Source organism: Helianthus annuus, chromosome 1 (genome assembly GCF_002127325.2).
Source record: "Helianthus annuus cultivar XRQ/B chromosome 1, HanXRQr2.0-SUNRISE, whole genome shotgun sequence".
Taxonomy (NCBI): Eukaryota; Viridiplantae; Streptophyta; class Magnoliopsida; order Asterales; family Asteraceae; genus Helianthus; species Helianthus annuus.
The window spans coordinates 14,365,882-14,437,970 of record NC_035433.2 but is presented as its reverse complement, the minus strand read 5'-3'; the positions used below and the strand labels follow the sequence as shown (position 1 = coordinate 14,437,970).

The 72,089-nt window shown below is 39.7% G+C and overlaps 1 long non-coding RNA gene across 1 annotated transcript; it reads left to right on the top strand.

Annotated features, from left to right (window-relative positions):
* The first annotated feature begins 45,525 nt into the window (after positions 1 to 45,525).
* LOC110934285 lies at positions 45,526 to 46,721 on the top strand. Its single transcript, XR_002588205.1, has 2 exons — positions 45,526 to 46,131; positions 46,209 to 46,721. It is a non-coding gene; the product is annotated as an uncharacterized LOC110934285 (long non-coding RNA).
* The last annotated feature ends 25,368 nt before the right edge of the window (positions 46,722 to 72,089 follow it).

Below are 72,089 nucleotides of genomic sequence, written 5' to 3'. Positions count from 1 at the left end.
TTGTCATTGCATGAGAATACTTATGTGCTTACACTCTTCTGTCATCGCACTATTCGCGAACCTTTCTCACTTATGTTGCCTTTGATGTGAAGATCAATGGCCGCACGAATTACCATGACTCAAGCCCAGCTAGAGGCTCTCGTTGCTGCGGCAGTTGCAGCCGCCCAAGCAGGTAGTATACCCTGCAGTATAGACACTAGGATCTTTAGATCCTACATTAATTCTCGTACTTAACTTTGCCCTATTCGTACACAATAGGTCAACCCGCTCAGCAACAACCTGGGTGCACCTTCAAGAATTTCATGGATTGTCGTCCTAGCTCGTTCAGTGGCACGGAGGGAGCAGTTGGACTCCTCCACTGGTTTGAAAAGCTCGAGTCAGTTTTCGAGATGTGTGAATGCCCTGAGGCTCGCAGGGTGAAGTTCGCTACTGGCACACTTGAAGGGATTGCGCTCACTTGGTGGAACGCACAAGTGCAGATCTTAGGGTTGGCAGCTGCTAACGCCACACCCTGGAATGATTTCAAAGAACTGATCAAGAGGGAATACTGCACTAGAGAAGACATTCACAAGTTGGAGGACGAGTTGTATAACTTGAAGATGGTTGGTTCGGAAATCGAAGCTTACACCAAGAGATCAAATGAGTTGGCTGTGTTATGTCCAACTATGGTGGACCCTCCATACAAGCGTATTGAGTTGTATCTCAAAGGTTTGGCACCAGAAATACAGAGCCACGTTACCTCGGCTAACCTCAACAACATCCAGGAAATCCAGCGTCTCGCTCATCGCATCACCGATCAGGCAGTGGAACAGAATAAACTGCCTAAGCGTATCAGTGCTACTGCTACCGCTACTGCTTCTACTACACTTGCTACTCCCAGTGAAAGTAAGAGAAAATGGGATGGGGATTCTAGCAAGGGATCAGCTTCAGTGCAATCGCAAGCTCAACAGCGAAAGACAGACAGTTACCAGAGTCCAAGTCAGCACTCCTCAAGCAGCCACAGACAGGGAGGGTATCGAGGAAATCTCCCAAAGTGTAACACCTGCAACAAACATCACAGTGGCCAGTGTAACAAGGTTCGTTGTCAAAGATGCCTCAAGATGGGTCATGAGGCCAAAGATTGTAGAAGCGCTCGACCTGCGAGCCAGAACCAGCAGCAGCTACCGGCACAGCAGAATCAGCAACAGGGCAACAAGGGGTGCTATAATTGCGGTGCAGAGGGTCACTTCAAAAGGCATTGCCCTCAGTTGAACAGGAACCAGAACAACAACAATCACAACAACAATCAGGGCAACGGGAACAATAACAACAACAACGGGGGAAACAACAACAACAACGGCAATGAAGCTCGTGGTCGTGCTTTTGTGTTGGGTCGAGGAGATGCAGTGAATGATCCCAATGTGGTTATGGGTAAGTTTCTTCTCGACGATATTTATGTTACTGTCTTATTTGATTCGGGTGCTGATACAAGCTATATGTCATTGAAAATGAGTAAATTATTAAAACGTACACCAACACCCCTAGACACCAAACACGTCGTAGAACTAGCCAATGGTAAAAGTGTAGAAGCCGCACAGGTAGTCAAGGGGTGTAGTATTGTTCTAGCGGGTCAGACTTTCTCGATTGATCTCATACCCATAGTTTTGGGTAGTTTCGACGTCGTCATCGGTATGGATTGGTTATCCCAACATCACGCGGAGATCTTATGCAAAGAAAAAGTTATTCGTATTCCTCGCTCCAGTCAAGAACCTCTCGAAGTACAAGGTGACAAGAGTGGTGCTGTGGTTGGCATCATCTCTTTCTTAAAGGCGCAGAAATGTTTACGAAAGGGACATACTGCCATTCTGGCACTTGTCACTGACGCATCAGCAAAGGAAAAGAAGCTGGAGGATATACCAGTTGCGCGTGATTTTCCTCAAGTGTTTCCTGAAGATTTACCTGGTTTACCTCCTCATCGTCAAGTCGAGTTTCAGATTGAGTTAGCTCCTGGAGCAGCACCAATAGCCCGCGCACCGTATCGTTTGGCTCCAACCGAACTGGAAGAACTGTCGAAGCAGTTACAAGAGCTCTTGGAAAAGGGCTTTATTCGTCCAAGCTCTTCGCCTTGGGGAGCTCCAGTGTTATTTGTGAAAAAGAAGGATGGCACTTTCAGAATGTGCATCGATTATCGCGAGCTGAACAAGGTCACAGTGAAGAACCGTTATCCTCTTCCGCGCATAGATGACCTATTCGACCAGTTGCAAGGGTCGTGTTACTATTCCAAGATTGACTTAAGGTCAGGGTATCATCAGCTGAGAGTCCGGAATGAGGACGTCTCCAAAACCGCTTTCAGAACTCGCTACGGTCATTACGAGTTTCTTGTCATGCCATTCGGGCTTACGAACGCGCCTGCAGTCTTCATGGATCTTATGAACAGGGTGTGCAAACCCTATCTCGACAAGTTCGTCATTGTTTTCATCGACGACATTTTGATTTACTCCAAGAGTCAGGAGGAGCACGAGCAGCACTTACGTCTTATCTTGGAACTTCTTCGAAAAGAACAATTGTACGCAAAGTTTTCCAAATGCGACTTCTGGCTTCGTGAAGTCCACTTCTTAGGCCATGTGGTGAACAAGGATGGGATTCATGTCGATCCATCCAAGGTTGATTCGATCAGAAACTGGCCAGCACCACGTACACCGACTGAAATACGCCAATTCTTGGGTTTGGCGGGTTACTACAGGCGATTTATTAAAGACTTCTCTAAGATCGCGCAACCACTTACTATGCTAACACAGAAAGGTGTCGTTTACAGATGGGGTAATACGCAAGAGACAGCTTTTCAGTACTTAAAGGATAGGCTTTGCAGCGCACCTATCCTCTCATTGCCAGAGGGCACGGATGACTTCGTGGTTTATTGTGACGCATCGATACAGGGGCTTGGTTGCGTATTGATGCAGCGGGATAAAGTTATTGCATACGCCTCTCGGCAACTCAAGGTTCATGAACGGAATTATACGACGCACGATTTAGAGCTGGGAGCTGTTGTTTTCGCGCTTAAGATATGGCGACACTACCTGTACGGTACCAGGTGCACGATTTACACCGATCACAGGAGTCTCGAGCATATCCTTAAGCAAAAGGATTTGAATATGCGTCAACGGAGATGGGTTGAACTTCTAAACGACTATGAATGCGCCATCAAGTATCATCCAGGCAAGGCCAATGTTGTGGCTGATGCCCTCAGTCGGAAAGACACTCTACCGAAGCGCGTGCGAGCGCTACAGCTTACTATTCAGTCCAGTCTTCCTGCACAGATACGAGCTGCTCAGTTAGAAGCACTGAAACCCGAAAACGTCAAAGCTGAAGCCTTACGCGGCTCAAGGCAACGCATGGAACAAAAGGAAGACGGCGCCTACTATGTAACGGGGCGTATTTGGGTCCCACTTTATGGTGGTTTACGCGAACTTGTAATGGATGAAGCTCACAAGTCTCGCTATTCGGTACATCCAGGGTCGGATAAAATGTACCACGACATCAGCACTACTTATTGGTGGCCTAGTATGAAGGCTCACATCGCTATGTACGTTGGAAAATGCTTAACCTGTGCGAGAGTCAAGGTTGAATATCAGAAACCAGCTGGTCTACTTCAGCAGCCTAAGATACCGCAATGGAAATGGGAAGAAATTTCCATGGATTTTGTTACAGGTTTACCTAGATCTCAGCGTGGGAATGATACAATATGGGTCATAGTTGATCGACTCACCAAGTCTGCACACTTCCTGCCGATTAAGGAAACGGACAAGTTCTCCACTCTCGCAGACGTCTATCTTAAAGAAGTTGTTTCGAGGCACGGAGTGCCCACCTCTATTATTTCGGATCGCGATGCACGATTCACGTCAGAGCTATGGCAAGCAATGCATAAATCTTTCGGCTCACGATTAGACATGAGCACAGCATATCATCCTCAGACGGATGGGCAGTCTGAGCGAACTATTCAAACTCTAGAAGACATGCTTCGAGCGTGTGTTATCGATTTCGGCAACGGCTGGGAAAAGCACCTCCCTTTGGTGGAGTTCTCGTACAATAACAGTTACCATACCAGCATTCAAGCCGCTCCATTCGAGGCATTGTACGGACGTAAATGCCGGTCACCTCTCTGTTGGGCAGAGGTGGGGGATAGTCAAATTACGGGTCCAGAGATTGTAGTGGACGCCACAGAAAAGATTGCGCAGATACGACAACGCATGGCGGCAGCACGCGACCGTCAGAAAGCCTACGCGGACAAGCGTAGAAAGCCATTGGAATTTGAGGTCGGGGACCGGGTTTTATTGAAAGTTTCACCCTGGAAGGGTGTGGTTCGATTTGGTAAACGAGGCAAACTGAATCCGCGGTACGTCGGACCATTCGAAATCTTAGAAAAGATTGGCAAAGTAGCCTACAGATTAAACCTACCTCCTGAACTCGGTGCAGTTCACAATGTATTTCACGTGTCGAATCTGAAGAAATGCCTATCAGATGAGACCCTCATAGTTCCTTTTAAGGAACTCACTATTGACGAGCGGTTGCAGTTCGTCGAGGAACCAGTTGAAATCACGGACCGGGATGTTAAGGTCCTCAAACACAAGAGAATCCCTCTTGTTCGAGTTCGTTGGAACTCCCAGCGTGGCCCAGAGTATACCTGGGAACGCGAAGACCAGATGAAAGACAAGTACCCCCAGTTATTCGAAACCAATACATCCACTACTGAGGCTGAAGCTACTACTACTGAATTTCGGGACGAAATTCCAAATCAACGGGGGGATGATGTGACACCCCAGGAAAACCAGTGAACGATGTAACTTACCTAGCTTCCTCAGTGAGTGCGTACCAAATTTCGGGACGAAATTTCTTTTAAGTTGGGGATAATGTGACAACTCGAATTTCTAAGATTTTATTACGCATTTATTGCACGTTTGTTGATTGTTTAATTGTTTGCTTGCACAATTGGTTTACTATGTAACTGTATACATTTTGATGCAATATAGTGTTTTGTGATTGTGCATGATTATGTGTTACTTGTGAAAGATGTGGCAAATAATGGAATGTGGTGATGAAATTGTAATAAACAATACTTAAGGGTGCCTAGGGTTGATAGTGAAACTTTAATAACTTAAAACCCTAATCTCTTTCACTAATCATTCCCTAATCATCATTAGAAACCAAAACACGTACTTTCATCTCCTCTAATCCTCTCTACCACCATCTCTTGGATTTTGCATCAAGTTGATTATCAATCCATCTAGAATTGAATCAAGGTAATTGTTTAAGCATTTCTTGTGATTGTTTGATTGTTATTAATCATTGATTCTTGTATTTCTTGTAAACCCTAGTTTATCATATGATGGTTCTGTGTTTTCAATTGAGGTTGATTATTATGATATGATGAATGTTTAGCAATGAGATTGTTCACCGAATGATTTTTGGTAATCGTTAATTGACTGCTCATGAAACCTACACTCTGTATACGTGAATTAGGGTCTTAGATCGTATGAACTGAAGTTCGTAACTGATGAATGTGAAAAGTGTAACTGATTCAATTCTGTCAAACTTGAACATTCGTATGTTGATTAGTCTGAGTTTATTATTTGCCTGAGTTTGATAGTCTGAGCTTAATGAAGGTACAATTGGTCCGAGTTTAATGTATAACACATGGACCGACTTTAATGTAATCACATGGTCCGAGTTTAATACTCTATACCCTTGTCCGAATATAAAATGGATCATGCTTGTCCGAGTTTAATCTCTCCATGCTTGCCGAGTTTAATGAAGGAAACCCTCACCCGAGTTTAACTTAATGTCCGAGTATAATGTTTAATGAATGGTCCGAATATAATAGATTGTATGATGGTCCGAATATAATAGATTGCTTATGTCCGAGTTTAATGAGCTACTTATGTCCGAGTTTAATGAACCACTTATGTCCGAATATAATGGACACACCTTTGGTCCGAGTTTATCTTAGTCCGAGTTTAAATGAATTGATATTGTCCGAGTTTAAATGATTGATATTTGTCCGAGTTTAAATGATTGATATTGGACCGAGTTTAAAGAGTATGTATATTGGACCGAGTTTAATGAATGTATCAAGGGTCCGAACTTGTGTGTGCAACATGATAGTCTGAGTTTATTGTATGATTTCGTGTGCTATCAGGGTTTTGAACAGGGGAGACACCCCCATACTTGTCTGAGTTTTTGTGAGATGCATGATCCTGTATATGTTCACATGAATTACGTGAATTGCATGAATGGGTTAACTGTTACGTGATACATGATTGATACATGATATTGGCTGTCAAGCACCATACAACATTAGAATACATGCGTATCATTGCGAACATGAACTGATTTGTCATACGTGCATACAATAGGACGTGATTAAATTCTTGTGAGTGCATAACCTAGCATACCGAGCAAACCAAGGTGAGTTCACACTCTTACCAAGGCATGGGATTCCCGGGGTGTTGGGAATGGGATTGAAAGGTTGATTAGATACACTATTGACACTATGACTAGACTACCACATTACTATCCTCGGATGTGAAGGATACTTATACTGATCACTATCCTCGGGTGTGAAGGATACTTATACTGATCACTATCCTCGGTTGTGAAGGATACCTGTAGTTACGAGTAGTCTAGTGGTTATACAACGTGGAACACCACCACCAATAACGTGGAACACCACCACCAATAACGTGGAACACCACCACCAATAACGTGGAACACCACCACCAATAACGTGGAACACCACCACCAATAACGTGGAACACCACCACCAATAACGTGGAACACCACCACCAATAACGTGGAACACCACCACCAATAGAACATACAAACGGCTCAGTAGAGCCACCTGTTACAAACGAACTTACTATTACGCATTTACTTTCTGTGAACTCGCTCAACTAGTTTGTTGATCATTCTGTTACATGCCTTGCAGATCGTTAGGTACTGGGAGCTTGCACTGGAGAAGCGGGTCGTTGTGGACAAGGATCGTGGCTTTTCTGTTGAACTATTATGACACTTAAAATTGTTAACTACTACTGGATTATTTACTATGCTTCCGCTACATTTTGAAACTATGGTTTTGTTTGAACACCTTTCGTGTTGAATGGATGGTTTACTTTTATTTTACTTGATATAAATTGCATGTTCAATATGATTGGTGGCTTGATCCTGGTCGGTCACGCTCCCAAGCGGTGATACTCCGCGTGTTGATTTTGGGGGTGTGACAGAAATTCCCCTGACTTAACGGAGGAAAATGGATGGGGTTAATGAGTCAGATGAAAATGGCAAGATTTCAAACCTTTTGGATCCATATGCGAAAAAAACAAACCCTTAGACGAAACTCGAAAGTTGCAAAACTGGTTATTAACTAAAACCGTAACTGGTTAATTGTTGATCGAGGAGTAACTGATTAGTGGATGTTTTTAACCGTAGGTTAGTAATTGGTTAGGGATCTTTTAGAACTAACTGGTTATTTTTAACTAGTTTTTAACTGATGGATTGGTTAATCGCGAATATTTCTTTTTGAAAATAACCGGTTATTAACCGAACAGGTTGAAGTGAATAAACAAACCTGTTAAAGTAACATCCGATTAAAGCAATATCCAACTAGCAAAAATGTGAAAACAACCAGCGGTTAGGTTAACTGAACCAGTTAAAGAAAATAATCGGTTTGTGCACCGGTTGATTTGACGAGGGTTTATTTTGAGATGATTATTAATGTGATACTTTTGGAAATTGTTGAGCTTATTTGGGACAAATTCTATGGTGGTTGTAGCTGGGGATTGGCTGCAGGGACCTTATGTGTACTACCTTTACACGACGTACGATTTCGGTAAAGGTGAGCTCGGGCAGCTGTTTATTACCTGATTTGGATCTTCCATGCGATTTTGGTAAAGGTGAGATCGGGTTTTAAGGTACAACTAAATTCAAGATTCACCTATGCTCACACGCATTGTGGTCACGAGTATGAATTTCATCACAATTCTTTATACTTGAGTATTAAATTTCTCATTTGGTAATCTGCGTATGGTTTTTATGTTTTATTACAGATATGTGGCATTGGAAGCAGCAACAGCTGCACAGGTACTTTTTAAACTACTCTGGTTACTCATTTTTATTTTCGGTTTTTTAAACCCGATCTGTTTTCCTGTTCGACTTATTTGCCCCTGACTTGGTTTGGATTTCATAGAATCACATGCTTCATTTTCTTATTAAAAAAGGAGGTGAAAATGTTACGGGTCAACCCAAACGATTATGGTTCTGACCCGTTTTCCTGTTCGACTTATCTAATCCACTTTTGAACAGGCGACCAAACCTACTTTGTTCAAAATTGAATTTTGTAGTGTTTATAATGAATGTTTAGCTAATCCATTATACGTCCAATCTTCGAGTATATAATACAAACTGCATTCGCTAACTTCTTTTGTTCCTTGACTTAATGGCCTTTGATGTTATTTGCTATCATCTCAGTCATTCTAACCTGGGCTTAGCTGTTTTTATTCGGTCTAACCTGGCTACACATATTTTAAGTCAATGTAACCTGGTCTGAACCATTTTAGTTGGACCGTTTTTATTCTGTGTAACCTGGCCCAACCCGTATACTATTTTATTTCATTACTGATTTGTATGTTTTTTTTTTTTTGGTAAAGGGTTACCCCGGTAAATTTTATAAATCACCAACCAAATAAAACAGGGTGTGCCAAGACATTGACACACACTACTAGTCAAGACAAACCAAGACTAGAACAACCAAGAAACAACCAAAAAACGACAAAACACAACATACAACCCGAAACAAAATAAACAAAGCCCGACAAAAACTAAGCCTCTAACAACTGCATCTAGCCAGGATCAATGACCAAGTTCCTAGCCGGTATCTTCCACATCTCGAGAAAATGCTTGTTCGCACCACTCATCTTAAACTTCAGATTTATGAGCCGCATACGCACAATATTAATGACCTCCTGAGCAAGACTCTTCGCCGATCGCTGATTCTGAGAGAACAATCGAGAATTCCTTTCTTGCCAGACGAAATAAGCAGCTGCCGAGACCACAAGTCTACCCGTAACATTGGCCGAATTATGAATATTTGAATTGTCATTCATCCATTGCATGATATCAGTCCATTGGCCATTTACGTCACCCATACCTGCCATATCTCTAATGCTATCCCAAACCTCCATTGAGTAGACGCATTCAAAGAACAAATGGTCCCTCGAGTACTGATTTGTATGTTATAACGACTTATTTTATATCTACATTTTAAGATTGATATTTGTGAAAATTGCTTGATTTAAACCTAGATCTGTGTTGTTAAGTTAAAAGCACCAAGTGTTTTGAGATTTTGAATCAACTTATATGTTGATATCCAATCTGATTACTTGCTAATGAGATGCACCTTTGGCGAACAATCTGGAATTGGTGATGTAATCGATTGGATGAGCTCTAGAGCACGCTAATGGGAACCACCCTTGACTATCTGAATATTATAATCCCTCAATGAATCAGCTTCGTATACAACAAAAACCTCCATACCCATATAATAGGCTTAAAAAGAGCTGACGTTTTATTTGTATTTTTGACATCAGATGCTACTTATTGACGAGTCTCCATGTTTAAGGAGTGCTTTATGACTTATGTTACACAGTATATGTTACTATGATTGGGGTTGGGGTTGGGGTTGTGGGGCTTGTAAATGTAGTGAGTTTTTGGTTGGTTGGTGCAAATTTGATGATGACCTGCAGAGGATTTGTTGGAGGCTTGTAAATGTAGTGAGTTTTTGAATGATTTGTACACAGTAACTGTTTCTACCTTTCTGTTATGTGTACCTAGGCTATTTAATGTCTCCCTAATTCTATTTGACACCTGGGTTAAAACACAACTCAAAGTTTAAACTTGTTAGAAGCCTTCAATGTTTTACATGCTGCAAACATTGGACTTATCTTGTTAGAAGCAAATTTAAACTTGAAAACATTTGACTTATCTTGTAATAATTAGTATCGTGTTATGAGAATGAATCAACAACAAAAGCTCTTAAATTTGTTGATTCACAGTCACCATTATTGCTCCTGTTTCTTTGTTGTAATTATTAGTATTCTCTTTGTTAATAGGGGCAATGGGAGGGCTTACCGGTCACTGGGCCCATCCGCACGAAAAAGATTTTTGTAGGCGGGTTAGCATCTATAGTCACCAAGAGTGACTTCAAGGACTACTTTGAGCAGTTTGGGTCAACCATAGACGTGAAGGTGATGTATGATCACAACGCTCAAAGGCCTCAACGTTCCACGAACTCAATGGGTAAAATGGTAGAATGATCACATATGCGGTGGACTGAATCTTTGCTTGATTAAATCCTTGGGACTTCAAAACTTAAGTGATAGTAAAGTCTACTGACTTAATGGCTCATGTGTTTTTAACAATATCTCATTTTATTTGGTCAAACTTTGAATGGGTGTGATTTTATATATAGTTTTCTTTTGCAAATTTGCGAGCATTGCTTTTGATTATACTTTTATATGCTCTCAATTATGTTTGCTAATAGAAGATGAACATACTTCTAATATAAGTGTAATGTAATTATTAGAACTAAAGACTAATATTTAACTCCACAAGAAAGTCAAAGGACCCAAACTTTAATTTATAGGACAGTGACTTTTACTTTTTAAAACCTGAGTCTGGTTCTAAATGCCAATATTTGACTCATCATCACAAGTGATGCATGTGTTAATGCATAGTAGTACTACTTTACATGCCTTTAAAACTCTTGACACATGGGAGTCCATTTAGGTTTGAGGTTAGCATAGTGTTTTGTACCTACACACTACAACGTAAGTCACATTAATAGTTAACATTTTATTTTTCTTCTATTAATAATTGAAAAGGAAAAATCAGCAATATAAGATAACAAATACCCCTAATTGTACCCCTGACACATTTGAAGTTGTAAATTGATCCATGTAAAATGCATTATACCATTGGGATATTCCATTGCATGTTGATGACTAAATGGGAGGGTGGTTAAGTGACTCGGTAGTGTAAGTTTTTGTTTTTTTTCCTTTCCTACCATCTTGGTTATGAAGCTTGTCACTTCAGTTTGTATTTAAATGAGTGTGGCTTCTCTTGACTTGGAAAAATTGATTGCGATTCTTGTACATTAGTATAGTCGATAAATTTGTCTTTGTAATTGTAGTGTCATATGATATCATAGGGCTGACTTAACCAATTTTTAGGGTCTAAATAAAAACAAATGTTTAGCTACAAACCCTCTAGATGACAACAATAAACGAAAATATTTATAGTTTATGAAGTTATAAAAATATATTTTGGTTTATATACAATTACTATTGCCCTCCTAAGGTCGGTCATTTGAAAGGAAAAAAACGGGAAATCACTTCTCTACCCATTTGGACCAACAATTTTTCAGAAAAATAGCCTTTTGACTAAAAGTGTTACATGCATTTTGACTTCCAATAATATTAGCATTGACCATATTTTTACTACATGTAACTCCTCTTTATATCGATAAATCCAAATTAATTCGCTCTCTAGGTTAGGCTAGCCCCATAGCAGCAAAAGTTTGACCATATTGACACGAGATTCATGTATTTTAAACTTTTCCATGCTTTTTTTTTATTTCTATACTGACTGTTGGTACCATACAAATACCGTAATATCACGAGACAATTGAATTCAAATACAAACTCTTTCGTTTCTTCGATTACGCATAAGGTAAGGTTTTGAACTTTATTTTCTTTAGATTTAAAGGTTTCGTTTGAAATTGTTTCAAACGAACAAATATTATTTCGTGGTCAACGATCATCTAGCGAGATCGTTCGTTGAACCAAGGTGTCTTTCTTGGATGTCACGATTCTTTATTTTATTTTAACCTATTTTGATTGTAATGAGATCACTGGTGGAATCGGTTTAGAACCGAACCTCGTGTACATGTTTTCCGCTGCGTTCAGTTTGTTTGACAAATTGACAAAAATTATTTTCCAATAGTTACACGAAATTCCAACAGTGGTATCAGAGCCACCTTACAAATCAAAGTAGGCTAATTTTATTATAGTGTTTATAGATCTATAAAATAGTTATAGAATTGCATGCTTAAAATCGAGTAGATTTGGCATAGGAACCTGTCACATACAATAGTTATAGGCAAGTTTTTTCCATTGTTTTGTCTACTAGTTCATGATGTATAGTAGGCTAGGTTACGGGGTGTCATAGTTGTTTTGTTTTGCTGGGTCATACATATATGGGGCATGTCCTATATATGAACTAGTGGGGAACACATCCTCACTACTTGTACTTATTTGCGGTTGCATTTTAATAGATTCACCGGGGTAACCCTTTACCCAAAAAAAAAAACACTTGTCAAAGTCTTCTTTGAAATAATTTTTGGCCTTAACCTATTTCGTTTAGCTTAATGATCGTACTATGCAAATCTGGGTTTAGAATTTTTTTTTTGACAAGCGTACTAAATTAGTTTTTTAGCTACGTGGTTAAATAAATTAAAAAGTTGGAAATATTGAAATAATGATTTTAATATCAAAGCGATATTTTAAAAAAAAATCAGAACTCGTTAAATTTTTCCTTATCGGAAATTTAAACAAACAAAAAAAGGAAGTTTTTTTTTAGGATTGGATCCAAGATTAAGTGGGAGCACAAAAGGGTTTGTGCTACACTTAATGGGCTCGGTTCATGTTCTTGGGCTCGAACGAACCGAACATATTCTGAACCCGGAATTGCATATTTATTTATTTTATTATGCGTTTTACCATGAGATGTTTGTTATGTACATAAAATTAATAATTAATACACGATCATTAAAACGACAATTTTAATAAAAGGTTATTAAGTATTGGATAGGTAATTAAAATAAACAGTTTATTTTAAAATACAGAAATCAAAATTGGTTTTTCAAAAATTAAAAGTTAATTTGAAAACCGTAATTAATAAACGTTATTAATTAAAATAAATTTGCGACACGGCCAACTTAGATTAAATAGGGTATTTAAAATTAATCGGTCGAGTGATTGAAAGGTGTTTCAAGTCGTCACAAATTAAAACGTAAAATTGATTTTTACAAAGGAATTGTATAGCCTATGTTCATGCCATAGGCCGTACAAGTATTTTAAAACGACCCGAACTGGTAATTTTAAAATATAACCCAATTAAAATCGATATTCTACGCCACCCTAAATTAAGAACACCCGAACTGATCTATCCGAACCCCTGGTGCTAGTGTTTACCCTGCATCCAGGCCTACGGTTTTGGTTAGGGGTAGTTCCGCGATTTCCATGCTTACATGGGCCGGGCTACAGTTCTGATTTGAGGACAAATATCACTTTTGCGACACGAGAGCGGATGTTAGTGTTTACCCTGCATTCGTCTTCTACGGTTGTGAAAGTGGGCGTAGTTGGGGTTAACGTACCAATGCTTGACAACACTCGTCATGCGACCCCAAACCGAGAATTGTGTAGTTGACACAATTGGTGATCGTCACCTACCCTTCAATCTATGCCAGTGAAGAGTGCTAAGTCCATTCACTGAGTTATGGGGAGATGGGATCTCATCCTAATTCCTAAAATTTTGTATATCTTGGGTCAAAATTGAATTAGGTTAATGCATGAAAATTACTGATAAAATTTTCTTCTAAATTCTACAGATGTCTACAAACAATTCTGATAACACCAAATTCTCGCTTAAGTCCATCCTTGAAAATGCTAAACTTGATAATTCTAACTTCATGGATTGGTACCGCAACCTGAAAATTGTTCTCAGGGCGGAGAAAAAGGCTTATGTCCTTGAAGGACCAATTCCCGAAGCACCTGCTGCTAATACGGGTCCAGCCCGCAGGACATGGGAAAAACATGTTGATGATTCCCAAGATGTGACATTTTGGGTAAAGGGTTTTACCCCGGTGATTTCATTCCAAACAAAAAATACGTACAAGTGGTGTAGAAAAGCCTATACCAGTTCTCTTACATGACATGCCACATAAGAGTAAAACAAGCAAACAAGCCAAACTAGGAAAAAACAACCCTCAAAACACTAAAACAATCAGGTCTCGCCGAAGAACTCAACGGAGCTCAGCTTCCAATCTTCCAAGATTTTCCTCACATGCGGCTTATCCTTGTAGTTGAATGATAATAACTTCAGCCTCACGTTGTCATTAATGATATTTATTAACACCTCAGGCGGTCTTAACTGGTTGTTGAAAAACCTGTAATTTCTTTCTTGCCAAACAAAATACGCAGTCGCCTTGATAAGAAGTTTACCAATAACCGAATTTAGGGACCTTGATGTCGCTTTCGGTAGTAGCCATCCAACAATGTCAACCCACTTGTTAGGCACCATCTTCATACTAGACTTATCCTTGATAGCATCCAAAACTGAAGAGGAGTAAGAACATTGGAAAAACAAATGTTCATGCGATTCTAGTTCCCGTTGACACAACAAACAACACATCATGTTCATAGAGCCACTGGTGAGATAATTCCATTTTTGAATCCGATCTTGGGTCCACAATTTCCTTCTAAAGATCAGCCAGCAATGAAAAGAATGTCTCGGAATATTACAACCCGACCACACAATCTTTGACCATGTCGTTTCTTGACCTCGAGCACGAATAGCTTCCCATACCTGTTTAGACGAGAACGACATGAGTTTACCTCCATCAGATCTCCAAAGCGTGACATCTTGCTTGTTTGGAACGATATAGATCGGATTCAGCTGGAATAAAACCGGAAAAAGGTCCCGCCAGGCCTCCGGCCACGACCACATGCCATTATGCACAACCTCGGCTACTTTAGAAAAGATCGAAAAACCATGTTGATACATGTTTCTGGTAGAGATATAACGGCTGAGCGGGCATTGGTTGCACCAAGTATCATGCCATAAAGACGTAGATTCACCATTACTAATTTGTTTCCAAAAAAATTTGCGGACCAAACTCCTGAACGACAAAAGCTTCCGCCAACCCCAAGTTGAGCTTTGCGGCACCTTGATGTCCCAAAAACTCCTACCTCGAAGCCGGTGAGCCTGAATCCATTCCACCCACAACGATTTCCGACCCGAGACAATACTATAGATATGAAAGGTCATTAACGACTTGTTAACATCCGAAACCTTTCTAATACCCAACCCCCCTTCAGACTTAGGGAGACAAACATCCTTCCACGCCACCTTCGCTCTTTTCGAACCCAAAGATCCGTGACTCCACAGGAAATCTTTCATAATCCTCTCTATGCTTTTGATGATACTAGCTGGGAGACAGAAAACAGCAGCCCAATAAGAATACATAGCCGCTAAAACTGAGTTAACCAACTGGAGCCTCCCTGCAAAAGATAAGAACTTTGTCTTCCAATCTAAAAGCCTCTTAGCAATCCTCTCAACCAACACCTTGCAATCACTTTTAAGCAATCTAGAAGCAATCAGCGGCACTCCAAGATATTTAATAGGCAACGCTCCCTCTGGAAACGGAACTAAGGACAAGATCTGGTTCTTTACTCGAGCTGGGACATTACAGAAGAACGAAGTGCTTTTGCTCAAGCTGGGAACGAGCCCAGACATGTCCCTGAAACTATTTAGCGACTCCATAATGATTTTTACCGATTCGAAGTTAGCTCTGGCAAACAAAAACAAGTCATCAGCAAAGCACAAGTTGATGATTTTTTGTCTCTGACAATTATTATGAAACCGAAAGGTATTGTGATTAGCTGCCGCATGCTGAAGAATGGACGTGAGGACTTCCATGACTAGAGTGAACAAGTACGGAGATATGGGGTCACCCTGTCTTAACCCCCTTTGGCCCTTAAAATACCCATGAATTTCTCCATTAATGCTGATCGAGTAAGATGCTGAAGTAACACAACTCATAACCCAATTCACCATCATATCATGAAAACCAAAACCCAATAGCGTCGCACGAAGGAAATCCCAATCGACAGTATCATACGCCTTTTGAATATCTACTTTGAAAGCACACCTTGGAGGACCCGAACTTCTGTGATAGTTATGGAGCAATTCTTGAGTTAAAAGGATATTATCCGATATTCTACGCCCAGGGATAAAAGCTGACTGATTTATGCTTACAACCTCGTTAATCCCCTCCAGTAGCCTATTAGTAAGAATCTTACTAATCGCTTTGTAAATAACATTACAACAAGAGATAGGCCGGTAATCAGTCACATACGTTGGAGTGCTCACTTTCGGAATCAGCGCCAAAAAAGTATGATTGATTTCTTGCAATAACCGGCCACTTCTAAAGAAATCTTTGATAGCACTAGTTACCTCCTCACCAACAATCTGCCATGATTTTTTAAAGAAAGCTGACGAATATCCATCCGGACCCGGAGCTTTGTCATCCCCGACATCAAAGAAAGCCGACTTTATTTCATCATCAGTGACCTCACGAATCATGAATTCAGCCTTTGCATCACTAATACGTCTAGGAAAACACATACTACTAGGCTGTTTGGTCACATTACCCTTCTTACCAAGAAAAGCTTTATAGTGATCAACGAGAGCATTAGCCACCGCTATTCCTTCAAACTCGTTTCCATTAGCATCTTTAATAAATTGGATTTGCGAAATGTTATTCCTGCTCTTAACCATATTATGGAAGAATTTCGTGTTAGCATCCCCAACCTGAAGCCATTTTTGTTTCGCCTTTTGCTTAAGAAATCGTTCTTCATCTAAAGAAACCTCCATGAATTTTTTCTGACATTCAGCAGCCAAGTTCCTAAGGGTGTAATCGTCCGGATCCTTATCCACTTTACTTTGATAGTCATCCAGCTCCTTCCTGATAATTGCCACACGCTCATGCAGGTTCCCCTGCCGATGTAAAAGGGACCGAATTGGATGCTTTAAACTTCTTAGCTTCTTCACCACTTTAAACATTGGAACCCCATCAAAGTGAGCATCCCAACCATCTTTAACGAGGTTTAAAAATTCAGCCTTGTGGGTAAGAAAATTAGGAAACTTGAACGGTTTATGCTTGCAACTCGACACTTCCGTTAACTTCAAAACACAAGCTGAATGATCCGAAACACGATGGGGTTGAAAGACCGCGAACGCCTTAGGAAACGAATCCGTGAAATGGCAATTAACCATGATTCTGTCAATCTTTCTCATAATCCCTATCCCATGCTTAGGTTTTTGGTTCCAAGTAAAGTGCACACCTGAACTTTTAATATCAAAAACCTCAATGTTCCGAACACATTCTCTAAATTCCACCATACTAACCGAAACACCTGATGCCCCCAAATGAGTATCACCAAGCTCAAGAATGGCGTTAAAATCCCCCATAATCGTCCACGGCTTGTCATTGACAAAACCCTTGTGCCTGTTCAACGAACTCCATAGCTCTCTTCTTTCCTTATAATCGTTACTAGCATAAACCATAGAACAAAACATGGCCTTCTTCGCACCTTTAAAGACAAGTTGAAGATGCATGACTTGATCCGTAGCAGATAAGAGCATAACATCCACATCCCTAGTATTCCACCCTACGATGATTCTAGTGCTTTTGTGACATAAGTTTCCATTCGACAACCAATCCCATCCCTTGCAAAGCTTACTATACACATTCCCTAAGTTATGAACTTGAACATGAGACTCTAAAATGCCACACACCTTTAAGTTATTTTCCTTGATAACATGCCGAACCTCTTTTTGTTTCAGAGGGTGGTTCAACCCCCTTATATTCCAGCTGGCTATACTATCCATTAGAAACCTCCACAGCAGGAGTGCTTGCCCCTGAAAAAGAACCACCGTCCTTCATGTTATTTTGCATAAACCTAGTTGTTTCATCAGCCACTTCCCTGACTTCATCATGATCCGAGTCATTCTCATCATAATCATTATTAGGAGTCTCCAAAGCACTGAACGCATTCTTCAGCCGAATACCATTTGTCTTTGGTTTAGATGTAGAAGCATTATGTTGATCCTTTCGAACCGGACGATAGACAAACTTAGGTTTATCTCTTACAACTTGTTTTGCTGATTTCTTCCTTCCCATCACTTGATAACCCTGCTCATCCACCTTATTCTTACCTTTGTTTTCCTGAATTACAACCGGTTTCACGGACTTAGGGCACGACTCCAACGTATGGCCAAAAATATTACAAGTGGAACACCTAGGCGGAGTCCACTCATACTCCACATTGATCGTACTCTTTAGAACACCTCCATCCTCTATGTTAGGGACGGCAATCGACACCGTTTCCTTTAGATCTTTACTAGCATCCACTTCAATAATAGCCCTTGCATAACTGCTACGACCCCATGAGTCAGAACACATGATTGCCGTTTCATTATCCAGTAACTTAGGGATTCCAACTTTAGATGCAATTAAACTCAAACCTTCTTCGGTATAAGCCGCAAGCGGCACATCATGAAGTTTAACCCAAACCGGAATTTTCTGTAACTCTTCTTTTTTCAGCTCCGTATTAGTTGACCAATGTTTCAAAAAGATTGGAATATTTCGAATGAGCCACGGTCCATCTTGTAGAACCTGTTCCATGCCTTCTCTAGACTCAAACTTGAAAAAGAAGAACCCTTTTCCATTCATCATGCATTTACTCAGTCCATATTTCTCCCATCTCTTAGTCACAAAGTATTCCACAACCGGAAACGCCAACCTTTTTCCAAGAAAGTATCCGAATAAAACATTGGTGAATCGATCCTGAACCTTTTTCACAGATTCTACTGGAATAGAAACATCCGTGCCATCAACTGTTTCCATAGATTCAAGAAACCTGAAGTTAACTTTAGGTTTTGGACGGCCAGCATTAAGTTTAGCTGCATAAGATGTTTTTGGCTGGTTACTATCCATCCCCTGTGTGTCAAACAAGCCAGTCCCCTTAGATTTCAAAGTTTCCTGATCCGCACCAGCGGCACCCAGGTTAACAGGTATCGAGATGGCAGCAAGACCATCAAGGATCGACGAATTATCAGTAGCATAAATACCCCTTCTAGGCATGAGTGGATTACCTTCAATGTTTGTGACGCGAAGACCAATACCTCTTATCGGAGCCGTACCTGGTGAAGCATCTGAATCAACAAGTCCCGCCGTAGAATGTAAACTCTGAATTTCAGGGTACGGAACCCCACCTGGATCTGAACAACTCTCCATCAATGCAACGTAAACTCAACCATGCAACACAAAACACCAACAGCCGACACACATGCAGAAATCCTTAATCCCTACGATCACCCTTCAACCCTTAACCGATTAATCAAGTGTATCAATCTAGCTAAATTAAGCTCAGTTAACCGCGATCAATAAATCACTAGATTAATAAATCAGGGTTTCGTGAAGATCAATAGGGCGGCGATTAAGAACAAAAGAAAAAACCCTAATATTAAATCGATCACAACTGCTAACGAGTTCGTTATAGATGTTTGATGAATCAAACTTCTAATCACAGACTGTTATACAGAAGATTACGAAGGAAAACTAGGGTTTCTGAGGGACCGAAAATCGCCTAAGGAAGGAGAGTTATACATACATTTTTTCCCAAGATGTGACATGTCTTATGCTTGCTATGATGATTCCAGAACTTCAGAAGAATCTGGAAAACTTAGGCGCATATGAGATGAGTGAGCAGCTGAAAAACATGTTTCAGCAGCAAGCTCGTCATGAGCGTTTTGAGGTGATGAGATCTCTCATTACATGTCGCATGCAGGAAGGTACTTCGGTCAGTACTCACGTACTGAAAATGAAGTCTTTCGTTGATCAACTGGACCGTCTGAACGCACCCCTTAGTAATGAGTTAGCTACGGATGTGATCCTTAACTCGCTACCCAATTCATATCATCAGTTCGTAATGAACTATAACATGAATGGGTGGGAAAGAACGATCCCAGAGTTGCATCAGATGCTAAAAACTGCTGAGACAAACATCCCAACTAAGGGCAATCCAGTGCTGGCGATCAGGGAAGGAAGAAATACCAAGAAAAAGCAATCCAAGGGAAAAGGCAAGGCGAGTAAGCAAGACAAGGGCAAAGGCAAAAAGGTTGCCACTCCGAAGGCAAAGCCTCATAAAGATGCCAAGTGTTTTCACTGTGATGAGATCGGGCATTGGAAGAGGAATTGTCCCAAGTACCTGGCTGAGTTGAAGCTTAAGAAGCTGCAGATTGGAGAATCCTCAGGTATACATGTTATTGATCTATTTTCCTTTTCGAGCAAATCTTGGGTGTTTGACACTGGATGTGGTTTTCACATTTGTAATGATTTGCAGGGACTAAAAAGGATTAGGAAGCTGAAGCAGGGTGACTTAGAGCTGCATGTTGGGAACGGGCAGAATGTTGCTGTGAAGGCAGTTGGAGAATTTATTCTTGAATTACCTTCTGGATTGTTTATTACTTTAGACAATGTTTTTTATGTTCCTAGTTTGACTAAGAATATTATTTCTGTTTCTGCTTTAAGAGAACAAGGTTTTAATTATGCTTTTGATATTGTTAATGGTAGCATTTCTGCATTTTTAAATGGTGTGTTCTATTTTGAGGCTAAGCCGCACAATGGTGTCTATGAAATAGATAGATACTTCTAACAATAGATCAAATAATATGGTATGCTCTCTTTCCTCTAAACGTGTTAAAACTAGTTTTAATCAAACATAGCGTTGGCATTGTCGTCTTGGCCATATTAACATTAATCGCATGAGGAAGCTCCAGACCGCAGGGATTCTAGAATCCACGGGTCAGGAGACTTATGATTTATGCGAATGTTGTCTAAGTGGCAAGATGACTAAGGCCCCTTTTACCGGAACTAGTGAAAGGGCCAAAGACCTGTTACGACTCATACATACTGATGTATGTGGTCCATTCAGGACTATGTCAAGGAACGGGGAAAGATACTTCGTTACATTTACTGATGATTATAGTAGATATGGATATGTTTATCTTATGAAGTTTAAACATGAAACCTTTGAAAAGTTCAAAGAATTCCAAAATGAAGTACAAAATCAACTAGGGAAAACGATTAAGGCACTTCGATCCGATCGAGGTGGTGAATACATTAATCAAGAGTTTAATGAACATCTCAAGAAGTGTGGGATTATATCCCAACTAACTCCACCTGGAACACCACAACTTAATGGTGTGTCTGAGAGGAGAAATCGAACCTTATTAGATATGGTTCGATCAATGATGTGTCGTACAAACTTACCACACTCTTTTTGGAGTTATGCTCTTGAAACTGCGACACGTCTTGTGAATATTGCTCCTACTAAAAAGGTAGAAAAGACACCATATGAGATGTGGCATGGTAAACCACCTAAAGTCTCTTACCTTCGCATATGGGGATGTAACGCTTATGTTACCAGTGAGTCTTCGGACAAACTTGATCCTCGCGGTGAAAAGGTTGTTTTCATTGGATATGCATATCCGATTGGTTATTATTTCTATAATCCTGCTGAAAATAGAGTTTTCACTAAGCGTCGAGGAACATTCCTAGAGGATGAGCTTATGGCGCGAGGAATTGGAGATAATCTTGTGGATCTTGAGGAAATTCGAGAACCACAAATTAATCAACCAATAGTCGAATCTGCCTCTCAACAAAATATTGTTGAACCTGAACCTGAGAGGATTCAGGAATCTGATGTAACACTAGGCGTCCGCAGAAGTACGAGGGATCGTCATGAACCTAATCGGTATTCACCTGATAGGTACGTCTTGATAATAGATCAAGAAGAGCCCTCAACCTACAAAGCTGCGATTTCAGGTAACGAATCTGAAAAATGGCTCGAAGCCATGGGCGTCGAGATGCAATCCATGTATGACAACCAAGTCTGGGATTTGGTTGAACTTCCTCCCGAATGTCGGACTGTAGGATGTAAATGGGTTTTCAAGTTGAAAACAGACATGGATGGAAATGTGCAAACCTATAAGGCTCGGTTGGTTGCTAAAGGATTTACTCAGACTCAAGGAGTTGATTATGAGGAAACCTTCTCGCCAGTAGCCATGCTTAAGTCTATTAGGATTCTACTTGCCATAGCCGCGTATTATGACTATGAGATATGGCAAATGGATGTCAAAACCGCGTTCCTAAATGGACACCTTACAGAAGATGTCTATATGGAGCAGCCTGAAGGTTTTGTAGATCCTAAGAATCCAAAGAAAGTTTGCAAGTTGAATAAATCCATTTATGGATTGAAACAAGCATCTCAAAGCTGGAATCTTCGTTTTGATCAGAAAATCAAACAATTTGGTTTTATCAAAAACGAAGATGAGCCATGTGTTTACAAGAAGGCAAGTGGGAGTTCTATTACTTTTGTGATCCTGTATGTAGATGACATACTTCTCATTGGAAACGATATCCCAATGCTGCAGGATGTTAAATCCTGGCTTGGTAAATGTTTCTCAATGAAGGATCTTGGAGAAGCTGCTTATATTCTAGGAATAAAGATTTATAGAGATAGATCTAAGCGGCTACTTGGACTTAGTCAAAGTACGTATATCGATAAGGTCATTCGGCGTTTTTCGATGCAAGATTCCAAGAAAGGTCTCTTGCCAATGGCAAGTGGAACCGTACTGAATAGTCATCAGTGTCCCAAATTGGACAAAGATAAAGAGGATATGAAAAAGGTTCCATATGCCTCTGCTATCGGTTCCATCATGTATGCCATGTTATGTACTAGACCGGACGTATCGTTTGCTCTGAGCTTGACTAGCAGATATCAACAGAATCCTGGTAAAAGTCACTGGATTGCTGTGAAAAATATCCTAAAGTACTTAAAAAGAACTAAGGATATGTTTCTGATATTTGGCGGTTTGGAAGAAGAGTTGAAAGTAAAATGTTACACTAACGCAAGCTTCCAAATGGATCGTGACGATTCACGATCTCAGACAGGCTATGTTTTTACTTTAAATGGTGGTGCTATAACTTGGAAGAGTTCTAAGCAAAGCTGGTGGCCCAGTCGACCACTGAATCAGAATATATAGCGGCTTCAGAAGCTGCTAAGGAGGCTGTTTGGATGAAAAAGTTCATTGCTGATCTCGAAGTTATACCAAGCATACAGAAGCCTGTCGAGATATTTTGCGACAATACAGGTGCAATTGCTCAGGCAAAGGAACCAAGGTCGCATCACAGCACGAAGCATATTCTCAGAAAATTCCACTACATACGGGAAGTTTTGGAAAGAGGAGACATCGTAGTAGAGAAAATTGATACTGATCAGAATCTAGCGGACCCGTTTACTAAGCCTATACCTCAAGTGAAACACGAGAAGCATGCAAATAGTATAGGTCTTACATATGCTAGACAGTGGGTCTGATTTTGTAATTTAGTAATTTGGTGCATTTTGAACTGTAAACAGTATTTTATGTTTATTTGAATTTAATGGTTGAATGTCTTTTAAACTATTATATTTGTGTTCAAATATTAGTACGTTAAGTATCTATGAATATTGTATTCTAAAATGTCCGTAGTCTATCAGATTCGTGAGAACCAATCTGGTAAAAGACTATTGTGAATTAGATGGTTGATCCATATCATAGATACTCAAAGTGTTGAGAACCATATTCACTGATATGATTAGTTGAATCATATTGGGCGTAACTCGTTTCAAAATGATCTTCATGGATCTTAGTCATAAGACATTTTGAATAGGTACGATCATTGTATCCTTAGACCTGCGGTACATACTAGAACTAACTTAAATGAATGGTTGCTCTTTGATTCTATCTAACGCTGTACGTAACTGGCAGTAATAAGGATAGTTTTGGGAATGATCTGAAGTTTAGTGGGAGTTGTTTGTATCCAAAGGGATCTGTACTTCTATACTTAGAAGAAAAACACTCTGGCGCCTTTCATTGTTTTGAACTGGTGTTAAACGCGTGGCCACGCTCGAACTAGTAGTAGTTTGATAAACCACTTCAAATCAGGTACGAAATTAGAAATGGTTGAATAATATATGAGAATGAATAGGATCCATGTCTCATTTTCAACAAGTGTTCAATACAGAGGGATAAATGAGTCGATAACAAGGGCTATAGTATTTGCATAACAAAAGGACTGATTAGTGCAAAGAATTAGTTGACATAAATTTGTCATACCTTGCCGGGGGCAATATGATGCAGCTAGGCACCCACTATTGTCTACATTGAAACTTAATCGGCCAATCGACCAAGTGGGAGATTGTTGGATATAATGTTCAATTGTCGATTAAGATTCAACGTTGCCGTCAAGGTACGACCCAAAGAGTTACACTTTGGGCAACGAACATATAATGGTGTTTTAATGGTTAATCATCGGATCACGAAATAATAAGCGTAATAAAAGAAGCGGGTAATTATTTGGAATAATTACGTAGAGCCGGATTTAATAAGATATATTATAATTAATTTGTTAATTATAAGAAATTATATATAATATATATGTATTATATTATATATAATGTTAATGTTAGTTATGAGATAATTAATAGATGCATATTGTATTTGAATTCAATTGTGATGCAAATATATCAAATAAATCGGCTAATGGCTTAACCGACACATACTGACTTTAGGATAAAAAGAAAGGAGAGATAATAATTATTATAATTATAAGATGATTATGGAATTGTAATTAGATTACATTACTTTATCTTTTGTTTTCTATCTCCTAAAAACTCTCAACTTAATTTATGGCTCCATATAACTCTCAATAACAAAAGGGATTCGTGACTTTTCATTAGTAAAAAAAAAAAAGATATACGGAACTTTTGGTTTTGTGGAAGGTGGTATGCTTTCAAAGGCTACAAAAGAAACAGAAAGTAATATTATTTATTTTTGCTGTTCACTTGGCCGGAAGAGAAGGAGCACTTGTGAAGTTTAATTGGCTAGTAAAACAAGCTCTTGTGTTTCTTTAATTACGCAAAAAGGTAAGTAAAGTTTATGAACTTTATTTTTCTTTAGATTAAGGTTTCGTTTGAAATCGTTTCAAACGAACAAATCAAATTTCGTGGTCAACGATCATCTAGCGAGATCGTTCGTTGAACCAAGGTGTCTTTCTTGGATGTCACGATTCTTTAATTTTATTATAACCTATTTTGATTGTAAAGAGATCACTGGTGGAAACGGTTTAGAACCGAACCTCGTGTACATGTTTTCCGCTGCGTTCAGTTTGTTTGACAAATTGACTAAAAATTATTTTCCAATAGTTACACGAAAGATCCAACAGAGACGACTGATAAATAACGGTAAACGAGTATCCTATTGTAAATCGCCACTCCCGCCGCATCGCGCGGGTAAATGGCTAGTATTCATAAGATTCATTTGATGGAAACTCACAAATACATGGAGTTACAAACTTTGGTAACGTTTTTCAAATTATACCTAAGTAAGAGGACGCGCTGATCCTGCTTACAAAGGTTCGTTTTGTCACACCCGCTCGTAGCGGAAGCGCGAGGTGTGATCTGATCGATTCTCATTGCATAACAATATAAGTGAACATACTAAATGAATAAAAACAAGCTCCAATGCCATTGTCATAATCGTTTCAAAAGAACGCAACATAAGTTAAATGTATTGGTTACAACTCATCAAATGAAAATAAGTTGTCATTGTTTTATACATCAAAATGTAAGTCTTAAAATGTCAAGGCTTTGACCATTATATCACCGCAAAGAGGCGGTATATAATGGGCAAACCCTTCAAATGGTGGCATGGAGTCTTGATACTTGCTTTCCTTGACTGAAATGTCTGCATGGTCCACTAATTTCCTGAAATACATGTTAAGTTTGAAAACGTCAACAAAAGTTGGCGAGTTCATGCAGTTTAGTTGTATGAGATGTATCTGTAAAATGTGAGTTGTATAAAATGTATCTGTAAAGTGTGAGTTGTATAAAATGTATCCATAAAATGTGAGTTGTATAAAATGTATCCATAAAATGTGAGTTGTATAAAATGTATCTGTATGTAATGATGTAGTATGTAAAGCGTCAATGAAATCGTTGATCATTAATGTTTCGCGAGGACATTAATATGTCTGATGAATTAGGAAGCAATCCAAACCTAGACGATTTCGTGTCGACTACTATCGACTGGGACACAAACGCACCCTTCTGTATGGGTCCACGACCAAGAGTGGGGCTCGCCAATACCCATTAGATCTAACCCTCTGTACCTAGGTCCAAACTGGATTAATGGTGCTTAGATGTATGACCCTAATCGCACATGATCTAAGGTGTTTCATTCCATGACGTAACATACAATTAAACATGTATTTTCCCCGATAGTTGTAAAGTTGTAAAGCATTGAAAATGAATAGGGGACATGAACTCACTGTATTGCGTCCGCGAATGGTATGTGTTCGTGATCTTACACGTGGTCATCCTGAACAGTGTCACGACCTACAAATGTTCTTATATTTGTTAGACACTTCGGTCTTTGTAAATGACTTGAGTACAAGTCCTGTGTTTTAAATATGTGTAAGACTTGTATGTCTTTATTGTTCGTGAACTGTGAGAGATGTATGATTTGTTAAACTGTTATATATTTCACCAAATATATATATATATATGTATATGTAATCTTGTATCTTGTGAGTTGTATCATCGAGTCTTGTATGAATAAATTGTATAATTGTATTTTCTTCAATTATATGACATTGGGTTGGGCCCATATCTTAATGTTATTGGGCCTTAGCCCATATGTTTTGACATTGGGTTTAGCCCATGTATTCATGTTATTGGGCTTAATATTATTGGGCCTAGCCCAAGAATTTATGTTATTGGGCTCAAATGTTACTGGGCCTAAATAGTATTGGGCCTAAATAGTATTGGGCTTAATGTTATTGGGCCTTGGCCCATATGTTTGGTATTGGGCTTAGCCCATGAGTTTTTGATATTGGGCTTGGCCCATGTATTTATGTTAAACCCATTTAGGATGATAAGCCCATTTGTATAAAATAAGCCCATATGTAAAATAAGCCCATTTGTATTAAAAATAAGCCCATTTATATAAATTAGGCCCATATGTAAAATAAGCCCATTTGTTATAAAATAAGCCCATGTGTTAAAATCTATTCTTTCATTTTTATAAAAGTTACTAAATATAGGCTTTTTAATTAAAAGAATACATAACAGTTTTTATAAGTTTCAAAACATCCGGATATTGTTGTCGGTGATTTGTATGTATTCGCGTCGAAAAATCGCCTAAGCGTCGTAGTAACTCCTCGGAATGGCGATATGTCCATACATTCGCCCGTCGTCCGTTTTGACCATAAGTTTTGTCCGAAGGCTCGGAACGTCCGTAAGTTGTTTTTAAGGTGTGTTTACATGTAGTCGTGTAAGACTTTAATCGAAATGTACATTGTGTTTATTTGTATCATTGTATTCACGTTCCTAGTTATCATACATATAACTAATACAAACAAATAACACATAGCACATAAGTTGTTTTTTTTTTTTTTTTTTTTTTTTTTTTTGGGTAAAGGGTTACCCCGGTGATTCTATATATTCACAACCAAAAAACACAAGTAGTGTAGAGAGCCTACACTAGTTCAATCATAGGACATGCCCTATGAAAGTGAAAACCAGAGAAAACCAAACAAACGTCAACCGAAAATGGAAAAACAAACCACTAGGCTACAAACCTAGACTCAACAAGAAAAAAATACAAAAGCATCATCAGCCGCCATCATCGTGCACATCTGAAGCTTCAATATCCCAAGCCCTTAAAAGCTTTCGAACATTATCGCACTTCTTCAACTTTGCACCAATCAGCTTGTACCGCACTTGCACATAAGTTGTTAAGTTAACTAAATATATATTTTCTCAAAAATATATATTTTTAACAAACTTTGCTTTTATAAAAACTATTCTTTAAAATCTTTTTAATCTAATAAAGATTTTGTCAAAAATAATAGTTTTCATAACTTCTGATTTTTAAGAAAAATTGGCCATATTTCATTTGAAATACGGACTTTGCCATGTTTAATAAAACATATCTTTTTCATTTCAAGATCACCAACAATTTACTCATAATATTCTTAACAAAAACATATGAGATTTATAACATAAACTTAACAAGATGAACTCATAATCATGTAGGGTTTTGGTATGATCTTTACATATGTTTACTAGTTCAAAAATCATACTTTACTTCTAGTTTTATCAAACTTTTATACAAAACCCATCTTGTATGTTTCTTTTTACAAATATTGTAAAAGCATTATTTTTAGTTAAAAACTTTATATACTTTAACAATATCAAATATTATGATAATCCATTAAACATTATGTTTAACAAAACCCTTTTAACACTTTCATGTACACTTGTTAGATCTTGCTTTTAAATAACATCTAACAAGTTTTTCATATAATATTCATCATAACTAGATCAAATATGCAAGTAATAAGCTTTAAATCATAACATAAACAATCTTTTATATCATGATTTTTAGTTTGCTTCTTTGTATTTTCATCTTATTTTGTTATGATTGTTTTAGTTATATCTTGTTCTTTAAACAAATAATACATAAAATAAGCATGAAAAAGAGATTTTAGAAGATTACTTCTAGCTCTTGTGGCTAGGGATGATCTAGATGATGATAAAAGCAAAGAAAAAGGATGATATTGATGATTGAAAGCTCTTGAATGGAAGGAAAAGCTTGCTTCTTCTTGTATCGTCTTTAGATCCTCCTAAGTACCATCAAGCTCCATCTTGATCATCAAAGAAAAGCTTCAAATGTGAAAGTCTTTGATGGTGTTTTTGGCCAAAAGATGATAGTTGAGAGAGTTCTTATGTGTGTGTTAAGAAAGATGAAATGTAGTAATGAAATGGTTGAAACTAGATCTTTGGTAACTAGTTGTTATAACTTTTCACCACACTTTACCACTTGATCCACTTGCAAAACCATAGTAAATATCTAAGATATTTGTGGAAACTAGTTGAAAGGGGGGGTCCCACATGAGGGTTGCAACTTGTTTTATTAGTGTAAAAGTGTTAGTTTTTATTAGGTGAAAAGTTAGTAAGCTTCATAAGCTTAAGTGTTTAAGTGTTTTAAATGTGTTAAGTGACCATTACTAGTCTAACATGATCCAAATAACATTAGATGGTCACTAAAAAAAAGATCCGATATCGTTCAGATATCCGTTTCGCTTTGTTTCCGTTAGTCGTTAGTTGAACGCTAAACTTGTATAAGTTGTGTGAATTGATGTAGTTATTGGTTCGGATGATACCCGAAGGTATCCTCATATGAATTCTATGTTAAACATCATTTTTACATGTTGTAAAAATATTAAAAAGCTGATTTCTGCAGAATTTCTGCGGAAAAGTGTTGAAATCGTCGCTTTTAGTGCTTTTCGGGCAATTTTTAGTGTTGTCGGACTTCGGAAAGGTTTTAAATCAAACCCTTGCATTCCTAGTTAGGGTTTAATATATATTAGATGTTAGACTTTCGTCTGAGTCCTAAAGATGTTGTTTAGATGGTTTCTGCGGATCCTGCGTTTTTGTCAGAATACTAGTTTACTAGGTGCTTTTCTAGTAGTTTCAATACATTGTTTAAACTGTGTCAAATGTACTTAATAAAAATGAATCATATGCATCCTAAGTAAGTATTCCATGAGTATTCTAAGTGTATGTCATGAAATACGCAGTTCGAGTGTTTAAAATGCATAAAAATGTAGTTAAAATGAGTACTTTAAGTGTAAGAAAGTTACCAAAAAGTGGCAGTTGTCACATTCTCCCCCTGTTATTGAGAATTTCATCCCGAAATTCAAGCTGAGTTATCCTTTGCAGGAGTATTCTTGAACAGGCGGAGGTATTTTGGTTTTGATTTGATCTTCACGTTCCCAAATATATGCGGGTCCGTGTCGAGAGTTCCAACGAATTTTTACTAATATGTTACGACTCCTCCGTGTTTTCTGGACCTTCCAGTCCATGACCTCAATAGGTTCTTTGGTGTATTGGTGTTTGTCGTCGATGTGAACTTCATTCGCCGGGATGATAACCGTTTTTGCGTTGGACTCTTCTTAAGATTCGACACATGAAAATGTGTCGTGTACGCTACTAAGTTCTTCTGGTAACTTTAGCTTGTAGGCAACGGTGCAAATCTTCTCTAAGATTTCAAATGGTCCTACATATTGTGGGTTTAGCTTTCCACGCTTACCGAATCTTGCTACGCCCTTCCAAGGCGAGACTTTCAACAAGATCTTGTCTCCGACCTAGAAAGATAATGGCTTCCGTCTCTTGTCTGCGTAGCTCTTTTGTCGATCGCGAGCCGTCATGATACGGTCTCTAATCTGAAAAATTTTATCCGTAGTCTCTTGGACTAATTCCGAACCACTTAGTTGTTTATTGCCTGCTTCCGCCCAACATAGCAGAGAACGATATTTTTGACCATAGAGAGCTTTAAATGGTGCAGCTTGTATACTTGTATGATAGTTGTTATTGTAGGAAAACTCAACCAATGGTAGATGAGTATCCCAGTTGCTGCCCAAATCCAAAACACACGCACGAAGCATATCTTTGGGTGTTTGGATTGTCCGTTCGCTCTGGCCGTCAGTTTGTGGATGAAAGGTTGTGGTTAGATTTAAATGAGATCCAAAGGCCTCTTGAAATGACTCCTAAATTCTTGAAATAAAGCGACCGTCTCGGTCTAAGATAATTGAAATAGGCACTCCATGACGAGCCACTATTTATTTGAGATAGAGTTCTGCTAGTTTCTCTGTACTATCCTTCTCCCGAATCGGCAAGAAGTGTGCAGACTTTGTTAATCTATTGACGATTACAAATATCATATCGTGGCCTCTTGAGGTCCTGGGTTACTTCGTAACGAAGTCCGTTGATATTTGTTCCCATTTCCAAATGGGAATCTCGGGTTGTTTTAGCAAGCCCGAGGGTTTCTGATATTCGGCCTTGCCCTTCGCGCAAGCCAAGCATCTCAAAGGCCGCCAAAGAGTGGAACCCAAATTCTACCCATAAAGTATAAAGTTCCATCTTCTTTCGGCACTAATTGTTTTTCTATGCCTTGAAGTGTTTCTGCTTGTATATATTCTTCCTTGAGCGCTTCTTGTTGTGCATTATGAATTCGTGTGGTAAGATCTGTGTGAATTGTCATCTCTAATGCTCGAACTCTCAAAGTTCTAACTCTTCCTTGCGGCTCAAGGCGTCCACTACCACGTTCGCCTTGCCCGGATGGTAATTTATTTCACAATCGTAGTCGTTCAACAATTCACTCCAACGTCGTTGACGCATATTTAATTCTCTTTGATTGAATATCTGCTGAAGACTCTTATGATCCGTGAAAATCATACACTGAGTACCATATAGATAATGTCGCCATATTTTCAAAGCGAATACCACTGCGCCTAACTCGAGGTCATGAGTGTTATAGTTCTTTTCGTGAGCTTTTAGTTGACGCGATGCGTATGCGATAACTTTCTCCCGTTGCATAAGTACGTAACCCAGTCCTTGATGCGAAGCATCATAGTAAACTATGAAGTCATCGGTACCATCGGGTAGTGATAAGATTGGTGCATCACACAACTTATCGTTGAGAAGTTGAAATGATTCTTCTTGTTTCTCGATTGGGTGTGGGAGGTTAGCAGTTGAGAAATTTTAGAAAAATTCTCTATAAATCTCTGATAGTACCCTACTAATCCCAAGAATTGTCAGACTTCAGTTGGAGTCTTAGGCGCTTCCCAGTTCTTAATTGCTTCGATCTTCGAAGTGTCTACTTGAATGTCTTTCTCATTCACTATCTGCCTGAGAAATTGTACTTCACGAACCCAAAACTCGCATTTGGAAAACTTCACGTATAGTTTCTCCTTATTGAGTAGTTCTAAGATGGTTTTCAAATGTTGCTCATGTTCAGCTGTTGATCGTGAGTATATCAAAATGTCGTCAATGAACACTATGACGAATTTGTCGAGATACGGCTTGCACACGCGATTCGTCAAATCCATGAAGGCCGCTGGTGCGTTCGTTTAAACCAAAGGGCATAACAAGAAACTCGTAATGACCATAACAAGTTTGAAAAGCCGTCCTTGGTATGCCTTCCTCTTGTATTCGTAACTTGTGATACCCCGATTGTAAGTCTATCTTAGAGTAGAAGCTTGAACTTTGCAATTGATCGAATAAGTCATCAATCCTCGGTAGTGGATACCGATCCTTGATGGTGAGTTTATTCAAATCTATGTACTCTATGCACATTCTGAATGTTCCATCCTTCTTCTTCACAAATAGGACTGGAGCTCCCCAATGTGAGTAGCTTGGCCTAGTGAATACTTTATCCAACAACTCTTGAAGTTGTGTGGATAACTTTTGCATTTCAGAAGGTGCTATTCGATATGGAGATTTGGCTATGGGTGCGGTTCCCGATACCAAGTCGATATGAAACTCGACTTGTCGATATGGTTATAGTCCCGGCAAGTCTTCCGGAAAGACTTCAGGAAACCCTTTTACCACTGGAATATCTGCCAGCTTCGGCCCAACGGCCTTCTTGTCGACAACATGTGCCAGAAAGGCAACACAACCTTTCCGTAAGCACTTCTGTGCCTTCATGCAATTGATGATCCGCAATGCTGTGTCGTGCTTCTCTCTATGAATAACAAGTGTCTCTTTGTTCAGTAGTGGTAGGCGAATGACCTTTTCATGACAAAAGACTTCGGCTTAGTTATCGAATAACCAATCCATGCCAACCGCTACGTTGAAACTACCCACTCGACTGGTAAGAGATTGATATTGAATTTCGCTCGCCAAATTCCAAGGAACATTCTTTAACAACTTTTCCTGACTCGACTAGTTTACCGTAGGTCGATTCTATAGAAGGAGGGGATGTCTAGCTTACTTGACTCTAGGCCAAGTACATTTTGAATTCTATGTGGCGAGGACTTCACTGTATAGTTTTAGGAATCCCTATCTTCAAATGTAGGATAACCCAATCCATATGTTTAGATGTAGGATAGCCCAATCCCTATGTTTAGTTGTAGGATAATCCAATCCCTAGTTGTAGCTAGGAAAATCCCGTCACTAGACATGAAACTCATTTCACATGCATGAGTTTGATTGGTAAGAAACGTGTTAAGTAACTACTGTTTGAGTGTCGAGGTAGGGTGGGAGGATGCAGTCATGCCTCGGATCTCTGGGGCTAAATCCCAAATGTAATGCGCAATTCGTTTGAATTCGGGTGTTACCCAGTATGGAACAACCCTTAAGAGATCGTGAAAGCCTCGAGTGTAACCAACAACATTGGCTCTAGTCATGGTCGAGTTCTAGAATTTGTTTCCAACCTTTGTATCTCAATCAGCGAGCAATACTCTTTTCGCATAAGCTCCTTAAGTTCTTCCCCTGACAACCTCTTCACAGTATCACTTCCTAGCATTTGTACTTGGAGATTCCACCAAGATTATGCTGCATTCAGCAGGAGAATCTCTGTGTATCTAATTGTCTTCTCAGGAATACGTTTCCTAGTATGACTAACCAACTTCATTGTCTTCACGTGGCAGATAGAACCTATCGCACCTCTTGTATTAACGAGGTCTTGCCGCTTACAGTCCGAAAAGTCATTAAAATTAAGGCCTTGTGTGGTCACATCTTCTTGTGTGGCATTGCTACTCGTTCCCGATCCATCAGGATTTGAATCACTTGAACTACCAATACCACCAGTACCGTCACTCGTGTCGTCCCGATTAACCTCATGTTGTGCAATTTCTGCACCCTCGTGTTGTTCCATAAGAACTTTTAGTTTGACTGTGAGATGTTGATTAGTTAACCCCTTTTTGGGTGTAGACCATCCTCCTGGCGCCATGATCCTTTTAATATACAACATTAAAAGAATCTAGACATATATTTTGGATAAATATAGTCTATCATGTGCCCAAGAATGAAGAAGGAAATTGGTCATAAAATCCTCAAGATCGTAGTGTTCATACATGTTTGAATAGATGATAATGTGGATAACCGCAACCCAAATGCGTAGCGCCTCTTGCGTGTACTGGTCATATGTCTAAGTGCAAAATGAAATAATTTGTTGAGGAGGGGAAACCAACCAGTGGCCACTGTCCATATAGTATGCATTCCATAATCCATAGGCTTTGATCATCCGAAGTAGAGAAATTACTTTGTCGTACTTGTCCATGTGACGAATGTGGTAATAGTGCTTGAGCTTCACGAGCTCCAACAAGATCATTAAGATCTTCATAGATGTCGAATAGAATGCAATAAGGGAGTTGTAGCATGGCTCATGCCATACTATCTCTTTGGATAAGACAAATGTCAAATGACGTAATCTGTTGTATTCATTTCCAATAAATAAGATAAGGTGCCAACTCATGTACAAGAATTCTAGAATGTTGAGGAAAGATCCTCCATGAGTGGTTAACAAGTTTTGTTTGTTTAGGTGAATAGTCTCGAACAACTCGTGTTGTAGATCGAATGTTAGGTGCGAACAATATGTATCGTCTTCCTGTATTGTATTGTAGGGTGTTATAGTAATCATCTTGGTTAGTGTTCTATTGGATAGAAACTTTAACAACTTAAGAATTTTGAATGGATAGTGATCACTAGCTTTGCCCGCAGAGTCCACCAGGATTTCCATGTACTACAACTTGTTATTACGTGGGCCCCCGTAATAATAAATTGTCTTGCATGGTCACCCTAACATTCTCTCGTTCAAAGCAGAAAATCAGTCAGAGAGAGGACACTATTGTCTATGTTTAACACAGGAGGGAACTTCATGATAGTTCATGTGTCAACGTTCGTTGTCATTAATTGGAAAGACACGATGTTAGATGAAATAAAAATAGAGAGATTTTGTAAAATTAACAAGTGGAGGGGCACCTTTAAGAAGAGTACTTCATCTTCCTTGTTTGGACAAGAGTGTCGTCAATCGCGATTTGTAAGAGTCATAGGAACCTCGTCCCATTAATGGAGTTGTTGTCCAAGGCTACCACCTACACCTCATCGTCACTACTGAAGTCAGGCATCTCAGCATCCGCGAGAAAGCAACCATCTTCCACGGGATCAATGCTTCATGGTCTTACTTAGGAACCACGTTTGCCATAATCTTCGCAATAGACGTGAGGTCGATATTCTCATGGAAGATGTATTGTATAAAATATGTCATGTTTGAAAATGGAGTATCATATCTTGTGTAAAAGATGTCGTGTCTTAACCATGTTATGTGGGGTCAAGGATGACAATGGAATTCGAAGTCGAAGGCATTTTGTTTTTGCCAAATATTTCATGCAACATATATATGAACAACCTATATATATAATCATGTAAAATCCTATCAATCAAGGATTTCTATCTTGTATAAGCTGAACTTGTAAATTGTTTATAATGCGTAAACTGATAATGTAATGTATTGTAGGCACATAGTCTATTAATGTATTGTGTCTATTTCTTATAGACTTCACCCATGGAAATGTCCTTGCTAGATTTATGTGAAGTGAATTTTTGTTGTAGTGGACCTTGAAAAATGTTTATGCAATGAAAACCTTTTGACCTGTCCAATTTTATTTCTAATATGTTCAACATGAATAAGAGGTTTTCGTGAGAGGTCCCTAGTGATTGTAGACTTAGACTCAAGAAAGAATCCTGGTTCACTACAATCGATGCTCTGATACCAATCTGTCACACCCGCTCGTAGCGGAAGCACGAGGTGTGATCTGATCGGTTCTCATTGCATAACAATATAAGTGAACAAACTAAATGAATAAAACCAAGCTCCAATGCCATTGACATAATCATTTCAAAAGAACGCAACATAAGTTAAATGTATTGGTTACAAACCATCAAATGAAAATAAGTTGTCATTGTTTTATACATCAAAATGTAAGTCTTAAAATGTCAAGGCTTTGACCACTATATCACCGCAAAGAGGCGGTATATAACGGGCAAACCCTTCAAATGGTGGCATGGAGTCTTGATACTTGCTTTCCTTGACTGAAATGTTTGCATGGTCCATTAATTTCCTGAAATACATGTTAAGTTTAAAACATCAACAAAAGTTGGCGAGTTCATGCAGTTTAGTTGTATGAGATGTATCTGTAAAATGTGAGTTGTATAAAATGTATCTGTAAAGTGTGAGTTGTATAAAATGTATCCATAAAATGTGAGTTGTATAAAATGTATCCATAAAATGTGAGTTGTATAAAATGTATCTGTATGTAATGATGTAGTATGTAAAGCGTCAATGAAATCATTGATCATTAATCTTTCGCGAGGACATTAATATGTGTGACGAATTAGGAAGCAATCCAAACCTAGACGATTTCGTGTCGACTACTATCGACTGGGACACAAACGCACTCTTCTGTATGGGTCCACGACCAAGAGTGAGGCTCGCCAATACCCATTAGATCTAACCCTCTGTACCTAGGTCCAAACTGGATTAAGGGTGCTTAGATGTATGACCCTAATCGCACATGATCTAAGGTGTTTCATTCCATGACTTAACATATAATTAAACATGTATTTTCCCCGATAGTTATAAAGTTGTAAAGCATTTAAAATGAATAGGGGACATGAACTCACTGTATTGCATCCGCGAATGGTACGTGTTCGTGATCTTACGCGTGGTCGTCCTGAACAGTGTCATGACCTACAAACGTTCTTATATTTGTTAGACACTTCGGTCTTTGTAAATGACTTGAGTACAAGTCCTATGTTTTAAATATGTTTAAGACTTGTATGTCTTTATTGTTCGTTGAACTGTGTATTAGATGTATGATTTGGTAAACTGTTATATATATTTCACCAAATATATATATGTATATGTAATCTTGTATCTTGTGAGTTGTATCATCGAGTCTTGTATGAATAAATTGTATAATTGTATTTTCTTCAATAATATGACATTGGGTTGGGCCCATGTCTTAATGTTATTGGGCCTTAGCCCATATGTTTTGACATTGGGCTTAGCCCATGTATTCATGTTATTGGGCCCAAATGTTACTGGGCCTAAATAGTATTGGGCCTAAATAGTATTGGGCTTAATGTTATTGGGCCTTGGCCTATATGTTTGGTATTGGGCTTAGCCCATGAGTTTTTGATATTGGGCTTGGCCCATGTATTTATGTTAAGCCCATTTAGGATGATAAGCCCATTTGTATAAAATAAGCCCATATGTAAAATAAGCCCATTTGTATTAAAAATAAGCCCATTTATATAATATAGGCCCATATGTAAAATAAGCCCATTTGTTATAAAATAAGCCCATGTGTTAAAATCTATTCTTTCATTTTTATAAAAGTTACTAAATATAGGCTTTTTAATTAAAAGAATACATAACAGTTTTTTTAAGTTTCAAAACATCCGGATATTATTGTCGGTGATTTGTATGTATTCGCGTCGAAAAATCGCCTAAACGTCGTAGTAACTCCTCGGAATGGCGATATGTCCATAGATTCGCCCGTCGTCCGTTTTGACCATAAGTTGTGTCCCAAGGCTCGGAACGTCCGTAAGTTGTTTTTAAGGTGTGTTTACATGTAGTCTTGTAAGACTTTAATCGAAATGTACATTGTGTTTATTTGTATCATTGTATTCAAGTTCCTAGTTATCATACATATAACTAACACAAACAAATAACACATAGCACATAAGTTGTTAAGTTAACTAAATATATATTTTCTCAAAAATATATATTTTCTCAAAAATATATATTTTTAACAAACTTTGCTTTTATAAAAACTATTCTTTAAAATCTTTTTAATCTAATAAAGATTTTGTCAAAAATAATAGTTTTCATAACTTATAATTTTTAAGAAAAATTGGCCATATTTCCTTTGAAATATGGACTTTGCCATGTTTAATAAAACATATCTTTTTCTTTTCAAAATCACCAACAATTTACTCATAATATTCTTAACAAAAACATATGAGATTTATAACATAAACTTAACAAGATGAACTCATAATCATGTAGGGTTTTGGTATGATCTTTACATGTGTTTACTAGTTCAAAAATCATACTTTACTTCTAGTTTTATCAAACTTTTATACAAAACCCATCTTGTATGTTTCTTTTTACAAATATTGTAAAAGCATTATTTTTAGTTAAAAACTTTATATACTTTAACAATATCAAATATTATGATAATCCATTAAACATTATGTTTAACAAAACCCTTTTAACACTTTCATGTACACTTGTTAGATCATGCTTTTAAATAACATCTAACAAGTTTTTCATTTAATATTCATCATAACTAGATCAAATATGCAAGTAATAAGCTTTAAATCATAACATAAACAATCTTTTATATCATGATTTTTAGTTTGCTTCTTTGTATTTTCATCTTATTTTGTTATGATTGTTTTAGTTATAACTTGTTCTTTAAACAAATAATACATAAATAAGTATGAAAAAGAGATTTCAGAAGCTTACTTCTAGCTCTTGTGGCTAGGGATGATCTAGATGATGATAAAAGCAAAGAAAAGGGATGATATTGATGATTGAAAGCTCTTGAATGGAAGGAAAAGCTTGCTTCTTCTTGTAGCGTCTTTAGATCCTCCTAAGTACCATCAAGCTCCATCTTGATCATCAAATAAAAGCTTCAAATGTGAAAGTTTTTGATGGTGTTTTTGGCTAAAAGATGATAGTTGAGAGAGTTCTTATGTGTGTGTTAAGAAAGATGAAATGTAGTAATGAAATGGTTGAAACTAGAGCTTTGGTAACTAGTTGTTATAACTTTTCACCACACTTTACCACTTGATCCACTTGCAAAACCATAGTAAATATCTAAGATATTTGTGGAAACTAGTTGAAAGGGGGGTCCCACATGAGGGTTGCAACTTGTTTTATTAGTGTAAAAGTGTTAGTTTTTATTAGGTGAAAAGTTAGTAAGCTTCATAAGCTTAAGTGTTTAAGTGTTTTAAATGTGTTAAGTGACCATTACTAGTCTAACATGATCCAAATAACATTAGATGGTCACTAAAAAAAAGATCCGATATCGTTCGGATATCCGTTTCGCTTTGTTTCCGTTAGTCGTTAGTTGAACGCTAAACTTGTGTAAGTTGTATGAATTGATGTAGTTATTGGTTCGGATGATACCCGAAGGTATCCTCATATGAATTCTATGTGAAACATCATTTTTAAATGTTGTAAAAATATTAAAAAGCTGATTTCTGCAGAATTTCTGCGGAAAAGTGTTGAAATCGTTGCTTTTAGTGCTTTTCGGGCAATTTTTAGTGTTGTCGGACTTCGGAAAGGTTTTAAATCAAACCCTTGCATTCCTAGTTAGGGTTTAATATATATTAGATGTTGGACTTTCGTCTGAGTCCTAAAGATGTTGTTTAGATGGTTTCTGCGGATCCTGCGTTTTTGTCAGAATACTAGTTTACTAGGTGCTTTTCTAGTAGTTTCGATGCATTGTGTAAACTGTGTAAAATGTACTTAATAAAAATGAATCATATGCATCCTAAGTAAGTATTCCATGAGTATTCTAAGTGTATGTCACGAAATACGCAGTTCGAGTGTTCAAAATGCATAAAAATGTAGCAAAAAGGAGTACTTTAAGTGTAAGAAAGTTACCAAAAGTGGCAGTTGTCACACGTTTGGGCTCGGCCCATTCTCTCTCGTGCAATGCACAAACTCTCGTCGGCTAGACTCACAGTTCTCATATATCATGCCAAGAAAATGATTTTACTATCTTTTTTTTTGGGTAAAGGGTTACCCCGGTGAATCTATTAAAAAATGCAACCGCAAATAAGTACAAGTAGTGAGGATGTGTTCCACACTAGTTCATATACAGGACATGCCCCATATATGTAGAACAAAAAAACCAAAAACCTATGACACCCCATTACCTAGTCTACTATACATCATGACACGACATCTAGTAGACAAAATAATGCAAAAAAAAAACACAAACACAAATCAACCACCATCATCAAATATAAAGAAGCCGCAAAACAGCAACCCCTTCAGACGAAAAGCAGACAGCCTATCCATTAAATAACTTGGAAGAAGAGGTGCTTGCCCCTGCTTTCGAAGAGGAAGAGGAAAGATGAATACCCGAAGTCATAAATTTACTCGTTTCATTGTAGATTTCCTCCACCACTTCCTCATCCGATTCCTCCCTGCCACTTGACCGATTCTTCTCCACTCGACCCACAGTATTACCTCCCTGATTACCATTATCGTCCTTTAGAACATCAAACGGGTTAGACGTTGAAACCGGATTCTGAACCGGACTCTTTGATGACGCTTTCGGTTTAGGGTTGACAACTGGCCTGTAAACTACCTTTGGCTTCTGGTTTTTCATATGAAGCCCTTGATTATTTGGTTTCTTCTTTTTGGCTCCTACCACCTGAAAATCATCCTTATCCTTCTTCTCAGTATCCCCATTCGAATTTTCCTGCGGTTTCTGAGGACACGAGTGATCCTCATGACCGAAGACACAACAAGAAGAACATCTTAACGGCTCCCAATCATACTCAATTTTAACCTCCACCTTCGAGTGACTAAGACCATCCAAGGAAGGAATTGCTACCGTAACACTCTTCTTTAACTCAACTCCTGCCTGGACCTCAATAAGAGCTCTAGCATAGCTGCTTCTACCCCAAGATTCCGCACACATTGTAGCCGTATACGAATCTAACATTATAGGTACCCCAATCTTAGAAGCAAGTAAACTGAGCCCATCCTCAGTAAATGCCGCTAACGGCACATCATGCATCTTGACCCAGACTGGAATCGCTTTTAAATCCTCTTTTACCAACTTGATAGAGGCTGACCATTCTTTCAAAATAATTGGAACGTTTCTAATCATCCACGGCCCATCCTCTAACATTTGATCCATCCCTTCTTTCGTTGTGAACTTAAAAAAGAAGAAACCATGAGCATTCATCATAATTCTTGACAATCCATACTTTGCCCAATTGTTCTTTGCAAAGAAATCAACAACAGGAAAAGCCAGCCGTTTACCCAGAAAATAACCATACAAGGTATTCGCATACCTGTCAGAGACTTGTTTAACTGAAGATAGAGGAATGACAACATCAGCTCCATCAACAGCTTCATTCGATTCCAGTACCCTAAAGTTCACCTTCGCTTTCTCTTTGGTATCCTTCACCATATTCGCAAATGAAAGCTGTACCGGAGAGCCAGAACCTGTTTGTTTTTGTTTATCAGCCGCAGAAAAAACTCCAACAAGGTCTGAATTTGGCGTAAACCTGCTAGGGTACTCCCAAAAATTATCAGCCTTTCCACCATCCCGATTTTCAAACCGAACCGGAACTGTTACCTTGGTGAGCTCATCGATGATGTTTGTAGCCTTAGAGTCACTTTGTGTTGGACTCGTTACACCACGCTTAGGCCGGAACGTGTTCCCATCTACTTCAATGAACCGTGCAGCAATTTCATCAAAAGACAAAGACGGCTTTCCATGAGTAGCCTGATGGTTTGCAGCAGAACTGTGAGCATGATCAACTTTAGTAGACATATCATCGGTTATACCTTCAACCATGGACACCCTAAACTGAATACGAGCAGATTCTGAAGAACAAAACAGCCGACACCAATCAACTTTACCTTCAACAATGTGTAAAGTTTATACCAGCCGCACCAGACCTGAATATAGCCGCAACAAACCGACGTCTAAACAGCAGCCTGAAAAAACCCTAGAGACAATGAGTAGTCGGCTGCAAAACCCTAATTGGAAGAGTTAGCAGCCGCAAATCCCTAATCTGATTATTCGTTGATGACTCGTTGCCGTCAGAACCCTAATGCAGATTGACGGCCTCCAATCAGATAACAAATCTGATTATCAGCCTACGAACGATTATTGTCTGATGGTAACAAATCTGAAAAGAAAAACCGTGACCTTCTTGATAATATCAAACCTGACGAAACCCTAATCTTGAATAGCGCCTACGAAACAATTAATGATACCTTACCAGAGAAGGAATCTGCTTCTTAGACACTAACGAAGATCAATAGAGATCAGGATTGAAGAAATCGTCTAGGAGTTCTTAGTCGCCATTTTCGCCCAGAGCTTCTCTGGCCTGCACTATGTTGAATTGAGTTTTTGATTTTTTTTTTTACTATCTTTTCTCAACAACTTTTAAACCGGTCATCAAAAAGATTTATTTTAAATCTTTTCAAAACAAACTATGAACTCGCTCAACTTTATGTTGACTTTTTCGCATGTTCTTTCTCAGGTTGCATTTTCAAAACTATGAACGGTTGGAATAGGAGAACCCATGAGAATTCGAGTACTTAGCGGCGTTCATTTTCTAGAAGTCTTAGCTTATTTGATTCCGATGTGCAATGAAGATACCGGTCCAGTCACGCCAGCTCTGATATTTCGGGGTGTGACAGATTGGTATCAGAGCTATAGGTTTCAGCGAATTAGGTTTCTGTAGAGATACCTAGGCTTTAACCTCACTATCCTCTGGGGACTTAGATATCAAGACTTTAACACATACAGAAAGCCTAGGACTCGAATATAGGTTCCAACCGTTGCCAAAAACAATGAGTCCACAATTTTGGTTTTAAAAAACACAATTGTTGTGTTGATACACGGTTCACGAAACAGATTCATACAGTAAACAAAACCTTGAGAGTTTTGATAACATGCATCTAGAACCTTTGGAGAATTTATGTCAAAATCCATTAAAGGTCATTACGTAGGAACTGCGACTACTAACTCGGGCAAACACCATTATCTATGTTGCCTATACTATTCTAATTACCCGAACAGGTAACCTACGTGGAACGAAACGTTAGTGCACAGGAATACATGAAACCCAAACTATACGTCAACGAATGTCGGAGCACATCACATTTTACGTGGAACGAAACGCTATTGCGCAATTATACGTGAAACTTAAACTACACGTTAGTGGACGTCGAATTACATCACACGACTTTCGAGGCAAGGCCTTGGGGAAAACACGATTGGACACGACAACAACGATGCTAATCCCGTCAGCGAGAGGACAACAACCGAAATGTGCACTTTGCCACGTGATCCTGCAAACAACATGAATCTCGCTAAGGTACGTTAGAACAAGATTCCACAACAGTCGGTACTTGGTATAAGGAGACTCTCAATTATTGGCGCTGCAAAAGAAGTCACATGTCTTCGCATTCCCCTACCTCATTAATGGCGATTACGCTATGTTCGACATTCCATGGTAATGTCACCGAACAACCGACCATCACATGAAATTCCAGGTAAAGTCCTTAAATTTCTTTTGTTGAAATTCTGACCTTTGCATATAGTGAGTAGATTTTTGTATTTCTACTCCCGCTAACGGTCATTGCACCATGAGGATTTTAATTCATGATAGCGAACATGCAATTCATTTCTTGACAAATTCATCCGATACGCATGCATTGTTTGTTGCGCATGTGGTTTCACTCCAAATTGTTGTTTTATCAAAGCCCAAATATCGTTTCGCTATACTTGATCTTTGCATTGCGATCTAGATGACCCGCATTGTTGCAAAGTGTTGACTCTTTGATATCGAGTCAACGAACTCATTAAAACTCATTACTCTTGAATTACCTTACATGGTTTGTTCATTGTAACCATGTCGAAATTCTTTTATCAACACATGCATTAATTGTTGGAATGTGACTAAACCAAGTTGAATTGTTTGAACTTGCTCGTAATATATATTCGATTCAAGATTCCATATGATGGATTGAGGCCATCATATTCGAAATAATCCCAACAAGCACTTCATTTGCTTTGAACCATAACATGCTTGTTTGGTCTTCGACTTAATTGAATTGTTTCTCTCATCACGATCACCTTGTGGTGGCGTTTTTCACAAGTTTGAAGCTTGCGCTAATCTCGTTGTTCACCTCATGTACGGATTTAATTATTTATTTGTTTATTGATATTAAATCTGCTTGTTCGTTTGGTTGTATTAAATTAGTCTTAATGCAATTGTGTGTTAAGATAATGGTACACAAGTTCGTGTTAAATATTCCAGTGTACCTCTTAGCAGTTCTTTCACCATCGAGCGAACATTTTGTGATATTTATTGCTTTTCATATTCGCTCGAAAACATTGTTTATTTGTTTCGTTTTTAATTGAAAATCCTATGCGAACTGTTTGAAACAGATTAGACTTACTTCGTTGAATCTCTCACTTGATTTCAAAACACAGGTGATACTTGTTCGATCACCGCTATTATTGAATTGTTTCATTCACTATGACACCTTGTGGCGTCGGCATAAACTTGTAGCTTGTGCTAATCACGATCAGCCGTCTCATGCGAAACCATATATGCTTTTCGTTTGACATATCATTTAACTAGTCTTAATGCAACTATGTATTAAGACGATGATACACCAGGTTCGGTTGTATTTCATTTCGGTGTATCCTTGCAACTCAACAATGGCAACCCGTTGATTTCATCTTATTCATTTATTGGTTCAATAGTTGACACATCATTTCATGATACTATCCATTTGAGCTTGTTGATTCAAGTTTCGATCATACAACAACCAACTCAAGTTTCCGTTGGTAGTAAATTCTATTGTTTCAAAAATTGATTTGTATATTGTGAACGTTCATCTGGAATTCTGTTGGTTGAAATTCCTCTTTTGTTGAACCCTATATACTTGGTCACATTGGTTACAGTATCACTACGCTTCGTTCACTTGACATCGATTTCTGGAACAAAATCAGTTAAACCGTTAGGTTCCTATTGATGCAAAATGACCTTGAATTAACATAATTCGCGTAAGAATTGATTCGATTACGTGGTCATTCACTGTGGTTTTTTTCCGGACTTACCTGCGAAATGACACAACGTGGAGGAGATAACGTAGTACAAATTTCGAGGACGAAATTTCTGTAACAGGGGGAGAATGTGACGACCGGTAATTAACAGCTTCTAATTACGAGATTAACAAACGTTCAAGGCGATAATAATTAGTGTTTAAAGCACAAATTAACTTAAATAGCGTATTGGAATGCCTAGGAACGCCTACTCGACTTTACAGTACGCGAATGATGATCTGCGGAGAAACTGCGTAATGATAAATGATAACGAACTGACGCCGTACAAAATACTGACCACGCCGAAAAATACGAAGTTTATACATATAACTTATACTTATGCATGTGGTTTTGTGAAAACATTATGCCTTCGAAACGGCACAAAGCGCAAATGTGAACGAAAACGCGACTACGAGAACACACCGGAAACGAAACGGAAGCATCAGATGCGCGTATTAATTTTAAAGCCGAGATATTTTGATATATTTAACCTCGTTTTCGAAATTTATTATCCGTAGTCGAAAACGGACCGAAAAACAGTTAGAACGACAAATAACGTGACTTTACGCGAATATCACTGTAATCGACGATCGAGCGCACAAACAACGACTACTGATCACGTTTTACATATTTTAATAATAGAATTTTATCATTTGATGTTAAGGAGACATCGAGTTTTGATAACGGGTCTCGTAGGAAAATTCGGGCCACTTAAATACGGGGATTGGGCTTGTGGGCCTTGGGCCCAAGCCCAAAGCCCACTAATTTGACCTAGCTATATAAGGGATAGTGAACCCTATAGCTTCATTTGTCCAGCCGTTCATACCCAATTCCCTTCCAAGAAACCTTATCCATTTCTCTTGCCTACCACAAACTCAAACACAGACAATACACACACATGAAAAATTCTATCTTCTCAAACACTCGAGTGTTTTCTCCCTCTCGATTTTCCTTACCTGCAAATACCCCAGCCCCCACTTCTTTATAACTCACCCCGTAAACCCCTCCCTGTTACACGCTGAAGATCGGCAGACCACCACCACCACCACCGTCTGGTGGTGGTGCGACGACGGAACCGAGAAAAGAAGGGGGGTGGCGGCGAGGAGAGAGAGAGACCCGAGATGGCAGAGAGGAGACCGACGCTCACGGCGGCGAGGCGGCGGCGGCGGAGGAGTCTAACGGCGGCAGCACAACGACAGGTTCCGGTAAAGCCATCCCGCCTCTCTCGATTCTTTTGAGATTATTTTTTTTAGATTTCAAGTGTTAATCGACATGGATTTCTTATATTTCTATTCTGATGATGACCCGATGACGATGAGAATGATGATGGCTGATGGCGGTGCTTGGTTCCACAGCCGGCTACTTGTTTTTCCGGCGACTGTTGCCGGCGGCGGTGGGTTTTACGGCAGCGGATTCCGGTGAGCTCTCTCGAATCTTATTTAGTTATTCTTTTCCTTTCTTACCCCGAGTAAAAATGTTTCGGTTTTTGGATCAGGTTCGCGTGTACAAGGATTAGGGGCAGCAAGTGTTGGTAACGTGATGGTGATGGTTGTTATATAGTTCTCGGGTTCGTTCAGGTTTCGGCTCCGGGTCAGATTCAGGCGACCACGGTTCAACTCGGTTCGGGTCAAGATGCAAGTTCAGTTAATGAAAGCTAGAGTTGGTTTGGTTTAACTTGGGTTGAGTCGGTCAAACCGAGCCAACTCAGTATGGTTCGACCCGGTTCAACACAACTCAGTCGGTCAAACCAGTCAAACGTGGTCAAACAGTCAAACTGGTCAACTCGGGTCAACCACAGTCAACACTAGGTCAAAGTCAGTCAACGCGGTTTGACGAAACGGCACAAAGATTCGGTAAAATTTAATCGACGCGAAACCTCAAATTATATAGTTATAGATCTTATATTGTTACGCGACCGAGCTCGATCCGATTAAATAACGTTTATACATTAGTTATTATTTACGTTTTGGCGCTTGACGGAAATTACCTATATATTGTTAGTTGACAATTGTTGAGTTTTGACAAATGACGACAACTTGAGTTGTCGGGTTATTCCAAAAACAGTGGAAACTCTGCCCGAATTTCGTAAAAATCCGAATCTTTCATATAAAATACATATAAAGACATACTTATTTTGACGACGTTATAAGTTAACAAAACTCGGATGCTTGTACTGTATTTCCTCCTTATTTTCAAAGGTTTGCGACAATAATTTATTTCACAAAATAGTTCTGTATATATATTTGTATACTCATGGTCTTACATTATATATTTGCACCTTCATGGTTTTAAGACCTAAATTACAATTTATTTCATAATAAACTTTGATAAAGTTTATATAAGTACTACATATACTCATGCATGCTTTTGAAACAATATATAAATAGAATCTGAACATATATACTATGTTATGTCTTCATAAGATATGATAAATATATATATAGATGTATATATTTTGGGTTGTTTCAAACGTCGTGATTCGTATACTTTTATAAAATAAATGTAATTATTTATATTTATTTTGAACGTTTACCCGAAGTACGACGCATTGTCGTAAGATGATAACAAACGGTACTAATAACCGATTCGATTCGATAACAACGAGCTTGTGTGTGTATATATATATATATATATATATATATATATATATATATATATATATATATATATATATATATATATATATATATATACTTCCATCTCGCGACAACTAACACGACGACGTAAGTATATTTAAATATATAAATATATATTTTTTTAAATCACTCGAAAACTAAGTCGATCTTGAAACTTAGTTTTATCCCAATTATAAACGGGATCAAATAACCATAGAATGGTTATTCTAAGTCACACTAATAACACCTTCGTAGAGTCGTTTTATTTACGACTCGGTAGAGCTCGGACACGTAGTTTAACTACGTCCTCATACTAGAAACTTATAAGTATTCCTTCGTAGGAATGTCATAGTTGCACGCTAGCTACTTCACGTTCTTGGAATGACACAACGACATCACACTCTAAGCTAGCTTTGCATAGGAATGTCAAGGTGAGTTCATAACCCCCACTTTTTACTGTTTTACATTTTAATAAATGTTTTTGTCACACCCTGGCTTTGCGGAAGCATGGGTTAATGTGGTGTGACTTCTTAATACCATAGCGTAATCACAACAAAGCTATATGAAAGTAAAATCATGATGATCATCCATAGATTCATGTTTTAAAATAAAAGTACCACAACATTGTTTAAAACGTCGACACATGTGATTACAACATAACAAAATAAAAACATCGTTCATAAAACACAACCACAAACATGAAATAGGCACAGTTTAAGACTTGTGACTCGTCCAGGTAAAAGCCACAACCCCTAAACTTGGAAGACCCCATAACTCTTACGCAGCGTGAAAACGTAGCATACCGTGCCAGATCCTTAATTCCCTGAAATACATGTAAGTTGGGAAAATCAACAAAAATGTTGAGCGAGTTCATGTCTAAGTGAGTATGTAAAACCTTTGTAATATGAAAATCCCTGGTATGTAGCAAATAAGGAAATAAAGAGATCACCAATGGTTTGCAAGGCCATTGATATGTGTGAAGTGCAGTAGGAAGACTCAAACCTAGCAGATTTTTTGCGTCGGGTACCAAGTCACCCCGAGGTCCGTACTGTTGGGCCTGGGGCTGGGCTCGCTACACCCAGATAGATCTACCGCTAAAGACCCTCGGTCCTACAATGAGGATTAATGGCCTCCACTTCCCGCCTACCCACTCACATGATCTAAGGTGTAACCCTCCTTACGCTAACCATACCATGTAAAAAGTATTCGTAATCATAGTAACATGTATTTCACCCACGAAGTATAAAAACTAAAAACAGTTAAGAAAAAAGGGGGGACATGAACTCACAGAAGTGCGTCTCGAAATAGTAATCTCCCAGTCAACCTGCTGCGTGACGACCTACACGTACTAACTTCTATTAGACGGACTGCCGTGCCTTGGCTTAAGGTTTAACGTTTTTGGGAAATAGTTATACAACTATTTCGTATTTACACTTCGTAATTATGTATTAATTATATTCCTTCCCAAGGATGGGGGCTTTAATACATGTGGGTTTGTATAATTCCAAGAATATATTATTAAGTCTCACTTAATAAAATATATTTTATTTTATTTGTCTAAAATATTCTACTTCCAAAATATAAATATTTTTCCCAAAAATATTATATTTTATTCCATACAATTTTCCAAAATAATACTTTTATCAAAATACACATTTAAGAGTATTTCCTGAAAATACCTAAGTTACATTTTATGGTTCGTGTGGTAATAATAATACTGGTGTAACTTAAATATTTATTGTGAGGGTGTTAGTATTATTTTGGAGTCGTTACTGTTCAGTGTATTCTAGTAATATTATTTTTACTCTAAAAATAATATTTATGTAGTTCACAAAATAATCATAAAATCGCACTAAGCATTTTTGTGACACTTCGGGTTTTCCCGGGCAACTTTCTTGATGTATCATTGCGTGTACGTATATTATTAAATGAAAACTATGAATTATCTGTTATTACGTGTTGTATGTATGTATGTTATATATATATGTGTGTGTTACAAGTGAGCCGAGACCCCAAGGATCCGACTCGAGACCACTCCCGGTCTCGAGTGAACAATGAACATTTGGGCCGGTTGGGCCATACCACTCGGAACCAAACCCACTAGGGGTGTACCGGCCTTGAAACGGGTATAAAAACCCAAAACCCCCCACACACTCTCCTTTACACTCTCCCTCATTTCACCCTCACTACACTCTTTCTAAAACCCTAACAACATCACCCTCCAACATCACCCTCTTCCCTCTCTCGGATCCAACCGTAACATCAAGGCTCTCGGAATTCTAGCTCAATATTCTCTCTCGGAAGCTTACTCATCATATTCTCTCATCTTGAGTCTAGCCGGTTAGTATCTCCCTTGGTTGTATATTTGATAGTTGCTGTTTATGTAAGATGGTTATATAAGCATGTTGCTTGATGAGTGATTGATCGGTTATAAATGTGTAAACATGAGATGTAAACCATGATGCTTTGGAAATTCCTTGCCATGATGATGAACAACTTGAATAATGTGCCTTGTAAGATTTAGGTTGATGAATAGAAGTGTGCTAGGTAATATGAAGATGCATAAGTGTATGGATAATATGCAAGATTGTTATGATGTTCAACAATGTGTAAGTGTGGGTGTGCTTGGAACCAAGGATTGTATGCTAGTTGTTTTTTTTTTTTTGGGTAAAGGGTTACCCCGGTGATTCTATATATTCACAACCAAATAAAACAAGTAGTGTAGAAATCCTACACTAGTTCAATCACAGGACATGCCCCATGAAAGTAAACACGAAAATACAAGAAAACTACCAACAAACTGCAATCCAACTAGACACACTTCTAGAAACAAAATAGACTAAACAACTCAATCAACCATCACCATTTGCGAGCTCAGAGGTAACAATCTCCCATTTGCCTAGCAGCCTTCTCACATTCGCACAATCTTTAAGCTTCGCACCCATAAGTTTGTACCGAACCTGTTGGATAATGAGAGCACTTATAGTTTCAGGAGGTCTCAATTGGTTCTTGAACATTCTCGCATTCCTCTCCTGCCATATGAAGTAAGCACTGGCCGCAACTAGTAATCTAGCAACATAGTTGTCTACAGATTTGGACTTGGACCGCACTAGAAGCCAATCAACAATATCCACCCACTTCGCATTGACTGAATCCATTCCCACTTTATGTCTAACCCCCTGCCAAACTCGAGAGGAGAAATTGCATTCAAAGAACAAATGATTATGAGAATCATGATCAGCATAACATAGCAGGCAACACATCATATTCATATTCTTACGCCGCGAAAAATCCCACTTCAGAATCTTATCCTGGGTAAGCAGCTTTCGCCTCATGATTAACCACATTAAAAACGCATGTCGCGGAATGCACTGCGAGAACCAAACAATAGGGCACCACTGAACATCCAAATGACGGTGCCTGATAGACTCCCAAACCCCAGCCGAAGAGAAGTCACGAAATTGATCACCTGAACGCCACAAAAGTTTATCTTCCTTGTTCGAATCAAATATCAGCTGATCAAGTTGGATAAGAACAGGAAAAGTGTCTCTCCACGCAACCGGCCATCTCCAAGAACCATTAGAATAAATATCAGAAAATTTAGACTCCATATTGAAACCTGCATTAGCAATAGCTCTAGGAGAAATAATCTGATTCAACGGCCCTAGATGACTCCACGAATCAAACCAAGCTGAAGTCTTTGCGCCGTTACCCACCTCGGACCAAACAAAATTCCTCACATCCTGCCTGGTTTCAAGAATTTTCCTCCACGACCAGCAACAACTAGAGGGAACAGTACAAGACCAAAAACTTCTGCCCTTCAACCTGTACGAATGAATCCACTCTACCCATAATGAGTTGCGCTTAGAAAGAATACTCCAGATATGAGAAGACATAAGAGCTTTATTAACATCACCAATGCGACGGATACCTAAACCACCTTCATATTTAGGAACACACACCGAATTCCAAGAAACTTTAGCCCGACCCTTCTGAAAGGCACTATCTTGGGACCATAAAAAATTCCTCAACAGCGCTTCCAACTTAAGGATTACCCGAGATGGCAGAATAAACACAGAAGACCAGTACACATGCAAAGAGGACAAGACTGAAATTATGAGTTGCAACCTGCCCGCAAAAGATAGTAATTTATTTTGCCAGTGCATAATACGCTTTTCAAACTTCTCCACCAACACATCACAATCTTTATAGAGTAACCGAGAAGATATGAGAGGCACACCCAAATATCTAACTGGCAAAGAACCCTCCGCAAAAGGCAAAATGTTCAAAATAGCCGTTTTAACAAACGAAGGCACATTGGAGAAGAAGACTGTGCTTTTGTTAACACTAGGGAGCAAACCTGACATCTTCGTAAACGAATTAAGCGAGTTCATGATGCATCTTGCTGAAGCAATCTCACCCCGAGAGAAAATAAAGAGGTCATCCGCAAAACAGAGATTAATAATCTGTTGTCTTTCACATTTATTATGAAATTTAAAGGAAGAGTCAATCCGAACCGTGTGCTGTAAGATAGCCGTTAGAACCTCCATAACTAGAGTAAACAAGTACGGCGAAATAGGATCTCCTTGCCTAAGCCCCCGATTACCCTTGAAAAAACCATGCACATCCCCGTTAATGCACACTGAAAACGTGGTAGTAGAGACACATACCATAATCCAGTGAACCATGGTAGGATGAAAGCCGAAACCAACCAGAATTCTTTTTAAGAAACGCCAATCAACAGTGTCATAAGCCTTCTGAATATCAACTTTAAACGCACATTTAGGGGGCCCGATATTTCTATGATAATTGTGCATCAACTCTTGAGTTAACAAGATATTATCGGATATTTTCCTCCCCGGAACAAAGGCCGATTGGTTTCCACTGACTATATCGTTTAGCGCCACTTTTATTCTTTCAGCAATGATTTTGCTAATACATTTGTATAACACATTGCAACAGGCAATCGGTCTATAATCCGTAACAACTGATGGAGAGGGAATTTTAGGAATAAGAACAATGAGGGTGTGGTTTAATTCCCGAAGAAGCTTACCTGTGGCAAAAAAATCAATAACCGCATTGGACACTTCAGTACCGATAATCGGCCAGGCCCCTTTAAAAAAACCTGCTGTGAACCCATCTGGCCCCGGGGCTTTATCCGACCCCATAGAAAAAATCGCCTTCCTTCCGCTGTGACCGGCCGAACCATATGAAGAGCTATATCCCCCTCAATCGTTTTGGTAAACAACTCAGGAGACGGGTTGAGAGACGTAACACCCGCGGAACCCAGAAACTTCTCGTAATGTTCAACAAACGCTTTCTGAACCATAGCATTTTCATGCAGATTCCCATTAGCATCCCGAATAACATCAATACGGCTATAATGGACTCTATTTTTGAGAGACGAATGGAAGAAAGCCGTATTCATGTCACCTGCCGCTAGCCACTCTACCTTGGATTTCTGTTTCAAAAAACGTTCTTCATCAAGCAAAGCAACCTGAAAATCATTACGGACAATGGCTTCCTCTTTCCGTAATGTATCATTCGACGGGTCACGATCAATATCACGCTGAACACTATCCAACTTCTCACGTAAAACTTGAACTTTTTTATGGAGATTACCTTGCTGAAACAGTAAGACACGAAGAGGAGACTTCAGAAGCCGGAGTTTCTTAACCACCGAAAACTGATAAACACCATTAATAGTCGTACCCCAAACCCGCTTCACAATCGGTAAAAAATCTGGCTTATGCATTAAAAAATTAGCGAACTTAAAAGGCCGAGACTTTACTTTCTCAGAATCTGAAATCTTAAGAACACATGGAGAGTGATCGGAAAGGCTAGCCGATTGGAAAATGGCAACCGCATTCGGAAACTGGGATATAAAATGAATATTGCCCATCACTCTATCTATCTTCTTCATTAACCCGATCCCCTTCTTGGGTTTCTGACTCCACGTAAAATGCACCCCGGACCGCTTAACATCCATCATCTGAATATCATCCACACAAGCTTGAAATTCCCTCATGCTTAAAGAAACCGATGAAGACCCCATAGATTTATCTTCAAGATTCAAGGCAGAGTTAAAATCACCTAACATGACCCAAGGGTTATCATGAACGAGATTTTTGTGCAACGAGAGATGATTCCATAATTCCCTCCGAGAGATATAATAATTTGCTGCATAAATAATTGAGCAGAAAATCACTATTTTCTCCTTTTTAAACATAAGTTGCACGTGCATAACCTGATCAGATTATGCATAAATGATACACCGATTAGATATCATATACTAGTATGGATTGCCTTCAAAAATGTTTTGTTAACTATGATGAAAACCCTAATATGATGAACTATTTGAATATGGCATGAATACTTGAAGAACATGTTGAATATGATATGAATATTTCAAATTACCATGTTTGATCCGTTTTGTTTGGAAATCAGACAAGAAAACATGTTTTTGCATTGTGGTTGGATAGTACACAATATCATGAAAATGCATTTCTATTGGATAGTACATGTGACAGGTTCTAGAAGATTTCTGTGCACGTAATCATGGTTGCGAGTCGGAACCCTTGGTTGCGACTCGAGACCAAAGCATGATGAACCGAGACGGGCTTCAGGGACTCGAGACCGACTAAGTCTCGACTCGAAACGACATGATCTCGACTCGAGACTGGGCTCGAGACTCCTGAGATTGCGACTCGCAAACAGCACACTCGAGACCAAAACGTGATTCTTCGAGATCTCCCGGTTGCGACTCGAGACCGTGTAATCTCGAGTCGAGACCACCCTTGTCTCGACTGGGCTGCCTACGTGTTATTGGGCCACGACTTGTTGGGCTATCTGTTGACTGGGCGGCATGTGTTTCTGTTACTATTTGTTTGTGAAAATGTTAGGGCAGGCCCAATAACCCAACTGTTTGAATGTATGCATGCTAAGTGTGTCTATACGTGTTTGCTATACGTGATTACTTGTACCCCAACTTGACCCATATTTGGTAACCATGCTAGGACGTGGTGACCAACGTGATTGACCCGGGTAATTATCTACCGAGCAACCCAAGGTGAGTTCACAACCTAAAGCATGCTTTCCCGGTGGTTTGGGAAACGGAACTAAAAACAACACTATCCCCTTATGAGGGATACAACTTACTTTTCTTCCCTCGTTATTGGGAACCTTTAGTTAATTACTGTTTATACGGATTGCAACAAACGGCACTAAACGAAACTCTATCACTCAAGTCCCTACTACATAATACCGATTAGTCGCCGGGGCCAGGCGAACGGGTTATTAGTTGATAGCGCTATTTAGGTCTTACCAACCTCACACCGTGCCATGGTATGGGATCGGTCGTGAACTAATGTACTCAGGCATCCGTCAATGATGATAGAACATTGACATCGGGGCATCCTGCAGAAACGCAAACGGTTACCTAGTGTTCGGTATTGGAAAAACAGTTTAGTCGCTAACTTTTGGGGTAGCTCCCCATGGCATGTATAAACGGATAAATTAACTGGTGAAACAAGTTTTTGGTAATTAAAAACTGGACAACTAGTGAACTCGCTCAACATTATTGTTGACACCTTACTGCATGCTTTGCAGGTAACCAGTGACTGAGGAGCTTGCTGCTTGGGAACGTGTAGTGGTCGTCAAAACCCGTGTGTTGGGTTTTAATTATCTTGAACTATAAACTGTCTTTAAAACTATTTGGTTATGCTTCCGCTGTTTTGTTTAAACTAATTATCGAACTTAAACTACGATGTTGCTAACTACTTTGGATAGCAAATATTTCTACTATTAATCAATGCTCAGTATAATTGGTGGTTGGATCCTGGTCAGTCACGCCCTCAAGCGGATGGTACTCCGCAGGTGGAATTTGGGGGTGTGACAATTTTTCTATGAAATATATATTCTAAATATTTCTTTGACAAGTTTTATTTATGAAAATCCACCTACGACACTTGGTTATTTTGTAATAAAAATTCGCCACATTTTTATTTGGAAAAATAAGTTAAAAATATATTCATAACACTTGTTGTAAAATATTTTCCAAGTGTTATATTTCTGGAAAAATTTCGCCAGAGTTTCCTCTGTAACTGGAGGTGGCCACGCTTACAAGCGTATCATTTTCTTTTAACAACTCAATCAATCAATTTTCAATCATCAATATTCAATATTAAGACATCAAACAAGTCAAAAATATGCATAAATTGCAAACACATGAACTTGTAAGTTGTGTAAAAGTTTGTAGTAACTTCCCAATATTTTTAGTAGATCTTTCTATTTCTTGAAAATAAAATCGGTTTCTTGGAAATCTTATCTTTAAAGAAAATGTAACTTTACATCTTCTTAGTCATAAATTACGAAAATATTTCTTTGTTAAAACCTTTTGTCACACAAGTGTTTACACACTTATTTGTTCACAAAAATGCTTTTATTTCAAGAAAGATCCAACTTTTAAATATGATTGCATCTTACACTTGGTTCTTCGAAAATACCACTTGTAGATCTTTAGATCTACTAGTTTAGAACTCCATTTTACAAGAAAAACTATTTTTACACAAGTTCATGTTTATGTATGAAAGGGTTCGTCATCTTGTAACTTTCCTACTTAACATAATGCTAGTTCATGTTCCATGAACATGATCTAACGTGGTTAGATGACGATCCGTTCCACTACTAGCAACCAACAACATAAAATAACCATAACTAAACAAGATTCATGAGTTTTACACCATTATTTACTCTTTAACCATCAAGTTTATCATTCTTACAAGACTTTTAGCTTTGATCTTGTATGTTCTTGATTTTTATTCGTTAAACTTCTTATTAACCATCTTAAACAAGATCAAGAGGGTGTTTAGAATCACTTACAACTAGCTCAAGGCTAGGGAAGAATCAAGGCGAAAACTAGGTGGATAAAAGCGAGGTAGAGAGTCCTTGTGATTCCGTAAGCACCGGGTCTCCTCGTATGAACTCTAGCACCTTGGATTGTATGTGGTTTAGCAAGATCAAAATTGGAAGTGATGGTGGGTGTGTGTGAGCTCTCGGCCGAGAGTGATGAGAGGGAGAGAGAGTGCAATTTTCTTAAGTGTTGGTGTGAAGGAATGAATGATCTTATGGTCTTATTTATAGACCATTTAACTTAATTGTCCAATATATATTGTGTAGCCAAGATATTAAACATTCCAAATAAAATATTCACAAAATGTGTGGTGTGTGTTCCCTAGGGGAACCGATCGGATCAATTGGGGGGGGGGGGGGGGTATTATGGTTTGGTTTGAACTAGATAGTTAGGTGATATTTAGTTTAGTTAGGAGTTTAAACTAATTACTAGTGTGTTATGTATTATAGCAGGTGTTAGGGTATTCGGGGACCCTAACTAGCTCAGAAAAGGAAAAACAATGTTATTGTCAATATTTTTATGTTCCGGGTAAAGTCCGGTTGTTCGGTTGGATACTGATCCGTTAAAGTGCTTAGTAAGCATTTAAAGTGTCTTGAATATTATTTTTAGTGACACAATGAATTCCCGACACTTTGGAAAGTGTCTAGTATTATTTTCCCATGTTTTTGCACTTTACTAGTTAGCTTAAATGCTGAATTTTGTATTAAAGTGCAGAATTTTGTAGTTAGAGCATGTTTTAGACACATCCGGTCACTATAACTATCACCTAGTGACGCAGTTCTACAATCCTCACCTCCCTACACCCCCTACTAGTGTAGTAAACTATTCTCGGCTCATTCTGGCCTTAGAGACGGTGTTTGTCTGGTGCTGGCTATGTCAGCACGTTTACTGGGTTATCCGTTCATTGTGCTACTGTGTTATTGTGCATCAAGTTTGTCACTATAGTTTGTATGTAAATAATGGAGTCACAGTAATTAAGCATTAATTAAATATTAATTAATTCGTACGGATACCTGGTTTGGTGAGGGTTGTCACATTCTCCCCCCGTTAGAAAAATTTCGTCCCGAAATTTTAGGTTCTGCTTCTAGTTGCAGGGGTCTTGGGAAATAAGTTGGGGTATTTCTCTTTCATTTGGTCCTCACGCTCCCAGGTGTATTCTGGACCATGTCTTGCATTCCAACGAACTTTGACGAGTTTGACACTGCTCCGGCGGGTTTTGTTGTTCTTCCAATCTGTAACCTCAACCGGTTCTTCGACAAAATGGAGCGTGTCGTCGACATGAATCTCGTCTGCGGGAATGACAACAGTTTCTTGCGTTGGACTCCTTTTCAGATTTGATACATGTCGTGAACACCGTTCAGCTCGGCAGGTAAATCCAACTTGTATGCTACTAACCCAATTCTTTCAAGAATCTTGAATGGACCAATATATCGCGGATTCAACTTTCCACGCTTCCTGAAGCGTGCCACACCCTTCCAGGGTGATACTTTCAACAATACCATGTCACCTACCTCAAACTCTATAGGTTTCCTTTTTTGGTCCGCATAGCATTTTTGACGATCGCGAGCCGCCTTGATGCGATCTCGGATCTGTGCAATCTTATCTGTGGTTTCCTGGACCACATCAGGACCAACCAATTGCTTATCACCTGCATCAGACCAACAAAGCGGTGATCTGCACTTGCGGCCATATAGAGCTTCAAATGGCGCGGCACCAATACTAGTGTGGTAGCTGTTGTTGTATGAAAATTTGACCAATGGTAAGTGCTTATCCCAGCTACCACCCAAATCCATAACACATGCTCTCAGCATATCCTCCAATGTCTGTATCGTCCGTCCGCTTTGTCCATCGGTCTGTGGGTGAAATGCAGTACTCAGATTCAATTACGAGCCAAAAGCTTCTTGGAAAGACTGCCAAATCCTTGACACAAACCTTCCGTCTCTATCAGAGATGATCGAGAGAGGCACTCCATGACTTGTAACGATTTCTCTCATGTAAATTTCAGCTAATTTGCTCGTGTTGTCTTTCTCTCTGATAGGTAAGAAGTGCACAGATTTTGTTAATCGGTCCACTATTACCCAAATAGTGTCATGACCTCTTGGCGTTCTTGGCAACTTCGTTATAAAATCCATGGAAATTTGTTCCCATTTCCACTTGGGAATCTTAGGTTGTTGCAGAAGTCCTGAAGGCTTCTGGTATTCCGCTTTTACTTTGGCGCACGTCAAACACTTACTCACATAAACAGCAACATCGCCTCTCATCCTAGGCCACCAATAATAATCTTTAAGATCTTGGTACATCTTATCCGCTCCTGGATGGATAGAGTACCGCAATTTGTGAGCTTCATCAAAAATAACCCTTCTCAACCCACCAAACAGAGGAACCCAATTCCTTTTCATGAAACATAACGTTCCTTCCTCGTTTGGTATTAACTGCTTCTCCATCCCACGGAGATATTCTTCTTCAATGTTTCTTTCCTTAAGTGCTTCTTTCTGCGCGGCACGAATGCGCAGAGAAAGATCTGTTTGGATAATCATCTCCAAAGCCCTAACCCTTATGGGCTTGATCCTTTCCTTTCGACTTAGGGCGTCGGCGACCACATTCGCCTTTCCCGGATGATACTTGATCTCGCAGTCATAATCGTTCAACAATTCGACCCAGCGTCTTTGTCTCATATTTAGCTCTTTCTGGTCGAATATGTGTTGTAGACTCTTATGATCTGTGAAGATTGTACATTTCGTACCATATAGATAATGTCTCCAGATCTTCAATGCAAATATCACTGCGCCTAGCTCCAAGTCATGTGTGGTATAGTTCTTTTCATGTACTTTCAATTGGCGCGAAGCGTAAGCTATAACTTTCTGGCGCTGCATCAACACGCAACCCAATCCTTGACGTGAGGCGTCACAATATACCACAAAATCTTCTGTACCCTTTGGTAGTGCTAAGATTGGCGCATTGTAGAGCTTGTCTTTTAACAACTGAAACGCTTCCTCCTGTTTGATTCCCCAATCAAACTTCTTATCTTTCTGCGTGAGGAGTGTCAGTGGTTGAGCGATCTTCGAAAAATCCTCAATGAACCTTCGATAATACCCAGCCAAACCCAAGAACTGTCGAATCTCGGTTGGCGTCTTTGGGGTCTCCCAATTCTTTATAGCTTCAATCTTTGTGGGGTCCACATGAATCCCATCTCCATTCACCACATGTCCAAGGAATTGGACTTCGCGCAACCAAAATTCGCACTTCGAGAATTTGGCATACAACTGTTCCTTTTTCAGCAACTCCAGAATGGCTCTTAAATGTTGTTCGTGTTCATTCTTCGTTTTTGAATAAATCAAAATATCGTCGATAAACACAGTCACGAACTTGTCGAGATACGGCTTGCAGACTCGGTTCATTAAATCCATAAAAACTGCAGGTGCGTTTGTTAACCCAAACGGCATGACTAGGAACTCGTAATATCCATAGCGAGTCCTAAAGGCTGTTTTCGGAATCCTTTCCTCTTGTATCCTTAACTGATGGTAACCTGATCGCAGATCGATCTTAGAGTAAAAGCTTGAACCTTGCAGCTGGTCAAATAGATCATCGATCCTTGGCAGAGGGTATCTATTCTTGATCGTCAACTTGTTCAACTCCCGGTAGTCAATGCACATACGAAAACTACCATCTTTCTTCTTAACAAACAGAACTGGAGCTCCCCAAGGTGAGAAGCTTGGTCTGATGAACCCTTTGTCTAGCAACTCTTGAAGTTTTTTTTTTGGGTAAAGGGTTACCCCGGTGATTCTATTAAAATGCAACCGCAAATAAGAACAAGTAGTGAGGATGTGTTCCACACTAGTTCATATACAGGACATGCCCCATATATGTAAAACAAAAACAAAAAACCAAAGACCTATAATACCCCATAACCTAGTCTACTATACATCATGACACGACATCTAGTAGACAAAACAATGCAAACCACAAAACATAATCTCAGCCACCATCATCAAAAATAAAGTGGCCACAAAACCGCAGCCCCTTCAGACGAAAAGCAGACAACCTATCCATTCGAGAACTTTGAAGAAGAGGTGCTTGCCCCTGCTATCAAACAATGCAACTCTTGAAGTTGTGTCGACAATTCCTGCATTTCTGACGGGGCAAGTCCGTAGGGTGCTTTAGCCACAGGCGCGGCGCCTGGAACTAAGTCAATATGGAATTCCACTTGCCTTTGAGGCGGCAATCCTGGCAAGTCCTCTGGAAAGACTTCAGGATATTCCCTCACGACACGGATGTCTTCGATCTTCGCTCAACAGCCTTCTTATCCACATTGTGTGCCAGGAAGGCAACACATCCCTTTTGTAGACACTTTCGAGCTTTCAAACAGCTGATAATTCGCAAAGGTGTATCGTGCTTTTCTCCATGGACTACAATCATTTCTCCATCTTCGGTTGGGATGCGAATGATCTTTTCGCGACAAATAATCTCAGCCTTGTTGCTCGATAACCAATCCATCCCTACTACCACATCGAAGCTCTCCAACTTGGCTGTTAGTAGATCCAAAGTAAACTCACGCTCTCCCAACTCGATCACACAACCTTTGAGAAACTTCGTTGGCTTCAACTAGCTTTCCATTGGCCAATTCAATTGAGTACGGGATATTTAATTTACTAGCGGCTAACCCAATCATACTCTTAAATTCTAATGACACGAAGCTATAGTCGGCACCAGTATCAAACAAAACGGATGCAAAGCGTTGGTTTATAAGGAACGTACCAGTAACAACATTGGGATCCTGGCACGCTTCCCTCGCCTCGATGTTAAAGACTCTTCCCCGTGCTTGGTTCAATTCCGGACAGTTTCTCTTAAAGTGTCCAATGTCACCACAGTTAAAACAGCCAAGTTTCTTCTCGTTTCCACCTCCATTCCCAGCTTGATTGTTGTTTTGATTTCGGTTCACATTACCCGCTTGATTTGTGTTGTTGCCTCGGTTCCCATTGCCTCGATCCTCGTAAGGACTCAGCCCTGATGTTCTCTGCTTTCAATGCTTCGACCTGAGCATCGCGAATCTGAGCGGGAAGGTTAGATTGGATGGTAAGCTGTAACGCACGTACACGCTTAGGTATAGTATCCTTTCGACTGAGGGCGTCAGCCACAACATTGGCCTTGCCCGGATGATACTTGATCGCGCATTCATAATCATTTAAGAGTTCGACCCATCGGCGTTGTCGCATGTTCAATTTCCTTTTGCTTGAAGATATGCTCGAGACTCCTGTGATCGGTGTAAATGGTGCACTTGGTACCGTATAGGTAATGTCTCCATATCTTAAGCGCGAAAACAACTGCTCCAAATTCCAAGTCGTGTGTAGTGTAGTTCCTTTCGTGAACTTTAAGTTGACGTGATGCGTAGGCAATGACCTTGTCACGTTGCATCAACACACAACCAAGTCCTTGGATGGAAGCGTCGCAGTAAACCACAAAATCATCTGTGCCTTCAGGCAATGAGAGGATAGGCGCGCTACAAAGTCTATCTTTTAAGTGCTGAAACGCAGATTTCTGTGCGTCACCCCAATGATAGGTGACACCCTTCTGAGTCAGTGAAGTGAGAAGTTGCGCAATCTTGGAGAAATCCTTGATAAACCTTCTGTAATACCCTGCCATACCCAAGAATTGGCGGATTTCTGTTGGTGTGCGGGGTGCAGGCAAGTTCTTGACCGAGTCAACCTTGGATGGATCAACATGAATTCCATCCTTGTTTACCACGTGGCCTAGAAAGTGGACTTCACGAAGCCAGAAATCACATTTCGAAAACTTAGCATACAATTGCTCTTTTCGAAGAAATTCCAGAATAAGCCTCAGATGTTGCTCGTGTTCCTCCTGACTCTTAGAATAGATCAGGATGTCGTCGATGAACACTATGACAAACTTATCCAGGTAAGGCTTGCACACTCGGTTCATAAGGTCCATGAAGACTGCAGGTGCATTGGTTAATCCGAAAGGCATAACCAGAAACTCATAATGGCCGTAACGAGTTCTGAATGTTTTTTTGGAGACGTCCTCCTCCCGGACTCTCGGTTGATGGTAGCCTGACCTCAGGTCAATCTTGGAGAAGAAACTCGACCCTTGCAACTGGTCGAATCGGTCATCAATGCGTGGGAGAGGATAACGATTCTTCACTCACCTTGTTAAGTTCGCGATAGTCAATACACATTCTGAAGGTACCGTCTTTCTTCTTTACGAATAATACTGGAGCTCCCCAAGGCGAAGAGCTAGGACGTATGAAACCTTTTTCCAAGAGTTCTTGTAGTTGCGTGGACAGTTCTTCAAGTTCCGATGGAGCTAGATGATAAGGTGCTCGAGCTATGGGCGCTGCTCCAGGAGCTAGCTCGATTTGAAACTCGACTTGACGATGAGGCGGAAGACCAGGTAATTCCTCAGGAAATACCTCAGGAAAATCGCGTACAATAGGAATGTCTTCTATCTTCCTTTCTTCCGCAGATGTATCAGAAACGAGGGCTAGAATAGCGGTGTGGCCCTTTCGATAACACCTCTGGGCTTTAAGGAAAGAGATGATGCCTACAACAGCACCATTCTTGTCGCCACGAATCACAATGGGTTCTTTATCAGGACGAGGAATACGGACGATTTTCTCCTTGTGAATAATCTCCGCTTGGTGTCGAGATAACCAATCCATCCCAATGACAACGTTAAAACTACCCAGAACCATAGGAATGAGGTCGATAGAGAGGGTCTGACCAGCTAAGACGAGATTACAACCCTTAACTGCATGTGTGCCCTTAAGACTTTCACCATTAGCTAGTTCTACAACATGTTTGGTGTTTTAAGGGTAATCGGGTACGCTTAAGCACCTGACTAACTCTTAGGAACACATATCTAACATCTGTACCCAAATTAACTAAAATAGAAACAAGGAATTTTTCTGGTCGGAACTTACACGCCACGATGTTAGGGTTGTTTCCTTCTTCCTCTTGTCCATTCAGGAACTCATGCTTACCAGTCCCGCGATTATCCTTATTGTCTCCATTATTTTTCCCGTTGCCCTGGTTGCCGCTGTTGTCACGATTCTATCTCAACTGCGGACAGTTCCTCTTGAAGTGACTCTCAGCACCGCACTGGTAACATCTCTCATTACCCTGCTGGTGTTGTCGTTGGTTCCGGTTTGCAGGATATGGGCTCCTACAGTCTCTAGCCATATGTCCCAACTTCTTGCACCGATGACAACACGATTCCGTACATGACCCACTGTGGTGCCGCTGGCACTTACGGCATCTCGGTTTATTCCCTAGGTATCCCCCGTGTTTTTGGTAGTTCAGCCCGAGTTTCCTGTGCGGTCCCCGTCGTATAGAGCTAGGGCCCTCACCTTGGTGATCACCCCAAATATACTTGTTACTAATAAGAGCATTTGCATTGGAAGAGCTACGCTTGGGCAACTTGCCCTCTTCCACCGCCTGATCGGTGAGTTGGTGCGCCAAACGAATGACTTGCTGGATTGTTGGAAGGTTGGCCGCACTCACCGACCCTTGGATTTCCGGGACTAAGCCTCTGAGGTATAGCTTGATTCGCCTAGATATGGGTTGTGACATGTTAGGACATAAGGCAGCCAAGTCGTTGGACCTCTTTGTGTACGCCTCAATCTCTGATCCTTCCATCTTCAAACCATAATACTCTATTTCAAGTTTCAGAATGTCGTCAAGGTGGCAGATTCTTCCTTAATCCAATCCTTGAAGTCGCTCCAGAGGATGGCATTCGCATATGCCAACCCGAGCATCTGAACTTGTGTGTTCCACCAAGAATACGCTTTTCCTTGCAACATGCCAGTAGCGTATTCTACTCGTTTGCCAGCAGGACTCTCACTTTCTTCGAACGTATATTCGATTCTTCGGATCCGGTGTAGAAGGTCGATTGTCCCTCCAGTGCCATCGAAAGTGGGGGTTTACACTCCAAGAACGCCCTGAAGGTGCCCATGCAGGATTGGGTGTGCATGGGTTGACTCCCTGATTGGGTTGCTAAGGCTTCAGCAATCCGTTCGTTAATCAAGGTCGTCAGCTGACCCTGGGTCATGTTGAGACGCCCACTCATGATCTTCACATCGAGGGGAACACATGTAAGAAAGGTATCGCAACGTGCGTAAGGGTGGGGTGACAGAAGAGAGTAAGCACACAAGGTTCAAATAGCAATTATCACGTTAACTAATGCACAGTGTAAACTATCTAACCGACAATATAACATAAATCATACCACCTATTGTGTCGAGTCTTGGACATGGGGCGAAGCGTCGTTGTGGATCGTTGAGCACTGTATCGGTTATAGTCTGGTTTTATCAAAAACTTTTCCCTTTTTAAAACCAAGTTCACTATAACCAATGGCTCTGATACCAATCTGTCACACCCCCAAAATCCACCATGCGGAATACCACCGCTTGGAGGTAAGACATGACCAGGATCGAGCCACCAATCATACTGAACAACGTATTTAAGTAAATAAAGCCAACCACAATACGATTGGTGACCAAAGCTAGTTAGCCAAGTTTTAATTTAAACAGCGGAAGCATAAACGTAAAGTCCAAAACATAAGTCCATAGTTTATAAGTTAAAGTTCAAAACGCGAGTTTAATAAGTTCATAAGGATTTAAATATTAAGCACAGAAGATGACAGTCCGTACACCACAACGACTCCTTCCTCGTGCAAGCTCCAAGCATTTAGCGACCTGTAAGGCATGTAACAACGAGTCAACAACAAAGTTGAGTGAGTTCACGTTTGGTTGTTTAGTTTTAAGTTGTTTCCGAAAACATGGTTTGTCTTTCGTTGGCGTAATTGCCGTGGGGGTTACCCCGTAGTTGAAAGAAAATTTAACCAGTTCATTCTTTATTACCCATACCCTGTCCATGATTAGTAGGGGCTTCCCCATGTGAACTACTAGACCGTATGATATCGACTACTACGCAAGTAAGTTGTGCCCTACATCAGTGTCTATCATCACTGATGGTTTGCCGTAGTCCATTAGTACACGCCCGTCCGACTGGCACGGTGTGAGGTTTGTTAAACCTAATAGCGCTATTAACTAATGACCCGCTCGCCATTGGCCTCGGCGATTAAGTCGATATAAAATGAGGGACTTATGATAGAGTTTTGTCTAGTAAGTTTAAGGTTGTTGTCCTACACAAGGAGGACGAACGTACGTAGTTCTCCCAAAGAGAATACGCATGATTAATACTGGCATCCTACCCGAGGAGGATGGCCGTACATATCCTACCTAAGTAAGATATGTAGATTCTGTTTTAACTCTTTAACCCATTCCCAAACCACCGGGAATCCCATGCCTTAGAAAGTGTGTGACCTCACCTTGGTTTGCTTGGTTAGATTCTCAAGTATAGCTAACAGTCGAGGTCGGTCAATCACGTCCTAATATAATTAACAGTTAATCGTTTAGTGGTTTTCAAATAGAGCACAAAGTTCCTACACGTATCTATCACATAACATGCATTACTTTAACGGTTTATGCCCATGTAACCTCCCCATCTATTCCCATTCACAAATAAACATACGACATTGCACATAACACTTTTATCGACACATAACATGTTAGATCATTCACATATAGCATATTCGACATTTAGACACGCAAATCACTACTTATGTCGTTTCAACTTAATTATCCGAAACTGGACTGTTTTCGAGCATTTTAATAAAATAGTTATCTTATTTCAAAAATTCCCAACTTTTGATAGAAGATGCTAAACGACCAAATATTATTGTGTAAAAATCCCGGGATCTAATTCATCAATAATATTTTATTAAAAATCATTTTCCGGACTGCACTCTGATTTATCTTTTTCTGACTGCAGTACACGGAATAATTCATTAAAAATTCATTGTAAGTCGGATTGACGAAATTCCAGTAGGACAATTACTACGACATCAGTGTCCATCTACTGTACAGATTTCATGGGCTGATTCGACACAGAACTCAAGTTATGACAGAAAACAGAACATATATTTTCAGCAGAAAAATGCAACTCTAGCTGCTGTTACGGAATGACACTTTAAAAATAGTAAACGAAGTCCAAAAATTACGATTCCGGTGCCATTAGAACCATATTTCATAGTACATAAATCTAGACTTCAGAAAATACATGTTTCGTTAAGTTATGGTCCTGTTACAGCCAACTGAAGTTGGCTATAAAAACCAAACAGCTTCCTGTTTCAGTTTTTAACACTCTAATTTGTGTTCGATTGATTCCGTTAACATGTTTAGTGACCGCAACAACATCAAACATCAATATTACAAGTAGATCAGCAAGTAAATCAGTAATACAATCAAGACACTTCAGTTTATCATCACTTCATTATGTTTCATCAATATTTCATTACAAGTTAGTTTATATGCAAGACTTTGTTCATGGTTCTTTAGTGTTCATCGATTTTCATCATCAAACAACTATTAACCACTTAAATAACATGAATAATGAACTGATCTAAGTTCTTACCACTAGTTCAAGACTAGGGGAGTTCGAGTGAAGAAAAGTGGTGGTTAATAGCGAATGGAGAAGGTCCTTCCACTTCCGAGAGCACCAAGCTTCGTTGTATGACCCGTAGCACCTTTGAGTGTATGTAAAATGACTTGGATGGAAGTTGATGGTTGTTGTAGGGTGGTGGGTGGTGGCTGCCGAACAAAGGAAGAAGAGAAGAGAGAGTTGTTTGTTGTAGGATGAAGATGATATGAAAATTATGAAGATCTAGAGGTTATAATATAAGTCTTCCAACACACCTTTAACCACTAGGTATTATGCTCCGTAAGTACTAAACATGTCCAATTAAATATTCAATAAAATCATGGGGGATCTTCTAGTGTTCATAACCGGTTGGGGGGGGGGGTAGGTCTAGTTGGGTTTCTATGGAACTAGTTACACTCTAGTTAGTTTTAAAGTGCTTAGTTAGTGCATTAGTGTGTGTCATGCAATATAAGGTGTGTTAGGGTGTTCGGGGACCCTAACTCGCTCAGAAAAGTAGAAATAATGTGTTTGACAATATTTTTGTGTTCCAGGTAAAGTCCGGTTGTTCGGTTCGGTGTTGTTCCGTTAAAGTGCTTAATTAATCCGTAAAGTGTCATACATATATATTTTTGTAACGTTTTTACTTTTCAACACTCAGGAAAACATAACGGACTATTTAATGACTTCTCTTTACACTATTAGTATGTTAACAAGTATATGTAAGTATAACACAGTCATCAGAGAGCAGTTAAGTAATTCCACACAGTCGTCAAGCACTTTAATTATCATTAATAAATTGTACGGAATACATGGAATTTTGAGGGTTGTCACATTCTCCCCATGTTAAGAGAATTTCGTCCCGAAATTTAGCACCTGGTTACTGAGGAGGCTAGTTAAGTTGCGTTGTTTTCCTGATTTTCCTGGGGTGTCACATCATCCCCTCGTTGATTTGGAATTTCCTCCCGGAATTCTACAGTAGCTTCAGCCTCAGTAGTGGTTGCACTTTTCTTAAACAGCTGGGGATACTTGAGTTTCATTTGGTCTTCTCGTTCCCAGGTATACTCTGGGCCACGACGGGAATTCCAACGAACTCGGACGGGAGGTATCTTGGTGTGCTTGAGAATCTTAACATCTCGATCCGTAATCTCTACTGGTTCCTCCACGAATCGTAGCTGGTCGTCGACAGTGAGTTCCTTGAGGGGAACTATGAGGGTCTCATCTGACAGACACTTCTTCAAATTCGACACATGGAAAACGTTGTGAACTCCGCTGAGTTCTTCAGGTAGATCCAACCTGTAGGCGACCTTGCCAATTTTCTCAATGATTTCAAAGGGTCCAACGTATCGCGGGTTGAGTTTGCCTCGTTTGCCAAAACGAACTACACCCTTCCAAGGTGAGACTTTGAGTAGCACTCGATCCCCAACCTGGAACTCGAGTGGTTTCCTTTGCTTATCGGCATAGCTTTTCTGACGGTCACGAGCTCCCGCCACGCGTTGTCATATCTGAGCAATCTTCTCGGTTGTATCTACCACAAGTTCTGGGCCGGTGATTTAACTATCACCAACTTCTGCCTAGCAAATAGGTGATCGGCACTTCCGTCCATACAATGCCTCGAATGGAGCGGCCTGGATGCTGGTGTGGTAACTGTTGTTATACGAAAACTCCACTAATGGGAGATGCTTTTCTCAGCCGTTACCAAAATCGATTACACATGCCCTAAGCATGTCTTCAAGAGTTTGGATGGTGCGTTCAGATTGCCCATCCGTCTGTGGATGATAAGTGGTGCTCATATCTAAACGTGAGCCAAAAGACTTGTGCATAGCTTGCCACAGCTTAGAGGTAAAACGCGCGTCACGATCAGAGATGATGGAGGTTGGCACTCCTTGCCTTGATACCACTTCCTTTAGGTAGATGTCTGCTAGGGTAGAAAACTTATCTGTTTCCTTGATAGCCAGAAAATGTGCAGACTTGGTCAGTCGATCCACGATCACCCAAATGGTATCATTTCCGCGTTGAGATCTGGGCAGGCCAGTAACGAAATCCATGGAAATTTCCTCCCATTTCCATTTAGGTATCTCTAGTTGTTGGAGTGGGCCTGATGGTTTCTGGTATTCGACCTTGACCCTAGCACAAGTCAAGCATTTACCGACGTAGGTTGCTATGCTGGCTTTCATACCAGGCCACCAGTATGTAGTCTTGAGGTCATGGTACATCTTATCCGAACCAGGATGTACTGAATAACGAGACTTGTGTGCTTGTAGGTCTCCAAAAAGTGGAACCCAGATGCGTCCGTTTACATAGTAGGCGCCGTTTTCCTTCTGTTCTAGCCATTGCCTCGATCCTCGTAAGGACTCAGCCCTGATGTTCTCTGCTTTCAATGCTTCGACCTGAGCATCGCGAATCTGAACGGGAAGGTTAGATTGGATGGTAAGCTGTAACGCACGTACACGCTTAGGTATAGTATCCTTTCGACTGAGGGCGTCAGCCACAACATTGGCCTTGCCCGGATGATACTTGATCGCGCATTCATAATCATTCAAGAGTTCGACCCATCGGCGTTGTCGCATGTTCAATTTCCTTTTGCTTGAAGATATGCTCGAGACTCCTGTGATCAGTGTAAATGGTGCACTTGGTACCGTATAGGTAATGTCTCCATATCTTAAGCGCGAAAACAACTGCTCGAAATTCCAAGTCGTGTGTAGTGTAGTTCCTTTCGTGAACTTTAAGTTGACGTGATGCGTAGGCAATGACCTTGTCACGTTGCATCAACACACAACCAAGTCCTTGGATGGAAGCGTCGCAGTAAACCACAAAATCATCTGTGCCTTCAGGCAATGAGAGGATAGGCGCGCTACAAAGTCTATCTTTTAAGTGCTGAAACGCAGATTTCTGTGCGTCACCCCAATGATAGGTGACACCCTTCTGAGTCAGTGAAGTGAGAAGTTGCGCAATCTTGGAGAAATCCTTGATAAACCTTCTGTAATACCCTGCCATACCCAAGAATTGGCGGATTTCTGTTGGTGTGCGGGGTGCAGGCAAGTTCTTGACCGAGTCAACCTTGGATGGATCAACATGAATTCCATCCTTGTTTACCACGTGGCCTAGAAAGTGGACTTCACGAAGCCAGAAATCACATTTCGAAAAGTTAGCATACAATTGCTCTTTTCGAAGAAATTCCAGAATAAGCCTCAGATGTTGCTCGTGTTCCTCCTGACTCTTAGAATAGATCAGGATGTCGTCGATGAACACTATGACAAACTTATCCAGGTATGGCTTGCACACTCGGTTCATGAGGTCCATGAAGACTGCAGGTGCATTGGTTAATCCGAAAGGCATAACCAGAAACTCATAATGGCCGTAACGAGTTCTGAATGCTTTTTTGGAGACGTCCTCCTCCCGGATTCTCGGTTGATGGTAGCCTGACCTCAGGTCAATCTTGGAGAAGAAACTCGACCCTTGCAACTGGTCGAATCGGTCATCAATGCGTGGGAGAGGATAACGATTCTTCACGGTCACCTTGTTAAGTTCGCGATAGTCAATACACATTCTGAAGGTACCGTCTTTCTTCTTTACGAATAATATTGGAGCTCCCCAAGGCGAAGAGCTTGGACGTATGAAACCTTTTTCCAAGAGTTCTTGTAGTTGCGTGGACAGTTCTTCAAGTTCCGATGGAGCTAGATGATAAGGTGCTCGAGCTATGGGCGCTGCTCCAGGAGCTAGCTCGATTTGAAACTCGACTTGACGATGAGGCGGAAGACCAGGTAATTCCTCAGGAAATACCTCAGGAAAGTCGCGTACAATAGGAATGTCTTCTATCTTCCTTTCTTCCGCAGATGTATCAGAAACGAGGGCTAGAATAGCGGTGTGGCCCTTTCGCTAACACCTCTGGTGTAACACCCCCAAAATACCACCTGCGGAAACCCCGCGAGGCGTGTTACACATCAGAGTCTGAGCCACCAATCACATTGAACCAATGGTAAATACTTAAGTAAAACATGTCATTAATGGCCAAGATTAAATGTCAAACACAATATTAATTCACAAAGAGTTATGTAGCGGAAGCATATGATAAGTCGTTTAGCAATTGTTTCAAAATAAACTCAAAACCAATGTATCAATTATAAGTAATCCAATAGCTCTGATCCATGACCACTCCAGCACTCCCAGATAGCAAGTCCATGTTCCAAGGTTTTTTTTGGGTAAAGGGTTACCCCGGTGAATCTATTAAAATGCAACCGCAATTAAGTACAAGTAGTGAGGATGTGTTCCACACTAGTTCATATACAGGACATGCCCCATATATGTAAAACAAAACAAAACCAAAGACCTATAATACCCCATAACCTAGTCTACTATACATCAAGACTCGACATTTAGTAGACAAACAATGCAAACCACAAACACATAATCTCAACCACCATCATCAAAAATAAAGTGGCCACAAAACCGCAGCCCCTTCAGACGAAACGCAGACAATCTATCCATTCGAGACCTTGGAAGAAGAGGTGCTTGCCCCTGCTTTTGAAGAGAAAGGATGAGTACCCGATGTCATGAATGCACTAGTTTCGTTGTAGACTTCTTCGACCTCCTCCTCATCCGATTCCTGCCCGTCCCTCGAAGGTTTCTTCTCAACCCGACCCACGTTGGTACCTCCCTGATTGCCAGCCACTCGCCCCACCATGGTACCATTACCATCGTCATCTTTAAGACTATCAAAAGGGTTCGACGTTGAAACCTGGTACGAATTTTTTATAGCCGAATTCGGTTTAGGTTTGGCAACTGGACGATAGACTACTTTAGGTTTTTGGTTTTTTATATGAAGCCCTTGAGTAGTAGCTTTCTTCTTTTTAGCACCCACAACCTGAAAATCATCACCCTTTTTTCCATAATCCCCATTCGGAACAACCTGAGGGTTCTTTGGGCACGAACTATCATCATGACCAAAAACACAGCAAGACGAACACCTTAAAGGCTCCCAATCATATTCAATTTTGACTTCTACCTTAGAATAACCATTACCATCTAAAGATGGAATGGCAACAGTGACACTTCTTTTTAATTCAGCCCCCGCCTGCACTTCAATAAGAGCTCTAGCGTAACTACTTCTACCCCAAGATTCAGCACACATCGTAGTAGTATACGTATCCAACATCTTAGGCACCCCTATCTTTGATGCAATCAAACTAAGACCATCCTCGGTATAAGCTGTTAGCGGCACATCGTGCATCTTTACCCACACCGGAATAGCTTTAATATCCTCTTTTTCTAGTTTGATAGAGGGCGACCACATCTTCAAGATAATCGGAACATTCCTTATCATCCATGGCCCATCCTCTAACATTTTATCCATCCCTTCC